Here is a 72,089-nt window from a genome sequence, read left to right on the forward strand (position 1 = left end):
AGACATGTAGAGAGCACTCTAGTGTGCTGTAACAGAGGGAGCACAGGTGCTGGGCTGACTGTACATGGAGACATGTAGAGAGCACTCTAGTGTGCTGTAACAGAGGGAGCACAGGTGCTGGGCTGACTGTAAATGGAGACATGTAGAGAGCACTCTAGTGTTCTGTAACAGAGGGAGCACAGGTGCTGGGCTGACTGTACATGGAGACATATTGAGAGCACTCTAGTATGCTGTAACAGAGGGAGCACAGGTGCTGGGCTGACTGTACATGGAGACATGTAGAGAGCACTCTAGTGTGCTGTAACAGAGGGAGCACAGGTGCTGGGCTGACTGTACATGGAGACATGTAGAGAGCACTCTAGTGTGCTGTAACAGAGGGAGCACAGGTGCTGTGCTGACTGTACATGGACATGTAGAGAGCACTCTAGTATGCTGTAACAGAGGGAGCACAGGTGCTGGGCTGACTGTACATGGAGACATGTAGAGAGCACTCTAGTGTTCTGTAACAGAGGGAGCACAGGTGCTAGTCTGACTGTACATGGAGACATATAGAGAGCACTCTAGTATGCTGTAACAGAGGGAGCACAGGTGCTGGGCTGACTGTACATGGAGACATGTAGAGAGCACTCTAGTGTTCTGTAACAGAGAGTGCACAGGTGCTGGGCTGACTGTACATGGAGACATGTAGAGAGCACTCTAGTATGCTGTAACAGAGGGAGCACAGGTGCTGGGCTGACTGTACATGGACATGTAGAGAGCACTCTAGTGTTCTGTAACAGAGGGAGCACAGGTGCTGGGCTGACTGTACATGGAGACATGTAGAGAGGACTCTAGTGTGCTGTAATAGAGGGAGCACAGGTGCTGGGCTGACTGTACATGGAGACATGTAGAGAGCACTCTAGTGTTCTGTAACAGAGGGAGCACAGGTGCTGGGCTGACTGTACATGGACATGTAGAGAGCACTCTAGTGTTCTGTAACAGAGGGAGCACAGGTGCTGGGCTGACTGTACATGGAGACATGTAGAGAGCACTCTAGTGTTCTGTAACAGAGGGAGCACAGGTGCTGGGCTGACTGTACATGGAGACATGTAGAGAGCACTCTAGTGTGCTGTAACAGAGGGAGCACAGGTGCTGGGCTGACTGTACATGGAGACATGTAGAGAGCACTCTAGTGTTCTGTAACAGAGGGAGCACAGGTGCTGGGCTGACTGTACATGGAGACATGTAGAGAGCACTCTAGTGTGCTGTAACAGAGAGCGCACAGGTGCTGTGCTGACTGTACATGGAGACATGTAGAGAGCACTCTAGTGTGCTGTAACAGAGAGCGCACAGGTGCTGGGCTGACTGTACATGGAGACATGTAGAGAGCACTCTAGTGTTCTGTAACAGAGGGAGCACAGGTGCTGGGCTGACTGTACATGGAGACATGTAGAGAGCACTTTAGTGTTCTGTAACAGAGGGAGCACAGGTGCTGGGCTGACTGTACATGGAGACATGTAGAGAGCACTCTAGTGTGCTGTAACAGAGAGCGCACAGGTGCTGTGCTGACTGTACATGGAGACATGTAGAGAGCACTCTAGTGTGCTGTAACAGAGAGCGCACAGGTGCTGTGCTGACTGTACATGGAGACATGTAGAGAGCACTCTAGTGTGCTGTAACAGAGAGTGCACAGGTGCTGGGCTGACTGTACATGGACATGTACAGAGCACTCTACTGTGCTGTAACAGAGAGAGCACAGGTGGTGGGCTGACTGTACATGGAGACATGTAGAGAGCACTCTAGTGTGCTGTAACAGAGAGTGCACAGGTGTTGGGCTGACTGTATATGGAGACATGTAGAGAGCACTCTAATATGCTGTAACAGAGAGAGCACAGGTGGTGGGCTGACTGTACAGGGAAACATGTAGAGAGCACTCTAGTATGCTGTAACAGAGTGCACAGGTGCTGGGCTGACTGTACATGGAGACATGTAGAGAGCACTCTAGTGTGCTGTAACAGAGAGCGCACAGGTGCTGGGCTGACTGTACAGGGAGACATGTAGAGAGCACTCTAGTGTTCTGTAACAGAGGGAGCACAGATGCTGGGCTGACTGTACATGGACATGTAGAGAGCACTCTAGTGTTCTGTAACAGAGGGAGCACAGGTGCTGGGCTGACTGTACATGGAGACATGTAGAGAGCACTCTAGTGTGCTGTAACAGAGAGCGCACAGGTGCTGGGCTGACTGTACAGGGAGACATGTAGAGAGCACTCTAGTGTTCTGTAACAGAGGGAGCACAGATGCTGGGCTGACTGTACATGGACATGTAGAGAGCACTCTAGTGTTCTGTAACAGAGGGAGCACAGGTGGTGGGCTGACTGTACATGGAGACATGTAGAGAGCACTCTAGAGTTCTGTAACAGAGGGAGCACAGGTGCTGGGCTGACAGTACATGGAGACATGTAGAGAGCACTCTAGTGTTCTGTAACAGAGGGAGCACAGGTGCTGGGCTGACTGTACATGGAGACTTGTAGAGAGCACTCTAGTGTTCTGTAACAGAGGGAGCACAGGTGTTGGGCTGACTGTACATGGACATGTAGAGAGCACTCTAGTGTTCTGTAACAGAGGGAGCACAGGTGCTGTCCTGACTGTACATGGAGACATGTAGAGAGCACTCTAGTGTGCTGTAACAGAGGGAGCACAGGTGCTGGGCTGACTGTACAGGGAGACATGTAGAGAGCACTCTAGTATGCTGTAACAGAGAGCGTACAGGTGCTGGGCTGACTACATGGAGACATGTAGAGAGCACTCTAGTGTGCTGTAACAGAGGGCGCACAGGTGCTGCGCTGACTGTACATGGAGACATATAGAGAGCACTCTAGTGTGCTGTAACAGAGGGAGCACAGGTGCTGGGCTGACTGTACATGGAGACATGTAGAGAGCACTCTAGTATGCTGTAACAGAGAGTGCACAGGTACTGGGCTGACTGTAGATGGAGACATGTAGAGAGCACTCTAGTGTGCTGTAACAGAGGGAGCACAGGTGCTGTGCTGACTGTACATGGACATGTAGAGAGCACTCTAGTGTTCTCTAACAGAGGGAGCACAGGTGCTGGGCTGACTGTACATGGAGACATGTAGAGAGCACTCTAGTATACTGTAACAAAGAGCGTACAGGTGGTGGGCTGACTGAACATGGACATGTAGAGAGCACTCTAGTATGCTGTAACAGAGGGAGCACAGGTGCTGGACTGACTGTACATGGACATGTAGAGAGCACTCTAGTGTTCTGTAACAGAGGGAGCACAGGTGCTGTGCTGACTGTACATGGACATGTAAAGAGCACTCTAGTATGCTGTAACAGACGGAGCACTGGTGCTGGGCTGACTGTACATGGAGACATGTAGAGAGCACTCTAGTGTTCTGTAACAGAGGGAGCACAGGTGCTATTCTGACTGTACATGGAGACATATAGAGAGCACTCTAGTATGCTGTAACAGAAGGAACACTGGTGCTGGGCTGACTGTACATGGAGACATGTAGAGAACACTCTAGTGTTCTGTAACAGAGAGTGCACAGGTGCTGGGCTGACTGTACATGGAGACATGTAGAGAGCACTCTAGTATGCTGTAACAGAGAGCGTACAGGTGGTGGGCTGACTGTACATGGACATGTAGAGAGCACTCTAGTATGCTGTAACAGAGAGCGTACAGGTGATGTGCTGAGTGTACATGGACATGTAGAGAGCACTCTAGTATGCTGTAACAGAGGGAGCACAGGTGCTGTGCTGACTGTACATGGACATGTAGAGAGCACTCTAGTATGCTGTAACAGAGGGAGCACAGGTGCTGTGCTGACTGTACATGGAGACATGTAGAGAGCACTCTAGTGTGCTGTAACAGAGGGAGCACAGGTGCTGGGCTGACTGTACATGGAGATATGTAGAGAGCACTCTAGTGTGCTGTAACAGAGGGAGCACAGGTGCTGGGCTGACTGTACATGGAGACATGTAGAGAGCACTCTAGTGTGCTGTAACAGAGGGAGCACAGGTGCTGGGCTGACTGTACATGGAGATATGTAGAGAGCACTCTAGTGTGCTGTAACAGAGGGAGCACAGGTGCTGGGCTGACTGTACATGGAGACATGTAGAGAGCACTCTAGTGTGCTGTAACAGAGGGAGCACAGGTGCTGGGCTGACTGTACATGGAGACATGTAGAGAGCACTCTAGTGTGCTGTAACAGAGGGAGCACAGGTGCTGTGCTGACTGTACATGGACATGTAGAGAGCACTCTAGTATGCTGTAACAGAGGGAGCACAGGTGCTAGTCTGACTGTACATGGAGACATATAGAGAGCACTCTAGTATGCTGTAACAGAGGGAGCACATGTGCTGGGCTGACTGTACATGGAGACATGTAGAGAGCACTCTAGTGTGCTGTAACAGAGAGTGCACAGGTGCTGGGCTGACTGTACATGGAGACATGTAGAGAGCACTCTAGTATGCTGTAACAGAGGGAGCACAGGTGCTGGGCTGACTGTACATGGACATGTAGAGAGCACTCTAGTGTGCTGTAACAGAGAGCGTACAGGTGGTGGGCTGACTGTACATGGACATGTAGAGAGCACTCTAGTATGCTGTAACAGAGGGAGCACAGGTGCTGGGCTGACTGTACATGGACATGTAGAGAGCACTCTAGTGTGCTGTAACAGAGAGCGTACAGGTGCTGTGCTGACTGTACATGGACATGTAGAGAGCACTCTAGTGTTCTGTAACAGAGGGAGCACAGGTGCTGTGCTGACTGTACATGGACATGTAAAGAGCACTCTAGTATGCTGTAACAGACGGAGCACAGGTGCTGGGCTGACTGTACATGGAGACATGTAGAGAGCACTCTAGTGTTCTGTAACAGAGGGAGCACAGGTGCTAGTCTGACTGTACATGGAGACATGTAGAGAGCACTCTAGTATGCTGTAACAGAGGGAGCACAGGTGCTGGGCTGACTGTACATGGACATGTAGAGAGCACTCTAGTGTTCTGTAACAGAGGGAGCACAGGTGCTGGGCTGACTGTACATGGAGACATGTAGAGAGGACTCTAGTGTGCTGTAATAGAGGGAGCACAGGTGCTGGGCTGACTGTACATGGAGACATGTAGAGAGCACTCTAGTATGCTGTATCACAGGGCCCACAGGTGCTGGGCTGACTGTACATGGAGACATGTAAAGAGCACTCTAGTGTGCTGTAACAGAGGGAGCACAGGTGCTGAGCTGACTGTACATGGAGACATGTAGAGAGCACTCTAGTGTTCTGTAACAGAGGGAGCACAGGTGCTAGTCTGACTGTACATGGAGACATATAGAGAGCACTCTAGTATGCTGTAACAGAGGGAACACTGGTGCTAGGCTGACTGTACATGGAGACATGTAGAGAGCACTCTAGTGTTCTGTAACAGAGAGTGCACAGGTGCTGGGCTGACTGTACATGGAGACATGTAGAGAGCACTCTAGTATGCTGTAACAGAGAGCGTACAGGTGGTGGGCTGACTGTACATGGACATGTAGAGAGCACTCTAGTATGCTGTAACAGAGAGCGTACAGGTGATGTGCTGAGTGTACATGGACATGTAGAGAGCACTCTAGTATGCTGTAACAGAGGGAGCACAGGTGCTGGGCTGACTGTAAATGGAGACATGTAGAGAGCACTCTAGTGTTCTGTAACAGAGGGAGCACAGGTGCTGGGCTGACTGTACATGGAGACATATTGAGAGCACTCTAGTATGCTGTAACAGAGGGAGCACAGGTGCTGGGCTGACTGTACATGGAGACATGTAGAGAGCACTCTAGTGTGCTGTAACAGAGGGAGCACAGGTGCTGGGCTGACTGTACATGGAGACATGTAGAGAGCACTCTAGTGTGCTGTAACAGAGGGAGCACAGGTGCTGTGCTGACTGTACATGGACATGTAGAGAGCACTCTAGTATGCTGTAACAGAGGGAGCACAGGTGCTGGGCTGACTGTACATGGAGACATGTAGAGAGCACTCTAGTGTTCTGTAACAGAGGGAGCACAGGTGCTAGTCTGACTGTACATGGAGACATATAGAGAGCACTCTAGTATGCTGTAACAGAGGGAGCACAGGTGCTGGGCTGACTGTACATGGAGACATGTAGAGAGCACTCTAGTGTTCTGTAACAGAGAGTGCACAGGTGCTGGGCTGACTGTACATGGAGACATGTAGAGAGCATTCTAGAATGCTGTAACAGAGGGAGCACAGGTGCTGGGCTGACTGTACATGGACATGTAGAGAGCACTCTAGTGTTCTGTAACAGAGGGAGCACAGGTGCTGGGCTGACTGTACATGGAGACATGTAGAGAGCACTCTAGTATGCTGTCACGATATGGTATGAAATATCATAAGTAGTTCTCTAGCCTGTGTGGGCTAAGCCCCCCTTCTTGGAGCAACAGTTTGTAGCTGCAAATTCCTGGCTTTCCTTCTCTGAGAGTATGGGGGAAGAGAGGATTTATTGCTCTGGGGTCGTAAATTCCAGGCTCAGAGGAAAGTCTCTCACCCCTCCCACATTCTCTAGTTCAAACTGGAAAAGTGGCTCCAAGATTCAGGAAAGATTCTTTGTTTAGTTTTTGTTAGATATTAGGCAAACGATTTAAGCTAGAAATACGAAAATATATATTTTTATTCTCACTCGGTGTATCTACACAACCCGCGAAACACGAGCTTCTAACTCCATCTGGTAAAGAAGTAGGGATTTCTCTGGAAATATGTATCCCAGATAGGACATATTTGATCTCATTAGAATGCCCACGTTAATCTGAGATGAATGAGGAGTTTGGTCTGACTCTGAAATGTTTTGTAGTGAAGTTATAGAAATCAGAGAGAATAGTTTAAAGTTTAGGCAGAATGTAGAGAGAGGAGGGTCTGGATAAGCCAGCCTTTCTGTGATGTCACAGCCTTGAAAGTATAACTGGCTGCACACATCCCCAGCTGTGGCTCTGCTAGATTTCTTCCTGACTTCTTGTCCTCTCCTGAAGCCAGCAGCATCCCATGGACTGGGATATATGGAAACTGCCCTAGCCTGGTTGCCTTTCATGCTTTGAACATGTAAGTGTTGCTTTTTCTCATTTATTCCCTTTATGTTATAATTACCCTTGTACATATTGGCAATTGTCTCCTTTGTAACTTCTTTATAAAATATTTTTCATAAAGCACTGCCTAATTAATTTCAATGGAATATACTATTATATATTAGTTCGTTCATCCATGCTCTAAACTTACCCTGTCTTCTGAAGTGAAATACGCTACTGTTACTGTTGTGTTGGGTTAGCTTTGGACCCGTTTAATCGAAGCTGGTGGCAGCGAGAAGTGTGCAGACTTTTGGGTTATGTTGTAGCGGCTGCGACGTTAATAATTATTGTTCCTGCCTGAGTGGGAGTAGTTATCGCGTCACTGCAGCGTGCCCAATAGCCAGTACATAGCAGGCAGCCTTCCTGGCGACTAATTACCCAGGGTGCAGTACCTAATCTGACCTGAGAGTAAGGGGGCGCCAGAGAGCTGCAAGTGTTAAGTGGAACTGTAAGCGGGATATACATAAATCCCTGCAGTTCGTGGTATATAGAAAAGCAGTGGGATACCTAGAATAAGCCCCTGCTGTAAACTAAGAGGTCAATAGCCTTGTGTGTGGTTTTTTTTCATCACATCGTGGAGTGGAGGGATAACTAAGATAAGCCCCCTGCACATGTGATAGCCGTCTGTTGGCCTAAAGTCACCTCAATCCGTGACGTAGGGGTGACGGTCACGGTGTGAATCCTGACCCATTGGTGACAGCGGTCAGGGGGAATCGTGACAATTGGTGGCAAGGCGGTGGGATATCTTAGAGCATTAGTGATTTGGTTTGAATAATCATTCCTCTCACTAAAAACTTGCAGAAAGTTCTTGCGAGGACTCTGCGCAAATAAGTTTGGAGAACGAACTCAGTGCTTTTTAGTTGTGAGACAATTGCGTACTGGTAATTATCCCTTCCCTTTCTCTTCGTTTTTCTATCCTATCTTTTATTTGGCAACCATGGTTGTGCTGGGAGAAACCTTCTATGAGCAGCAGACCAGAGACACCCTTGTCGCCTTATGCAAGTCACAGCACATTGACTTTGCAAGCAAAAACAAAGCCCAACTGGTCGTAGATCTGGTGCAATGGGAAGCCGCTCGAGACCAATCTCAGAGCTCAGAGGCCGCAGAAGCCAGCACCAGCGAACATGGTGGTGCAGCAGAGGTCCACCCACTGAATGCTCTCCCTGTTAGCAATCCGGGCGAATTGGACCCCCACCTGCAGGCGGCCTTGAAAGAATTCCCCACTGACGACCATGAGGGACGTCGGCAGCTGATTTAGCAATACCGGCAAGAGGCCCGAGCTGAGCGAGAGGCCCGAGCTGAGCGAGAGGCCCAGGCCCAGCAAGCGGAGCGGGAGTACCAGCTGCAGATGGCCCGACTGCAAATGCAGGGGTCGTCCCAGTCCAGCCGTGAGCCCAGCAGCGCTCAGATGCCTAAACCCCGGCCCGATCACTTCCCTGTTATGGAGAAGGACGGAGACTTGGACACTTTTCTGCGGGCCTTTGAGAAAGCCTGCAGACAGTACCAGCTGCCTACAGATGAATGGGCCCGATACCTGACACCAGGGCTGAGAGGTAAAGCTCTGGAGGCGTTTGCTGCCCTCCCTCAAGAACAAGATGGTGACTATGAGGCCATCAAAAAGGCTCTGATAGCCAAGTACCAGCTTACACCCGAGGTGTACCGTAGAAAGTTCCGGACCCTCCAACGTGGCCCACACGACAGTTACAGTGATGTGGTGCATGGACTGGGGACCCACTTTGACCAGTGGACCCAAGGACTGTCAGTGACCACCTTTGCGCAGCTGCGAGACCTGATGATCAAAGACCAGTTCTTTCATCTTTGCCCAGCTGAGGTGCGACAGTTCGTGATGGACAGAGAACCCAAAGACGTGATGAAAGCAGCGCAGATTGCCGATGCCTATGAGGCCAACCGTAGATCGGAAGTGCGGAAGCCAGTCACCACCAGCTGGAGAGGGGGTAAGCCTGCAACCAACGCCAGTACCCCTGCCAGCCAACACACCCGAGGTCCTGGCCCTGTGGCCAACAGCACCAGACCTACCACCGAACCTCGCGCGTGTTACACCTGCAAGCGGCCTGGGCATATCAGTACCTTCTGTCCAGACAGGCCGAAGAACCCCCCAGCCAAGGCCCCAGGGCCTAATGCAGCAGTTCTTTTGGTGGGTGGTGTGGTTGGGAGGGTGTGTGACAACGTACAGCCCGTCACTGTGGGAGGCCATGTTGCTACAGGCCTCAAAGACACCGGGGCTGAACGAACCCTCATCCGACCCGAACTGGCGGCCCCTGAAGAAATCATTCCGGGGAAAACCCTAACTGTCACTGGGATTGGGGGCATCAGCTGTCCCTTACCGATGGTCCGGGTTTTTATTGATTGGGGTGCTGGGAGCGGGGTGAAGGAAGTGGGGCTGTCGGATAATTTGCCCACTGATGTTTTGTTGGGAACTGATTTGGGGAGGATGTTTGCATACTACGTCCCTGACACCCCTTCCCAATCTACTAATGAGGGTAAAGTTAACCCTGATGATGATGATGATGGGAAATCGCATGTGTTACCTGACCATGCTTTATCTTGTAATGATGCATCTAATAACCATTTTTTCCCTAGGATTGATGGTGAAAATGTTGTACCTGTGCCAGCTGAACCTGACAATGATTTTTCTGTGAAGGTTAATGTGTCCATAGGTACAGGCGTGCCCAGCCACGTCGCTCTGCGGAGTGAGACGGCTGAGGAACCCCTAACAGGGGCAAGTGTCGGTGCTACAGGAAATGGGGAGATGCATGGGAACCGTGAGGAAGGTGACGCCATGAAAGTGACCAGTGCCACCGAGGAAGGTAACTGGCCCATAAGTAGCACTGCCCCTGGAGTGTTGGGGGTGGATGGGGAGGTAGAGCCCATAGCAGCGCCGGCTGATGGGCCTGTAGAAACCCCCGGGGAGACAGCCTACATAGCTGCTGTCACCCGCAGTCAGAGTGCCCGGAACGCAGATAACTGTCTGCCTTCCGGACCCTCCTCAGTCATCACGGTGACTGAACCAGAGGTGGACCCAGAGAAGGTCCAAGAGGGTTCCCGTGGGGAAGGGACCCTGACGTCGCTTCTGGCTTCCCCTAGCCAGGAGTTTCAGGCGGCTCTGCACACAGATGCGAGCCTAGAGAGTTTGAGACAACTTGCCGGGACGCCCTTCTTCGAGACTGATAAGGAAAAGGTGTTCTGGGAACAAGGTAGGTTGTACCGGGAGACAGTACCCGGAGAATCACAAAAGGAGTGGTTGAGGGAAAGACAGCTGGTCGTCCCACAGCAATTCCGGGGTGAGTTGTTGCGGATTGCCCATGAGATCCCGCTAGCTGGACACTTGGGGATCAGCAAAACTAAGGCCCGGCTGTCTCAACACTTCTATTGGCCTAAGATGGGGACAGATGTGTCAAACTACTGCCGCTCCTGTGTCACCTGTCAAAGAGTGGGGAAGGCGGGGCCTGCTCTTAAGGCTCCCCTGATCCCTTTGCCAGTGATAGAGGAGCCTTTCCAGAGGATCGCGGTGGACATTGTGGGCCCGCTGGCCGTCCCCAGCAGCTCTGGAAAGCAATACATCCTTACTGTGGTAGACTACGCTACCCGGTACCCAGAGGCAGTAGCTCTGTCGTCAACTAGGGCAGATAAGGTGGCGGATGCCCTTTTGGCCATCTTTTCACGTGTAGGATTTCCCAGGGAAATGCTTACTGATCAAGGGACCCAATTTATGTCTCGCCTAATGGAGGCTCTCTGTAAGAGAATGCAGGTGAAGCACCTGGTATCGAGTGCGTATTACCCACAGACCAATGGCTTGTGTGAACGCTTCAATGGTACCCTCAAACAGATGCTACGCATGCTGGTTGAGACTCAAGGGCGCGACTGGGAGCGGTACCTCCCACACCTGCTGTTTGCTTACCGAGAGGTTCCGCAGGCCTCGACGGGGTTCTCACCCTTCGAGCTCCTGTACGGCAGGCGAGTCCGGGGACCCCTTGGGTTGGTAAGAGAATCCTGGGAAGAGGAGCCGAACCCTTCTGAAGTGTCCATAGTGGAGTATGTCATGCGCTTCCGTGACAAGATGCAGACCTTGACGCAGTTGGTGCATGACAACATGACGCAGGCTCAGGCTGATCAGAAGCACTGGTACGACCAGAACGCCCGGGAGCGGACCTACCACGTGGGTCAAAAGGTGTGGGTGCTGGTCCCTGTACCAACGGATAAGCTTCAGGCAGCCTGGGAGGGCCCGTACGTCGTCCACCAACAGCTCAACCCGGTCATGTACGTGGTCACGCTTGACCACGCTCGGGGTAGGCGAAAAGCCTTTCACGTCAACATGATGAAGGCTCATCACGAACGTGAACCTTTCGTCCTACCGGTCTGCAGCTTACCCGAAGACGGGGAGGAAGACACCCTCCTGGACTTGCTGGCCCAAGCCAAGGCCAATGGGTCCATCGAGGATGTGGAGGTAAGCGCCTTGTTAACTGAACCCCAGCGGGTGCAGTTGCAAACCACACTGGAACCCTTCCGGGTCGTATTCTCCAACCGACCTGGGAGGACTGAGTTAGCAGTCCACGAGGTGGACACCGGGAATCACGCCCCACTACGGCGAACAACCTATCGAATCTCTGACCAGGTGCAGCAAACTATGCGCCAAGAGATCGATGAGATGTTACAGCTGGGGGTGATTCGACGGTCAAAGAGCGCGTGGGCATCACCTGTAGTTCTCGTGCCAAAGAAGGACCGGACCACCCGGTTCTGCGTGGACTACAGGGGGCTCAACGCCATCACAGCCTCGGATGCGCACCCAATGCCGCGCATGGAGGAGCTGCTTGAGAAGTTAGCTGGCGCAGATTACCTAACAATAATGGATCTGAGTCGAGGATACTGGCAGATTCCCCTGAGCCCCGAGGCGCAGGAGAAGTCCGCCTTTATCACGCCCTTCGGACTGTACGAGTCCACGGTCATGCCCTTCGGCATGAAGAATGCCCCTGCCACTTTCCAGTGGATGGTCAACCTCCTGCTTCAGGGACTGGAGACGTACGCCGTGGCGTACTTGGATGACATTGCCATCTTCAGTCCCTCCTGGAAGGAACACCTGCAGCATCTCGAGGAGGTGCTCAGGCGAATTCACCAAGCAGGACTGACTATCAAGCCGGGAAAGTGTCAGATGGGCATGAGGGAGGTTCACTACCTGGGAAACCGGGTAGGCGAAGGCACCATGGAGCCAGATCATGGCAATGGTGATGGGTTGGCCCATCAGGGTGAACCTGCTGAGGTGCGCATGGAGGAGAACCATCAGGTCCTGCCTCCCTAGCGCACACCAAAAGGGGGAGGTGTCACGATATGGTATGAAATATCATAAGTAGTTCTCTAGCCTGTGTGGGCTAAGCCCCCCTTCTTGGAGCAACAGTTTGTAGCTGCAAATTCCTGGCTTTCCTTCTCTGAGAGTATGGGGGAAGAGAGGTTTTATTGCTCTGGGGTCGTAAATTCCAGGCTCAGAGGAAAGTCCCTCACCCCTCCCACATTCTCTAGTTCAAACTGGAAAAGTGGCTCCAAGATTCAGGAAAGATTCTTTGTTTAGTTTTTGTTAGATATTAGGCAAACGATTTAAGCTAGAAATACGAAAATATATATTTTTATTCTCACTCGGTGTATCTACACAACCCGCGAAACACGAGCTTCTAACTCCATCTGGTAAAGAAGTAGGGATTTCTCTGGAAATATGTATCCCAGATAGGACATATTTGATCTCATTAGAATGCCCACGTTAATCTGAGATGAATGAGGAGTTTGGTCTGACTCTGACATGTTTTGTAGTGAAGTTATAGAAATCAGAGAGAATAGTTTAAAGTTTAGGCAGAATGTAGAGAGAGGAGGGTCTGGATAAGCCAGCCTTTCTGTGATGTCACAGCCTTGAAAGTATAACTGGCTGCACACATCCCCAGCTGTGGCTCTGCTAGATTTCTTCCTGACTTCTTGTCCTCTCCTGAAGCCAGCAGCATCCCATGGACTGGGATATATGGAGACTGCCCTAGCCTGGTTGCCTGTCATGCTTTGAACATGTAAGTGTTGCTTTTTCTCATTTATTCCCTTTATGTTATAATTACCCTTGTACATATTGGCAATTGTCTCATTTGTAACTTCTTTATAAACTATTTTTTCATAAAGCACTGCCTAATTAATTTCAGTGGGAATATACTATTATATATTAGTTCGTTCATCCATGCTCTAAACTTACCCTGTCTTCTGAAGTGAAATACGCTACTGTTACTGTTGTGTTGGGTTAGCTTCGGACCCGTTTAATCGAAGCTGGTGGCAGCGAGAAGTGTGCAGACTTTTGGGTTATGTTGTAGCGGCTGCGACGTTAATAATTATTGTTCCTGCCTGAGTGGGAGTAGTTATTGCGTCGCTGCAGCGTGCCCAATAGCCAGTACATAGCAGGCAGCCTTTCTGGCGACTAATTACCCAGGGTGCAGTACCTAATCTGACCTGAGAGTAAGGGGGCGCCAGAGAGCTGCAAGTGTTAAGTGGAACTGTAAGCGGGATATACATAAATCCCTGCAGTTCGTGGTATATAGAAAAGCAGTGGGATACCTAGAATAAGCCCCTGCTGTAAACTAAGAGGTCAATAGCCTTGTGTGTGGTTTTTTTCATCACATCGTGGAGTGGAGGGATAACTAAGATAAGCCCCCTGCACATGTGATAGCCGTCTGTTGGCCTAAAGTCACCTCAATCCGTGACGTAGGGGTGACGGTCACGGTGTGAATCCTGACCCATTGGTGACAGCGGTCAGGGGGAATCGTGACAATTGGTGGCAAGGCGGTGGGATATCTTAGAGCATTAGTGATTTGGTTTGAGTAATCATTCCTCTCACTAAAAACTTGCAGAAAGTTCTTGCGAGGACTCTGCGCAAATAAGTTTGGAGAACGAACTCAGTGCTTTTTAGTTGTGAGACAATTGCGTACTGGTAATTATCCCCTCCCTTTCTCTTCGTTTTTCTATCCTATCTTTTATTTGGCAACCATGGTTGTGCTGGGAGAAACCTTCTATGAGCAGCAGACCAGAGACACCCTTGTCGCCTTATGCAAGTCACAGCACATTGACTTTGCAAGCAAAAACAAAGCCCAACTGGTCGCAGATCTGGTGCAATGGGAAGCCGCTCGAGACCAATCTCAGAGCTCAGAGGCCGCAGAAGCCAGCACCAGCGAACATGGTGCTGCAGCAGAGGTCCACCCACTGAATGCTGGCCCTGTTAGCAATCCGGGCGAATTGGACCCCCACCTGCAGGCGGCCTTGAAAGAATTCCCCACTGACGACCATGAGGGACGTCGGCAGCTGATTCAGCAATACCGGCAAGAGGCCCGAGCTGAGCGAGAGGCCCGAGCTGAGCGAGAGGCCCAGGCCCAGCAAGCGGAGCGGGAGTACCAGCTGCAGATGGCCCGACTGCAAATGCAGGGGTCGTCCCAGTCCAGCCGTGAGCCCAGCAGCGCTCAGATGCCTAAACCCCGGCCCGATCACTTCCCTGTTATGGAGAAGGACGGAGACTTGGACACTTTTCTGCGGGCCTTTGAGAAAGCCTGCAGACAGTACCAGCTGCCTACAGATGAATGGGCCCGATACCTGACACCAGGGCTGAGAGGTAAAGCTCTGGAGGCGTTTGCTGCCCTCCCTCAAGAACAAGATGGTGACTATGAGGCCATCAAAAAGGCTCTGATAGCCAAGTACCAGCTTACACCCGAGGTGTACCGTAGAAAGTTCCGGACCCTCCAACGTGGCCCACACGACAGTTACAGTGATGTGGTGCATGGACTGGGGACCCACTTTGACCAGTGGACCCAAGGACTGTCAGTGACCACCTTTGCGCAGCTGCGAGACCTGATGATCAAAGACCAGTTCTTTCATCTTTGCCCAGCTGAGGTGCGACAGTTCGTGATGGACAGAGAACCTAAAGACGTGACGAAAGCAGCGCAGATTGCCGATGCCTATGAGGCCAACTGTAGATCGGAAGTGCGGAAGCCAGTCACCACCAGCTGGAGAGGGGGTAAGCCTGCAACCAACGCCAGTACCCCTGCCAGCCAACACACCCGAGGTCCTGGCCCTGTGGCCAACAGCACCAGACCTACCACCGAACCTCGCGCGTGTTACACCTGCAAGCGGCCTGGGCATATCAGTACCTTCTGTCCAGACAGGTCGAAGAACCCCCCAGCCAAGGCCCCAGGGCCTAATGCAGCAGTTCTTTTGGTGGGTGGTTGTGGTTAGGAGGGTGTGTGACAACGTACAGCCCGTCACTGTGGGGGCCATGTTGCTACAGGCCTCAAGGACACCGGGGCTGAACGAACCCTCATCCGACCCGAACTGGCGGCCCCTGAAGAAATCATTCCGGGGAAAACCCTAACTGTCACTGGGATTGGGGGCATCAGCTGTCCCTTACCGATGGCCCGGGTTTTTATTGATTGGGGTGCTGGGAGCGGGGTGAAGGAAGTGGGGCTGTCGGATAATTTGCCCACTGATGTTTTGTTGGGGACTGATTTGGGGAGGATATTTGCATACTACGTCCCTGACACCCCTTCCCAATCTACTAATGAGGGTAAAGTTAACCCTGATGATGATGATGATGATGGGAAATCGCATGTGTTACCTGACCATGCTTTATCTTGTAATGATGCATCTAATAACCATTTTTTCCCTAGGATTGATGGTGAAAATGTTGTACCTGTGCCAGCGGAACCTGATAATGATTTTTCTGTGAAGGTTAATGTGTCCATAGGTACAGGCGTGCCCAGCCACGTCGCTCTGCGGAGTGAGATGGCTGAGGAACCCCTAACAGGGGCAAGTGTCGGTGCTACAGGAAATGGGGAGATGCATGGGAACCGTGAGGAAGGTGATGCCATGAAAGTGACCAGTGCCACCGAGGAAGGTAACTGGCCCAAAAGTAGCACTGCCCCTGGAGTGTTGGGGGTGGATGGGGAGGTAGAGCCCATAGCAGCGCCGGCTGATGGGCCTGTAGAAACCCCCGGGGAGACAGCCTACGTAGCTGCTGTCACCCGCAGTCAGAGTGCCCGGAACGCAGATAACTGTCTGCCTTCCGGACCCTCCTCAGTCATCACGGTGACTGAACCAGAGGTGGACCCAGAGCAGGTCCAAGAGGGTTCCCGTGGGGAAGGGACCCTGACATCGCTTCTGGCTTCCCATAGCCAGGAGTTTCAGGCCGCTCTGCACACAGATGCGAGCCTAGAGAGTTTGAGACAACTTGCCGGGATGCCCTTCTCCGAGACTGATAAGGAGAAGGTGTTCTGGGAACAAGGAAGGTTGTACCGGGAGACAGTACCCGGAGAATCACAAAAGGAGTGGTTGAGGGAAAGACAGCTGGTCGTCCCACAGCAATTCCGGGGTGAGTTCTTGCGGATTGCCCATGAGATCCCGCTAGCTGGACACTTGGGGATCAGCAAAACTAAGGCCCGGCTGTCTCAACACTTCTATTGGCCTAAGATGGGGACAGATGTGTCAAACTACTGCCGCTCCTGTATCCCTTGTCAAAGAGTGGGGAAGGCGGGGCCTGCTCTTAAGGCTCCCCTGATCCCTTTGCCAGTGATAGAGGAGCCTTTCCAGAGGATCGCGGTGGACATTGTGGGCCCGCTGGCCGTCCCCAGCAGCTCTGGAAAGCAATATATCCTTACTGTGGTAGACTACGCTACCCGGTACCCAGAGGCAGTAGCTCTGTCGTCAACTAGGGCAGATAAGGTGGCGGATGCCCTGTTGGCCATCTTTTCACGTGTAGGATTTCCCAGGGAAATGCTTACTGATCAAGGGACCCAATTTATGTCTCGCCTAATGGAGGCTCTCTGTAAGAGAATGCAGGTGAAGCACCTGGTATCGAGTGCGTATCACCCACAGACCAATGGCTTGTGTGAACGCTTCAATGGTACCCTCAAACAGATGCTACGCATGCTGGTTGAGACTCAAGGGCGCGACTGGGAGCGGTACCTCCCACACCTGCTGTTCGCTTACCGAGAGGTTCCGCAGGCCTCGACGGGGTTCTCACCCTTCGAGCTCCTGTACGGCAGGCGAGTCCGGGGACCCCTTGGGTTGGTAAGAGAATTCTGGGAAGAGGAGCCGAACCCTTCTGAAGTGTCCATAGTGGAGTATGTCATGCGCTTCCGTGACAAGATGCAGACCGTGACGCAGTTGGTGCATGACAACATGACGCAGGCTCAGGCTGATCAGAAGCACTGGTACGACCAGAACGCCCGGGAGCGGACCTACCACGTGGATCAAAAGGTGTGGGTGCTGGTCCCTGTACCAACGGATAAGCTTCAGGCCGCCTGGGAGGGCCCGTACGTCGTCCACCAACAGCTCAACCCGGTCACTTACGTGGTCACGCTTGACCACGCTCGAGGTAGGCGAAAGGCCTTTCACGTCAACATGATGAAGGCTCATCACGAACGTGAACCTTTCGTCCTCCCGGTCTGCAGCTTGCCCGAAGACGGTGAGGAAGACACCCTCCTGGACATGCTGGCCCAAGCCAAGGCCAATGGGTCCATCGAGGATGTGGAGGTAAGCGCCTCGTTAACTGAACCCCAGCGGGTACAGTTGCAAACCACACTGGAACCTTTCCGGGTCGTGTTCTCCAACCGACCTGGGAGGACTGAGTTAGCCGTCCACGAGGTGGACACCGGGAATCACGCCCCACTACGGCGAACACCCTATCGAATCTCTGACCAGGTGCAGCAGACTATGCGCCAAGAGATCGATGAGATGTTACAGCTGGGGGTGATTCGGCGGTCAAAGAGCGCGTGGGCATCACCTGTAGTTCTCGTGCCAAAGAAGGACCGGACCACCCGGTTCTGCGTGGACTACAGGGGGCTCAACGCCATCACAGCCTCGGATGCGCACCCAATGCCGCGCATGGAGGAGCTGCTTGAGAAGTTAGCTGGCGCAGATTACCTAACAATAATGGATCTGAGTCGAGGATACTGGCAGATTCCCCTGAGCCCCGAGGCGCAGGAAAAGTCCGCCTTTATCACACCCTTTGGACTGTACGAGTCCACGGTCATGCCCTTCGGCATGAAGAATGCCCCTGCCACTTTCCAGCGGATGGTCAACCTCCTGCTTCAGGGACTGGAGACGTACGCCGTGGCGTACTTGGATGACATTGCCATCTTCATTCCCTCCTGGAAGGAACACCTGCAGCATCTCGAGGAGGTGCTCAGGCGAATTCACCAAGCAGGACTGACTATCAAGCCGGGAAAGTGTCAGATGGGCATGAGGGAGGTTCACTACCTGGGGCACCGGGTAGGCGGGAACACCCTGAAGCCAGAGCCTGACAAAGTGGGAGTGATCGTGAACTGGCCCACTCCCGTGACCAAGAAACAGGTGATGTCCTTCTTGGGCACTGCAGGGTACTATAGGCGCTTCGTAAAGCACTATAGTAGCCTGGCAAAACCTTTGACGGACCTCACCAGGAAGAAGCTACCTCACATTGTCAACTGGACAGATGGCTGTGAGGGGGCCTTCCAGGCGTTGAAAACCGCACTGTGCAACGCCCCTGTGTTGAAAGCAGTCGACAGCAGTCGACCGTTCTTGGTGCAGACCGACGCCAGCGAGTTTGGCCTTGGTGCTGTGCTCAGCCAGGTTGACTCGGAGGACCAAGAGCACCCCGTGTTATACCTGAGCCGGAAACTTTTGCCGAGGGAAGTGGCCTACTCCACAATTGAGAAGGAGTGCCTGGCCATAGTCTGGGCCCTGCAGCGCTTGCAGCCCTACTTGTATGGTCACACTTTCACTGTGGTGACCGACCACAACCCTCTTCGCTGGCTAAACGCCATGTGTGGAACCAACGGCAGGTTGCTACGCTGGAGCCTTGCCCTTCAGCAGTTTGACTTCACCATTGAACATAAAACGGGCAAAGAGCATGGGAATGCAGATGGACTCTCCCGCCAGGGTGAACCTACTGAGGTGCCCATGGAGGCATACCGTGGGGTACTGCCTCCCTAGCGCACACCAAAAGGGGGAGGTGTCACGATATGGTATGAAATATCATAAGTAGTTCTCTAGCCTGTGTGGGCTAAGCCCCCCTTCTTGGAGCAACAGTTTGTAGCTGCAAATTCCTGGCTTTCCTTCTCTGAGAGTATGGGGGAAGAGAGGTTTTATTGCTCTGGGGTCGTAAATTCCAGGCTCAGAGGAAAGTCCCTCACCCCTCCCACATTCTCTAGTTCAAACTGGAAAAGTGGCTCCAAGATTCAGGAAAGATTCTTTGTTTAGTTTTTGTTAGATATTAGGCAAACGATTTAAGCTAGAAATACGAAAATATATATTTTTATTCTCACTCGGTGTATCTACACAACCCGCGAAACACGAGCTTCTAACTCCATCTGGTAAAGAAGTAGGGATTTCTCTGGAAATATGTATCCCAGATAGGACATATTTGATCTCATTAGAATGCCCACGTTAATCTGAGATGAATGAGGAGTTTGGTCTGACTCTGACATGTTTTGTAGTGAAGTTATAGAAATCAGAGAGAATAGTTTAAAGTTTAGGCAGAATGTAGAGAGAGGAGGGTCTGGATAAGCCAGCCTTTCTGTGATGTCACAGCCTTGAAAGTATAACTGGCTGCACACATCCCCAGCTGTGGCTCTGCTAGATTTCTTCCTGACTTCTTGTCCTCTCCTGAAGCCAGCAGCATCCCATGGACTGGGATATATGGAGACTGCCCTAGCCTGGTTGCCTGTCATGCTTTGAACATGTAAGTGTTGCTTTTTCTCATTTATTCCCTTTATGTTATAATTACCCTTGTACATATTGGCAATTGTCTCATTTGTAACTTCTTTATAAACTATTTTTTCATAAAGCACTGCCTAATTAATTTCAATGGAATATACTATTATATATTAGTTCGTTCATCCATGCTCTAAACTTACCCTGTCTTCTGAAGTGAAATACGCTACTGTTACTGTTGTGTTGGGTTAGCTTCGGACCCGTTTAATCGAAGCTGGTGGCAGCGAGAAGTGTGCAGACTTTTGGGTTATGTTGTAGCGGCTGCGACGTTAATAATTATTGTTCCTGCCTGAGTGGGAGTAGTTATCGCGTCGCTGCAGTGTGCCCAATAGCCAGTACATAGCAGGCAGCCTTTCTGGCGACTAATTACCCAGGGTGCAGTACCTAATCTGACCTGAGAGTAAGGGGGCGCCAGAGAGCTGCAAGTGTTAAGTGGAACTGTAAGCGGGATATACATAAATCCCTGCAGTTCGTGGTATATAGAAAAGCAGTGGGATACCTAGAATAAGCCCCTGCTGTAATCTAAGAGGTCAATAGCCTTGTGTGTGGTTTTTTTCATCACATCGTGGAGTGGAGGGATAACTAAGATAAGCCCCCTGCACATGTGATAGCCGTCTGTTGGCCTAAAGTCACCTCAATCCGTGACGTAGGGGTGACGGTCACGGTGTGAATCCTGACCCATTGGTGACAGCGGTCAGGGGGAATCGTGACATATGCTGTATCACAGGGCCCACAGGTGCTGGGCTGACTGTACATGGAGACATGTAGAGAGCACTCTAGTATGCTGTAACAGAGGGAGCACAGGTGCTGAGCTGACTGTACATGGACATGTAGAGAGCACTCTAGTATGCTGTAACAGAGGGAGCACAGGTGCTGGGCTGACTGTACATGGACATGTAGAGAGCACTCTAGTGTTCTGTAACAGAGGGAGCACAGGTGCTGGGCTGACTGTACATGGAGACATGTAGAGAGCACTCTAGTGTTCTGTAACAGAGGGAGCACAGGTGCTGGGCTGACTGTACATGGAGACATGTAGAGAGCACTCTAGTGTTCTGTAACAGAGGGAGCACAGGTGCTGGGCTGACTGTACATGGAGACATGTAGAGAGCACTCTAGTATGCTGTAACAGAGAGCGTACAGGTGCTGTGCTGACTGTACATGGAGACATGTAGAGAGCACTCTAGTATGCTGTAACAGAGGGAGCACAGGTGCTGAGCTGACTGTACATGGAAATGTAGAGAGCACTCTAGTATGCTGTAACAGAGGGAGCACAGGTGCTGGGCTGACTGTACATGGAGACATGTAGAGAGCACTCTAGTATGCTGTAACAGAGAGCGTACAGGTGCTGTGCTGACTGTACATGGAGACATGTAGAGAGCACTCTAGTATGCTGTAACAGAGGGAGCACAGGTGCTGAGCTGACTGTACATGGACATGTAGAGAGCACTCTAGTGTTCTGTAACAGAGGGAGCACAGGTGCTGGGCTGACTGTACATGGAGACATGTAGAGAGCACTCTAGTGTGCTGTAACAGAGGGAGCACAGGTGCTGGGCTGACTGTACATGGACATGTAGAGAGCACTCTAGTATGCTGTAACAGAGGGAGCACAGGTGCTGGGCTGACTGTACAGGGAGACATGTAGAGAGCACTAGTGTGCTGTAACAGAGGGAGCACAGGTGCTGGGCTGACTGTACATGGAGACATGTAGAGAGCACTCTAGTATGCTGTAACAGAGAGCGTACAGGTGCTGTGCTGACTGTACATGGAGACATGTAGAGAGCACTCTCGTATGCTGTAACAGAGGTAGCACAGGTGCTGAGCTGACTGTACATGGAAATGTAGAGAGCACTCTAGTATGCTGTAACAGACGGAGCACAGGTGCTGGGCTGACTGTACATGGACATGTAGAGAGCACTCTAGTGTTCTGTAACAGAGGGAGCACAGGTGCTGGGCTGACTTTACATGGAGACATGTAGAGAGCACTCTAGTGTGCTGTAACAGAGGGAGCACAGGTGCTGGGCTGACTGTACATGGACATGTAGAGAGCACTCTAGTATGCTGTAACAGAGGGAGCACAGGTGCTGGGCTGACTGTACAGGGAGACATGTAGAGAGCACAGGTGCTGGGCTGACTGTACATGGAGACATGTAGAGAGCACTCTAGTGTGCTGTAACAGAGGGAGCACAGGTGCTGGGCTGACTGTACATGGAGACATGTAGAGAGCACTCTAGTGTGCTGTAACAGAGGGAGCACAGGTGCTGGGCTGACTGTACATGGAGACATGTAGAGAGCACTCTAGTGTGCTGTAACAGAGGGAGCACAGGTGCTGGGCTGACTGTACATGGAGACATGTAGAGAGCACTCTAGTGTGCTGTAACAGAGGGAGCACAGGTGCTGGGCTGACTGTACATGGACATGTAGAGAGCACTCTAGTGTGCTGTAACAGAGGGAGCACAGGTGCTGAGCTGACAGTACATGGAGACATGTAGAGAGCACTCTAGTGTTCTGTAACAGAGGGAGCACAGGTGCTGGGCTGACTGTACATGGAGACATGTAGAGAGCACTCTACTATGCTGTAACAGAGGGAGCACAGGTGCTGAGCTGACTGTACATGGACATGTAGAGAGCACTCTAGTATACTGTAACAGAGGGAGCACAGGTGCTGGGCTGACTGTACATGGATATGTAGAGAGCACTCTAGTGTTCTGTAACAGAGGGAGCACAGGTGCTGGGCTGACTGTACATGGAGACATGTAGAGAGCACTCTAGTGTGCTGTAACAGAGGGAGCAGAGGTGCTGGGCTGACTGTACATGGACATGTAGAGAGCACTCTAGTATGCTGTAACAGAGGGAGCACAGGTGCTGGGCTGACTGTACATGGAGACATGTAGAGAGCACTCTAGTGTGCTGTAACAGAGGGAGCACAGGTGCTGGGCTGACTGTACATGGAGACATGTAGAGAGCACTCTAGTATGCTGTAACAGAGCGTACAGGTGATGTGCTGACTGTACATGGAGACATGTAGAGAGCACTCTAGTATGCTGTAACAGAGGGAGCACAGGTGCTGCGCTGACTGTACATGGAAATGTAGAGAGCACTCTAGTATTCTGTAACAGAGGGAGCACAGGTGCTGGGCTGACTGTACATGGACATGTAGAGAGCACTCTAGTGTTCTGTAACAGAGGGAGCACAGGTGCTGGGCTGACTGTACATGGAGACATGTAGAGAGCACTCTAGTGTGCTGTAACAGAGGGAGCACAGGTGCTGGGCTGACTGTACATGGAGACATGTAGAGAGCACTCTAGTGTGCTGTAACAGAGGGAGCACAGGTGCTGGGCTGACTGTACATGGAGACATGTAGAGAGCACTCTAGTGTGCTGTAACAGAGGGAGCACAGGTGCTGGGCTGACTGTACATGGAGACATGTAGAGAGCACTCTAGTGTGCTGTAACAGAGGGAGCACAGGTGCTGTGCTGACTGTACATGGACATGTAGAGAGCACTCTAGTATGCTGTAACAGAGGGAGCACAGGTGCTGGGCTGACTGTACATGGAGACATGTAGAGAGCACTCTAGTGTTCTGTAACAGAGGGAGCACAGGTGCTAGTCTGACTGTACATGGAGACATATAGAGAGCACTCTAGTGTGCTGTAACAGAGGGAGCACAGGTGCTGGGCTGACTGTACATGGAGACATGTAGAGAGCACTCTAGTGTTCTGTAACAGAGAGTGCACAGGTGCTGGGCTGACTGTACATGGAGACATGTAGAGAGCACTCTAGTATGCTGTAACAGAGGGAGCACAGGTGCTGGGCTGACAGTACATGGACATGTAGAGAGCACTCTAGTGTGCTGTAACAGAGGGAGCACAGGTGCTGGGCTGACTGTACATGGAGACATGTAGAGAGCACTCTAGTGTGCTGTAATAGAGGGAGCACAGGTGCTGGGCTGACTGTACATGGAGACATGTAGAGAGCACTCTAGTATGCTGTATCACAGGGCCCACAGGTGCTGGGCTGACTGTACATGGAGACATGTAGAGAGCACTCTAGTATGCTGTAACAGAGGGAGCACAGGTGCTGAGCTGACTGTACATGGACATGTAGAGAGCACTCTAGTATGCTGTAACAGAGGGAGCACAGGTGCTGGGCTGACTGTACATGGACATGTAGAGAGCACTCTAGTGTTCTGTAACAGAGGGAGCACAGGTGCTGAGCTGACTGTACATGGACATGTAGAGAGCACTCTAGTATGCTGTAACAGAGGGAGCACGGGTGCTGGGCTGACTGTACATGGACATGTAGAGAGCACTCTAGTGTGCTGTAACAGAGGGAGCACAGGTGCTGGGCTGACTGTTCATGGAGACATGTAGAGAGCACTCTAGTGTGCTGTAACAGAGGGAGCACAGGTGCTGGACTGACTGTACATGGACATGTAGAGAGCACTCTAGTATGCTGTAACAGAGGGAGCACAGGTGCTGGGCTGACTGTACAGGGAGACATGTAGAGAGCACTCTAGTGTGCTGTAACAGAGGGAGCACAGGTGCTGGGCTGACTGTACATGGAGACATGTAGAGAGCACTCTAGTGTGCTGTAACAGAGGGAGCACAGGTGCTGGGCTGACTGTACATGGAGACATGTAGAGAGCACTCTAGTGTGCTGTAACAGAGGGAGCACAGGTGCTGGGCTGACTGTACATGGAGACATGTAGAGAGCACTCTAGTGTGCTGTAACAGAGGGAGCACAGGTGCTGTGCTGACTGTACATGGACATGTAGAGAGCACTCTAGTATGCTGTAACAGAGGGAGCACAGGTGCTGGGCTGACTGTACATGGAGACATGTAGAGAGCACTCTAGTGTTCTGTAACAGAGGGAGCACAGGTGCTAGTCTGACTGTACATGGAGACATATAGAGAGCACTCTAGTGTGCTGTAACAGAGGGAGCACAGGTGCTGGGCTGACTGTACATGGAGACATGTAGAGAGCACTCTAGTGTTCTGTAACAGAGAGTGCACAGGTGCTGGGCTGACTGTACATGGAGACATGTAGAGAGCACTCTAGTATGCTGTAACAGAGGGAGCACAGGTGCTGGGCTGACTGTACATGGAGACATGTAGAGAGCACTCTAGTGTGCTGTAATAGAGGGAGCACAGGTGCTGGGCTGACAGTACATGGAGACATGTAGAGAGCACTCTAGTATGCTGTATCACAGGGCCCACAGGTGCTGGGCTGACTGTACATGGAGACATGTAGAGAGCACTCTAGTATGCTGTAACAGAGGGAGCACAGGTGCTGAGCTGACTGTACATGGACATGTAGAGAGCACTCTAGTATGCTGTAACAGAGGGAGCACAGGTGCTGGGCTGACTGTACATGGACATGTAGAGAGCACTCTAGTGTTCTGTAACAGAGGGAGCACAGGTGCTGAGCTGACTGTACATGGACATGTAGAGAGCACTCTAGTATGCTGTAACAGAGGGAGCACGGGTGCTGGGCTGACTGTACATGGACATGTAGAGAGCACTCTAGTGTGCTGTAACAGAGGGAGCACAGGTGCTGGGCTGACTGTTCATGGAGACATGTAGAGAGCACTCTAGTGTGCTGTAACAGAGGGAGCACAGGTGCTGGACTGACTGTACATGGACATGTAGAGAGCACTCTAGTATGCTGTAACAGAGGGAGCACAGGTGCTGGGCTGACTGTACAGGGAGACATGTAGAGAGCACTCTAGTGTGCTGTAACAGAGGGAGCACAGGTGCTGGGCTGACTGTACATGGAGACATTTAGAGAGCACTCTAGTTTGCTGTAACAGAGAGCGTACAGGTGCTGTGCTGACTGTACATGGAGACATGTAGAGAGCACTCTAGTATGCTGTAACAGAGGGAGCACAGGTGCTGAGCTGACTGTACATGGACATTGTCACGATATGGTATGAAATATCATAAGTAGTTCTCTAGCCTGAGTGGGCTAAGCCCCCCTTCTTGGAGTAACAGTTGTAGCTGCAAATTCCTGGCTTTCCTTCTCAGAGAGTGTGGGGGTTAGAAGTTTTATGGCCGAACGGAATTTACGACTGGCATTTCCTGTGTAAGCTCTTGTCCAGCTAGAACAGGAAAAATGGCTCCAAAAATCCATGAAAGATTCTTTGTTTAGTTTTTGTTAGATATTAGGCAAACGATTTAAGCTAGAAATACGAAAATATATATTCGTAGTCCCACTCGGTGTAGCTACACATCTCATGACACTCGGGTTTCTAACTCCATCTGGTAAAGAAGTAGGGTTTTCTCTGTAAATATGTATCCCAGATAGGACATATTTGATCTCATTAGAATGCTCACGTTAATCTGAGATGAATGATGAGCTTTTTAGGACGCTGACATGTTTTGTAGTGAAGTTATAGAAATCAGAGAGAATAGTTTAAAGTTTAGGCAGAATGTAGAGAGAGGAGGGTCTGGATAAGCCAGCCTTTCTGTGATGTCACAGCCTTAATGTTTTAAGTGTCTGGCAGGCTCTGAGGAGTCACTTTTTGCTGATTTCTCCTTCTGGACTGCTTTGTCCTATTGTCCTGGAAGAGCTGAGTACATCCCATGGACTGGGATGTATGGAAACTGCACTAGCCTGGATGCCTGCAATGCTTTTAATATGTGAGTGTTATCTTTTCTCATTTATTCCCTTTATGTTATAATTACCCTTGTACATATTTGCAATTGTCTCATGTATAACATCTTTATAAACTATTTTTGATAACGCACTGCCTAGTTATTTTGAATGGGATATACTATTATATATTAGTTCGTTCTCCCGCTCTAAACCGTACCCTAAGTCTCTTGAAGGGAAAATACGCTACTGTTACTGTTGTGTTGGGTTAGCTTCGGACCCGTTTAATCGAAGCTGGTGGCAGCGAAAGTGTGCTGACGGTTGGATTATGCTGAAGCAACTGCGGGTTTGATAATTATTGTTCCTGCCTGTGCGGGAGTAGTTATCGCGTCGCTGCAGCGTGCCCAATAGCCAGTACATAGCAGGCAGCCTTTCTGGCGACTAATTACCCAGGGTGCAGTACCTAATCTGACCTGAGAGTAAGAGGGGCGCCAGAGAGCTGCAAGTGTTAAGTGGAACTGTAAGCGGGATATACATAAATCCCTGCAGTTCGTGGTATATAGAAAAGCAGTGGGATACCTAGAATAAGCCCCTGCTGTAAACTAAGAGGTCAATAGCCTTGTGTGTGGTTTTTCATCACATTGTTAGCAGTGGAGGGATAACTAAGATAAGCCCCCCTGCACATGTGATAGCCGTCTGTTGGCCTAAAGTCCCCCTGATCCGTGACGTAGGGGTGACGGTCACGGTGTGAATCCTGACCCAGTGGTGACAGCGGTCAGGGGAATCGTGACAATTGGTGGCAAGGCGGTGGGATATCTTAGAGCATTAGTGATTTGGTTTGAGTAATCATTCCTCTCACTAAAAACTTGCAGAAAGTTCTTGCGAGGACTCTGCGCAAATAAGTTTGGAGAACGAACTCAGTGCTTTTTAGTTGTGAGACAATTGTGTACTGGTAATTATCCCTTCCCTTTCTCTTCGTTTTTCTATCCTATCTTTTATTTGGCAACCATGGTTGGGCTGGGAGAAACCTTTTATGAGCAGCAGACCAGAGACACCCTTGTTGCCTTATGCAAGACACAGCACATTGACTTTGCAAGCAAAAACAAAGCCCAACTGGTCGCAGATCTGGTGCAATGGGAAGCCGCTCGAGACCAATCTCAGAGCTCAGAGGCCGCAGAAGCCAGCACCAGCGAACATGGTGCTGCAGCAGAGGTCCAACCACTGAATGCTCGCCCTGTTAGCGATCCGGGCGAATTGGACCCCCACCTGCAGGCGGCCTTGAAAGAATTCCCCACTGACGACCATGAGGGACGTCGGCAGCTGATTCAGCAATACCGGCAGGAGGCCCAGGCCCAGCAAGCCGAGAGAGAGGCCCGAGCTGAGAGAGAGGCACAGGCCCAGCGAGCCGAGCGGCAAGCTGAGCGGGAGTACCAGCTGCAGTTAGCCCGACTGCAAATGCAGGGGTTGTCTCAGACCAACCGTGAGCCTAGCAGCACTCAGACACCGAAGCCCCGGCCTGATCACTTTCCTGTTATGGAGAAGGACGGAGACTTGGACACTTTTCTGCGGGCCTTTGAGAAAGCCTGCAGACAGTACCGGCTGCCTACAGATGAATGGGCCCGATACCTGACACCAGGGCTGAAAGGTAAAGCTCTGGAGGCGTTTGCTGCCCTCCCTCAAGAACAAGATGGAGACTATGAGGCCATCAAGCAGGCTCTGATAGCCAAGTACCAGCTTACACCCGAGGTGTACCGTAGAAAGTTCCGGACCCTCCAACGTGGCCCACACGACAGTTACAGTGATGTGGTGCATGGACTGGGGACCCACTTTGACCAGTGGACCCAAGGACTGTCAGTGACCACCTTTGCACAGCTGCGAGACCTGATGATCAAAGACCAGTTTTTTCATCTTTGCCCAGCTGAGGTGCGACAGTTCGTGATGGACAGAGAACCCAAAGACGTGACGAAAGCAGCGCAGATTGCCGATGCCTATGAGGCCAACCGTAGATCGGAAGCGCGGAAGCCAGTCACCACCAGCTGGAGAGGGGGTAAGCCTGCAACCAACGCCAGTACCCCTGCCAGCCAACACACCAGAGGTCCTGTCCCTGTGGCCAACAGCACCAGACCTACCACCGAACCTCGCACATGTTACACCTGCAAGCGGCCTGGGCATATCAGTACCTTCTGTCCAGACAGGCCGAAGAACCCCCCAGCCAAGGCCCCAGGGCCTAATGCAGCAGTTCTTTTGGTGGGTGGTGTGGTTGGGAGGGTGTGTGACAACGTACAGCCCGTCACTGTGGGAGGCCATGTTGCTACAGGCCTCAAGGACACCGGGGCTGAACGAACCCTCATCCGACCCGAACTGGCGGCCCCTGAAGAAATCATTCCGGGGAAAACCCTAACTGTCACTGGGATTGGGGGCATCAGCTGTCCCTTACCAATGGCCCGGGTTTTTATTGATTGGGGTGCTGGGAGCGGGGTGAAGGAAGTGGGGCTGTCTGATAATTTGCCCACTGATGTTTTGTTGGGGACTGATTTGGGGAGGATGTATGCATACTACGTTCCTGACACCCCTCCCCAATCTACTAATGAGGGTAAAGTTAACCCTGGTGATGATGATGATGGGAAATCGCATGTGTTACCTGACCATGCTTTATCTTGTGTTGATGCATCTACTAATGATTTTTTCCCTAGGATTGATGGTGAAAATGTTGTACCTGTGCCAGCTGAACCTGATAATGATTTTTCTGTGAAGGTTAATGTGTCCATAGGTACAGGCGTGCCCAGCCACGTCGCTCTGCAGAGTGAGACGGCTGAGGAACCCCTAACAGGGGCAAGTGTCGGTGCTACAGGAAATGGGGAGATGCATGGGAACCGTGAGGAAGGTGACGCCATGAAAGTGACCAGTGCCACCGAGGAAGGTAACTGGCCCATAAGTAGCACAGCCCCTGGAGTGTTGGGGGTGGATGGGGAGGTAGAGCCCATAGCAGCGCCGGCTGATGGGCCTGTAGAAATCCCCGGGGAGACAGCCTACGTAGCTGCTGTCACCCGCAGTCAGAGTGCCCGGAACGCAGATAACTGTCTGCCTTCCGGACCCTCCTCAGTCCCCACTGTGACTGAACCAGAGGTGGACCCAGAGCAGGTCCAAGAGGGTTCCCGTGGGGAAGGGACCCTGACGTCGCTTTTGGCTTCCCCTAGCCAGGAGTTTCAGGCCGCTCTGCACACAGATGCGAGCCTAGAGAGGTTGAGACAACTCGCCGGGACGCGCTTCTCCGAGACCGATAAGGAGAAGGTGTTCTGGGAACAAGGTAGGTTGTACCGGGAGACTGTACCCGGAGAATCACAAAAGGAGTGGTTGAGGGAAAGACAGCTGGTCGTCCCACAGCAATTCCGGGGTGAGTTGTTGCGGATTGCCCATGAGATCCCGCTAGCTGGACACTTGGGGATCAGCAAAACTAAGGCCCGGCTGTCTCAACACTTCTATTGGCCTAAGATGGGGACAGATGTGTCAAACTACTGCCGCTCCTGTGTCACCTGTCAAAGAGTGGGGAAGGCGGGGCCTGCTCTTAAGGCTCCCCTGATCCCTTTGCCAGTGATAGAGGAGCCTTTCCAGAGGATCGCGGTGGACATTGTGGGCCCGCTGGCCGTCCCCAGCAGCTCTGGAAAGCAATACATCCTTACTGTGGTAGACTATGCTACCCGGTACCCAGAGGCAGTAGCTCTGTCGTCAACTAGGGCAGATAAGGTGGCGGATGCCCTGTTGGCCATCTTTTCACGTGTAGGATTTCCCAGGGAAATGCTTACTGATCAAGGGACCCAATTTATGTCTCGCCTAATGGAGGCTCTCTGTAAGAAAATGCAGGTGAAGCACCTGGTATCGAGTGCGTACCACCCACAGACCAATGGCTTGTGTGAACGCTTCAATGGTACCCTCAAACAGATGCTACGCATGCTGGTTGAGACTCAAGGGCGCGACTGGGAGCGGTACCTCCCACACCTGCTGTTCGCTTACCGAGAGGTTCCGCAGGCCTCGACGGGGTTCTCCCCCTTCGAGCTCCTGTACGGCAGGCGAGTCCGGGGACCCCTTGGGTTGGTAAGAGAATCCTGGGAAGAGGAGCCGAACCCTTCTGAAGTGTCCATAGTGGAGTATGTCATGCGCTTCCGTGACAAGATGCAGACCTTGACGCAGTTGGTGCATGACAACATGACGCAGGCTCAGGCTGATCAGAAGCACTGGTACGACCAGAACGCCCGGGAGCGGACCTACCACGTGGGTCAAAAGGTGTGGGTGCTGGTCCCCGTACCAACGGATAAGCTTCAGGCAGCCTGGGAGGGCCCGTACGTCGTCCACCAACAGCTCAACCCGGTCACGTACGTGGTCACGCTTGACCACGCTCGGGGTAGGCGAAAGGCCTTTCACGTCAACATGATGAAGGCTCATCACGAACGTGAACCTTTCGTCCTACCGGTCTGCAGCTTGCCCGAAGACGGTGAGGAAGACACCCTCCTGGACTTGCTGGCCCAAGCCAAGGCCAATGGGTCCATCGAGGATGTAGAGGTAAGCGCCTCGTTAACTGAACCCCAGCGGGTGCAGTTGCAAACCACACTGGAACCTTTCCGGGTCGTGTTCTCCAACCGACCTGGGAGGACTGAGTTAGCAGTCCACGAGGTGGACACCGGGAATCACGCCCCACTACGGCGAACACCCTATCAAATCTCTGACAAGGTGCAGCAGACTATGCGCCAAGAGATCGATGAGATGTTACAGCTGGGGGTGATTCGAAGGTCAAAGAGCGCGTGGGCATCGCCTGTAGTTCTCGTGCCAAAGAAGGACCGGACCACACGGTTCTGCGTGGACTACAGGGGGCTCAACGCCATCACAGCCTCGGATGCGCACCCAATGCCGCGCATCGAGGAGCTGCTTGAGAAGTTAGCTGGCGCAAAATACCTGACAATAATGGATTTGAGTAGAGGATACTGGCAGATTCCCCTGAGCCCCGAGGCGCAGGAGAAGTCCGCCTTTATCACACCCTTTGGACTGTACGAGTCCACGGTCATGCCCTTCGGCATGAAGAATGCCCCTGCCACTTTCCAGCGGATGGTCAACCGCCTGCTTCAGGGACTGGAGACGTACGCCGTGGCGTACTTGGATGACATTGCCATTTTCAGTCCCTCCTGGAAGGAACACCTGCAGCATCTCGAGGAGGTGCTCAGGCGGATTCACCAAGCAGGACTGACTATCAAGCCGGGGAAGTGTCAGATGGGCAAGAGGGAGGTTCACTACCTAGGACACCGGGTAGGCGGAGGCACCCTGAAGCCAGAGCCGGAGAAAGTGGGCGCGATCGTGAACTGGCCCACTCCCGTGACCAAGAAACAGGTGATGTCCTTCTTGGGCACTGCAGGGTACTATAGGCGCTTCGTACAGCACTATAGTAGCCTGGCAAAACCTTTGACGGACCTCACCCGGAAGAAGCTACCCCACATCGTCAACTGGACAGATGGCTGTGAGGGGGCTTTCAAGGCGTTGAAAACCGCACTGTGCAACGCCCCTGTGTTGAAAGCAGTCGACAGCAGTCGACCGTTCTTGGTGCAGACCGACGCCAGCGAGTTTGGCCTTGGTGCTGTACTCAGCCAGGTTGACTCGGAGGACCAAGAGCACCCCGTGTTATACCTGAGTCGGAAACTTTTGCCGAGGGAAGTGGCCTACTCCACCATCGAGAAGGAGTGCCTGGCCATAGTCTGGGCCCTGCAGCGCTTGCAGCCCTACTTGTACGGTCACACCTTCACTGTGGTGACCGACCACAACCCTCTGCGCTGGCTAAACGCCATGTGTAGAACCAACGGCAGGTTGCTACGCTGGAGCCTTGCCCTTCAGCAGTTTGACTTCACCATTGAACATAAAACGGGCAAAGAGCATGGGAATGCAGATGGACTCTCCCGCCAGGGTGAACCTACTGAGGTGCCCATGGAGGCATACCGTGGGGTACTGCCTCCCTAGCGCACACCAAAAGGGGGAGGTGTCACGATATGGTATGAAATATCATAAGTAGTTCTCTAGCCTGAGTGGGCTAAGCCCCCCTTCTTGGAGTAACAGTTGTAGCTGCAAATTCCTGGCTTTCCTTCTCAGAGAGTGTGGGGGTTAGAAGTTTTATGGCCGAACGGAATTTACGACTGGCATTTCCTGTGTAAGCTCTTGTCCAGCTAGAACAGGAAAAATGGCTCCAAAAATCCATGAAAGATTCTTTGTTTAGTTTTTGTTAGATATTAGGCAAACGATTTAAGCTAGAAATACGAAAATATATATTCGTAGTCCCACTCGGTGTAGCTACACATCTCATGACACTCGGGTTTCTAACTCCATCTGGTAAAGAAGTAGGGTTTTCTCTGTAAATATGTATCCCAGATAGGACATATTTGATCTCATTAGAATGCTCACGTTAATCTGAGATGAATGATGAGCTTTTTAGGACGCTGACATGTTTTGTAGTGAAGTTATAGAAATCAGAGAGAATAGTTTAAAGTTTAGGCAGAATGTAGAGAGAGGAGGGTCTGGATAAGCCAGCCTTTCTGTGATGTCACAGCCTTAATGTTTTAAGTGTCTGGCAGGCTCTGAGGAGTCACTTTTTGCTGATTTCTCCTTCTGGACTGCTTTGTCCTATTGTCCTGGAAGAGCTGAGTACATCCCATGGACTGGGATGTATGGAAACTGCACTAGCCTGGATGCCTGCAATGCTTTTAATATGTGAGTGTTATCTTTTCTCATTTATTCCCTTTATGTTATAATTACCCTTGTACATATTTGCAATTGTCTCATGTATAACATCTTTATAAACTATTTTTGATAACGCACTGCCTAGTTATTTTGAATGGGATATACTATTATATATTAGTTCGTTCTCCCGCTCTAAACCGTACCCTAAGTCTCTTGAAGGGAAAATACGCTACTGTTACTGTTGTGTTGGGTTAGCTTCGGACCCGTTTAATCGAAGCTGGTGGCAGCGAAAGTGTGCTGACGGTTGGATTATGCTGAAGCAACTGCGGGTTTGATAATTATTGTTCCTGCCTGTGCGGGAGTAGTTATCGCGTCGCTGCAGCGTGCCCAATAGCCAGTACATAGCAGGCAGCCTTTCTGGCGACTAATTACCCAGGGTGCAGTACCTAATCTGACCTGAGAGTAAGGGGGGCGCCAGAGAGCTGCAAGTGTTAAGTGGAACTGTAAGCGGGATATACATAAATCCCTGCAGTTCGTGGTATATAGAAAAGCAGTGGGATACCTAGAATAAGCCCCTGCTGTAAACTAAGAGGTCAATAGCCTTGTGTGTGGTTTTTCATCACATTGTTAGCAGTGGAGGGATAACTAAGATAAGCCCCCCTGCACATGTGATAGCCGTCTGTTGGCCTAAAGTCCCCCTGATCCGTGACGTAGGGGTGACGGTCACGGTGTGAATCCTGACCCAGTGGTGACAGCGGTCAGGGGAATCGTGACAGACATGTAGAGAGCACTCTAGTATGCTGTAACAGAGGGAGCACAGGTGCTGGGCTGACTGTACATGGACATGTAGAGAGCACTCTACTGTTCTGTAACAGAGGGAGCACAGGTGCTGGGCTGACTGTACATGGAGACATGTAGAGAGCACTCTAGTGTGCTGTAACAGAGGGAGCACAGGTGCTGGGCTGACTGTACATGGACATGTAGAGAGCACTCTAGTATGCTGTAACAGAGGGAGCACAGGTGCTGGGCTGACTGTACAGGGAGACATGTAGAGAGCACTCTAGTGTGCTGTAACAGAGGGAGCACAGGTGCTGGGCTGACTGTACATGGAGACATGTAGAGAGCACTCTAGTGTGCTGTAACAGAGGGAGCACAGGTGCTGGGCTGACTGTACATGGAGACATGTAGAGAGCACTCTAGTGTGCTGTAACAGAGGGAGCACAGGTGCTGGGCTGAATGTACATGGACATGTAGAGAGCACTCTAGTGTGTTGTAACAGAGGGAGCAAAGGGTGCTGAGCTGACAGTACATGGAGACATGTAGAGAGCACTCTAGAGTTCTGTAACAGAGGGAGCACAGGTGCTGGGCTGACTGTACATGGAGACATGTAGAGAGCACTCTAGTATGCTGTAACAGAGGGAGCACAGGTGCTGAGCTGACTGTACATGGACATGTAGAGAGCACTCTAGTATGCTGTAACAGAGGGAGCACAGGTGCTGGGCTGACTGTACATGGACATGTAGAGAGCACTCTAGTGTTCTGTAACAGAGGGAGCACAGGTGCTGGGCTGACTGTACATGGAGACATGTAGAGAGCACTCTAGTGTGCTGTAACAGAGGGAGCACAGGTGCTGGGCTGACTGTACATGGAGACATGTAGAGAGCACACTAGTGTGCTGTAACAGAGGGAGCACAGGTGCTGGGCTGACTGTACATGGAGACATATAGAGAGCACTCTAGTGTGCTGTAACAGAGGGAGCACAGGTGCTGGGCTGACTGTACATGGACATGTAGAGAGCACTCTAGTGTGCTGTAACAGAGGGAGCACAGGTGATGGGCTGACTGTACATAGAGACATGTAGAGAGCACTCTAGTGTGCTGTAACAGAGAGTGCACAGGTGCTGGGCTGACTGTACATGGAGACATGTAGAGAGCACACTAGTGTGCTGTAACAGAGGGAGCACAGGTGATGGGCTGACTGTACATGGAGACATGTAGAGAGCACTCTAGTGTGCTGTAACAGAGGGAGCACAGGTGCTGGGCTGACTGTACATGGAGACATGTAGAGAGCACTCTAGTGTGCTGTAACAGAGGGAGCACAGGTGATGGGCTGACTGTACATGGAGACATGTAGAGAGCACTCTAGTGTGCTGTAACAGAGGGAGCACAGGTGCTGGGCTGACTGTACATGGAGACATGTAGAGAGCACTCTAGTGTGCTGTAACAGAGGGAGCACAGGTGCTGGGCTGACTGTACATGGAGACATGTAGAGAGCACTCTAGTGTGCTGTAACAGAGGGAGCACAGGTGCTGGGCTGACTGTACATGGAGACATGTAGAGAGCACTCTAGTGTGCTGTAACATAGAGTGCACAGGTGCTGGGCTGACTGTACATGGAGACATGTAGAGAGCACTCTAGTGTGCTGTAACAGAGGGAGCACAGGTGCTGGGCTGACTGTACATGGAGACATGTAGAGAGCACTCTAGTGTGCTGTAACAGAGGGAGCACAGGTGCTGGGCTGACTGTACATGGAGACATGTAGAGAGCACTCTAGTGTGCTGTAACAGAGGGAGCACAGGTGCTGGGCTGACTGTAGATGGAGACATGTAGAGAGCACTCTAGTGTTCTGTAACAGAGGGAGCACAGGTGCTGGGCTGACTGTACATGGAGACATATTGAGAGCACTCTAGTATGCTGTAACAGAGGGAGCACAAGTGCTGGGCTGACTGTACATGGAGACATGTAGAGAGCACTCTAGTGTTCTGTAACAGAGGGAGCACAGGTGCTGGGCTGACAGTACATGGAGACATGTAGAGAGCACTCTAGTGTTCTGTAACAGAGGGAGCACAGGTGCTGGGCTGACTGTACATGGAGACATGTAGAGAGCACTCTAGTGTTCTGTAACAGAGGGAGCACAGGTGCTGGGCTGACTGTACATGGAGACATGTAGAGAGCACTCTAGTGTTCTGTAACAGAGGGAGCACAGGTGCTGCGCTGACTGTACATGGAGACATGTAGAGAGCACTCTAGTGTGCTGTAACAGAGGGAGCACAGGTGCTGTGCTGACTGTACATGGACATGTAGAGAGCATTCTAGTATGCTGTAACAGAGGGAGCACAGGTGCTGGGCTGACTGTACATGGAGACATGTAGAGAGCACTCTAGTGTTCTGTAACAGAGGGAGCACAGGTGCTAGTCTGACTGTACATGGAGACATATAGAGAGCACTCTAGTGTGCTGTAACAGAGGGAGCACAGGTGCTGGGCTGACTGTACATGGAGACATGTAGAGAGCACTCTAGTGTTCTGTAACAGAGAGTGCACAGGTGCTGGGCTGACTGTACATGGAGACATGTAGAGAGCACTCTAGTATGCTGTAACAGAGGGAGCACAGGTGCTGGGCTGACAGTACATGGACATGTAGAGAGCACTCTAGTGTGCTGTAACAGAGGGAGCACAGGTGCTGGGCTGACTGTACATGGAGACATGTAGAGAGCACTCTAGTGTGCTGTAATAGAGGGAGCACAGGTGCTGGGCTGACAGTACATGGAGACATGTAGAGAGCACTCTAGTATGCTGTATCACAGGGCCCACAGGTGCTGGGCTGACTGTACATGGAGACATGTAGAGAGCACTCTAGTATGCTGTAACAGAGGGAGCACAGGTGCTGAGCTGACTGTACATTGACATGTAGAGAGCACTCTAGTATGCTGTAACAGAGGGAGCACAGGTGCTGGGCTGACTGTACATGGACATGTAGAGAGCACTCTAGTGTTCTGTAACAGAGGGAGCACAGGTGCTGGGTTGACTGTACATGGACACATGTAGAGAGCACTCTAGTATGCTGTAACAGAGGGAGCATGGGTGCTGGGCTGACTGTACATGGACATGTAGAGAGCACTCTAGTGTGCTGTAACAGAGGGAGCACAGGTGCTGGGCTGACTGTTCATGGAGACATGTAGAGAGCACTCTAGTGTGCTGTAACAGAGGGAGCACAGGTGCTGGGCTGACTGTACATGGACATGTAGAGAGCACTCTAGTATGCTGTAACAGAGGGAGCACAGGTGCTGGGCTGACTGTACAGGGAGACATGTAGAGAGCACTCTAGTGTGCTGTAACAGAGGGAGCACAGGTGCTGGGCTGACTGTACATGGAGACATTTAGAGAGCACTCTAGTTTGCTGTAACAGCGTGCAGGTGCTGTGCTGACTGTACATGGAGACATGTAGAGAGCACTCTAGTATGCTGTAACAGAGGGAGCACAGGTGCTGAGCTGACTGTACATGGACATGTAGAGAGCACTCTAGTATGCTGTAACAGAGGGAGCACAGGTGCTGGGCTAACTGTACATGGACATGTAGAGAGCACTCTACTGTTCTGTAACAGAGGGAGCACAGGTGCTGGGCTGACTGTACATGGAGACATGTAGAGAGCACTCTAGTGTGCTGTAACAGAGGGAGCACAGGTGCTGGGCTGACTGTACATGGAGACATGTAGAGAGCACTCTAGTGTGCTGTATCAGAGGGAGCACAGGTGCTGGGCTGAATGTACATGGACATGTAGAGAGCACTCTAGTGTGTTGTAACAGAGGGAGCAAAGGGTGCTGAGCTGACAGTACATGGAGACATGTAGAGAGCACTCTAGAGTTCTGTAACAGAGGGAGCACAGGTGCTGGGCTGACTGTACATGGAGACATGTAGAGAGCACTCTAGTATGCTGTAACAGAGGGAGCACAGGTGCTGAGCTGACTGTACATGGACATGTAGAGAGCACTCTAGTATGCTGTAACAGAATGAGCACAGGTGCTGGGCTGACTGTACATGGACATGTAGAGAGCACTCTAGTGTTCTGTAACAGAGGGAGCACAGGTGCTGGGCTGACTGTACATGGAGACATGTAGAGAGCACTCTAGTGTGCTGTAACAGAGGGAGCACAGGTGCTGGGCTGACTGTACATGGAGACATGTAGAGAGCACTCTAGTGTGCTGTAACAGAGGGAGCACAGGTGCTGGGCTGACTGTACATGGAGACATGTAGAGAGCACTCTAGTGTGCTGTAACAGAGGGAGCACAGGTGCTGGGCTGACTGTACATGGAGACATATAGAGAGCACTCTAGTGTGCTGTAACAGAGGGAGCACAGGTGCTGGGCTGACTGTACATGGACATGTAGAGAGCACTCTAGTGTGCTGTAACAGAGGGAGCACAGGTGATGGGCTGACTGTACATAGAGACATGTAGAGAGCACTCTAGTGTGCTGTAACAGAGAGTGCACAGGTGCTGGGCTGACTGTACATGGAGACATGTAGAGAGCACACTAGTGTGCTGTAACAGAGGGAGCACACGTGCTGGGCTGACTGTACATGGAGACATGTAGAGAGCACTCTAGTGTGCTGTAACAGAGGGAGCACAGGTGCTGGGCTGACTGTACATGGAGACATGTAGAGAGCACTCTAGTGTGCTGTAACAGAGGGTGCACAGGTGCTGGGCTGACTGTACATGGAGACATGTAGAGAGCACTCTAGTGTGCTGTAACAGAGGGAGCACAGGTGCTGGGCTGACTGTACATGGAGACATGTAGAGAGCACTCTAGTGTGCTGTAACAGAGAGTGCACAGGTGCTGGGCTGACTGTACATGGAGACATGTAGAGAGCACTCTAGTGTGCTGTAACAGAGGGAGCACAGGTGCTGGGCTGACTGTACATGGAGACATGTAGAGAGCACTCTAGTGTGCTGTAACAGAGGGAGCACAGGTGCTGGGCTGACTGTAGATGGAGACATGTAGAGAGCACTCTAGTGTTCTGTAACAGAGGGAGCACAGGTGCTGGGCTGACTGTACATGGAGACATATTGAGAGCACTCTAGTATGCTGTAACAGAGGGAGCACAAGTGCTGGGCTGACTGTACATGGAGACATGTAGAGAGCACTCTAGTGTTCTGTAACAGAGGGAGCACAGGTGCTGGGCTGACAGTACATGGAGACATGTAGAGAGCACTCTAGTGTTCTGTAACAGAGGGAGCACAGGTGCTGGGCTGACTGTACATGGAGACATGTAGAGAGCACTCTAGTGTTCTGTAACAGAGGGAGCACAGGTGCTGGGCTGACTGTACATGGAGACATGTAGAGAGCACTCTAGTGTTCTGTAACAGAGGGAGCACAGGTGCTGCGCTGACTGTACATGGAGACATGTAGAGAGCACTCTAGTGTGCTGTAACAGAGGGAGCACAGGTGCTGTGCTGACTGTACATGGACATGTAGAGAGCATTCTAGTATGCTGTAACAGAGGGAGCACAGGTGCTGGGCTGACTGTACATGGAGACATGTAGAGAGCACTCTAGTGTTCTGTAACAGAGGGAGCACAGGTGCTAGTCTGACTGTACATGGAGACATATAGAGAGCACTCTAGTGTGCTGTAACAGAGGGAGCACAGGTGCTGGGCTGACTGTACATGGAGACATGTAGAGAGCACTCTAGTGTTCTGTAACAGAGAGTGCACAGGTGCTGGGCTGACTGTACATGGAGACATGTAGAGAGCACTCTAGTATGCTGTAACAGAGGGAGCACAGGTGCTGGGCTGACAGTACATGGACATGTAGAGAGCACTCTAGTGTGCTGTAACAGAGGGAGCACAGGTGCTGGGCTGACTGTACATGGAGACATGTAGAGAGCACTCTAGTGTGCTGTAATAGAGGGAGCACAGGTGCTGGGCTGACAGTACATGGAGACATGTAGAGAGCACTCTAGTATGCTGTATCACAGGGCCCACAGGAGCTGGGCTGACTGTACATGGAGACATGTAGAGAGCACTCTAGTATGCTGTAACAGAGGGAGCACAGGTGCTGAGCTGACTGTACATTGACATGTAGAGAGCACTCTAGTATGCTGTAACAGAGGGAGCACAGGTGCTGGGCTGACTGTACATGGACATGTAGAGAGCACTCTAGTGTTCTGTAACAGAGGGAGCACAGGTGCTGGGTTGACTGTACATGGACACATGTAGAGAGCACTCTAGTATGCTGTAACAGAGGGAGCACGGGTGCTGGGCTGACTGTACATGGACATGTAGAGAGCACTCTAGTGTGCTGTAACAGAGGGAGCACAGGTGCTGGGCTGACTGTTCATGGAGACATGTAGAGAGCACTCTAGTGTGCTGTAACAGAGGGAGCACAGGTGCTGGGCTGACTGTACATGGACATGTAGAGAGCACTCTAGTATGCTGTAACAGAGGGAGCACAGGTGCTGGGCTGACTGTACAGGGAGACATGTAGAGAGCACTCTAGTGTGCTGTAACAGAGGGAGCACAGGTGCTGGGCTGACTGTACATGGAGACATTTAGAGAGCACTCTAGTTTGCTGTAACAGAGAGCGTGCAGGTGCTGTGCTGACTGTACATGGAGACATGTAGAGAGCACTCTAGTATGCTGTAACAGAGGGAGCACAGGTGCTGAGCTGACTGTACATGGACATGTAGAGAGCACTCTAGTATGCTGTAACAGAGGGAGCACAGGTGCTGGGCTAACTGTACATGGACATGTAGAGAGCACTCTACTGTTCTGTAACAGAGGGAGCACAGGTGCTGGGCTGACTGTACATGGAGACATGTAGAGAGCACTCTAGTGTGCTGTAACAGAGGGAGCACAGGTGCTGGGCTGACTGTACATGGAGACATGTAGAGAGCACTCTAGTGTGCTGTATCAGAGGGAGCACAGGTGCTGGGCTGAATGTACATGGACATGTAGAGAGCACTCTAGTGTGTTGTAACAGAGGGAGCAAAGGGTGCTGAGCTGACAGTACATGGAGACATGTAGAGAGCACTCTAGAGTTCTGTAACAGAGGGAGCACAGGTGCTGGGCTGACTGTACATGGAGACATGTAGAGAGCACTCTAGTATGCTGTAACAGAGGGAGCACAGGTGCTGAGCTGACTGTACATGGACATGTAGAGAGCACTCTAGTATGCTGTAACAGAATGAGCACAGGTGCTGGGCTGACTGTACATGGACATGTAGAGAGCACTCTAGTGTTCTGTAACAGAGGGAGCACAGGTGCTGGGCTGACTGTACATGGAGACATGTAGAGAGCACTCTAGTGTGCTGTAATAGAGGGAGCACAGGTGCTGGGCTGACAGTACATGGAGACATGTAGAGAGCACTCTAGTATGCTGTATCACAGGGCCCACAGGTGCTGGGCTGACTGTACATGGAGACATGTAGAGAGCACTCTAGTATGCTGTAACAGAGGGAGCACAGGTGCTGGGCTGACTGTACATGGACATGTAGAGAGCACTCTAGTGTTCTGTAACAGAGGGAGCACAGGTGCTGGGTTGACTGTACATGGACACATGTAGAGATCACTCTAGTATGCTGTAACAGAGGGAGCACGGGTGCTGGGCTGACTGTACATGGACATGTAGAGAGCACTCTAGTGTGCTGTAACAGAGGGAGCACAGGTGCTGGGCTGACTGTTCATGGAGACATGTAGAGAGCACTCTAGTGTGCTGTAACAGAGGGAGCACAGGTGCTGGGCTGACTGTACATGGACATGTAGAGAGCACTCTAGTATGCTGTAACAGAGGGAGCACAGGTGCTGGGCTGACTGTACAGGGAGACATGTAGAGAGCACTCTAGTGTGCTGTAACAGAGGGAGCACAGGTGCTGGGCTGACTGTACATGGAGACATTTAGAGAGCACTCTAGTTTGCTGTAACAGAGAGCGTGCAGGTGCTGTGCTGACTGTACATGGAGACATGTAGAGAGCACTCTAGTATGCTGTAACAGAGGGAGCACAGGTGCTGAGCTGACTGTACATGGACATGTAGAGAGCACTCTAGTGTTCTGTAACAGAGGGAGCACAGGTGCTGTCCTGACTGTACATGGAGACATGTAGAGAGCACTCTAGTGTGCTGTAACAGAGGGAGCACAGGTGCTGGGCTGACTGTACATGGAGACATGTAGAGAGCACTCTAGTGTGCTGTAACAGAGGGAACACAGGTGCTGGGCTGACTGTACATGGAGACATGTAGAGAGCACTCTAGTGTGCTGTAACAGAGGGAGCACAGGTGCTGGGCTGACTGTACATGGAGACATGTAGAGAGCACTCTAGTGTGCTGTAACAGAGGGAGCACAGGTGCTGGGCTGACTGTACATGGAGACATGTAGAGAGCACTCTAGTGTGCTGTAACAGAGGGAGCACAGGTGCTGGGCTGACTGTAGATGGAGACATGTAGAGAGCACTCTAGTGTTCTGTAACAGAGGGAGCACAGGTGCTGGGCTGACTGTACATGGAGACATATTGAGAGCACTCTAGTATGCTGTAACAGAGGGAGCACAAGTGCTGGGCTGACTGTACATGGAGACATGTAGAGAGCACTCTAGTGTTCTGTAACAGAGGGAGCACAGGTGCTGGGCTGACAGTACATGGAGACATGTAGAGAGCACTCTAGTGTTCTGTAACAGAGGGAGCACAGGTGCTGGGCTGACTGTACATGGAGACATGTAGAGAGCACTCTAGTGTTCTGTAACAGAGGGAGCACAGGTGCTGGGCTGACTGTACATGGAGACATGTAGAGAGCACTCTAGTGTTCTGTAACAGAGGGAGCACAGGTGCTGCGCTGACTGTACATGGAGACATGTAGAGAGCACTCTAGTGTGCTGTAACAGAGGGAGCACAGGTGCTGTGCTGACTGTACATGGACATGTAGAGAGCATTCTAGTATGCTGTAACAGAGGGAGCACAGGTGCTGGGCTGACTGTACATGGAGACATGTAGAGAGCACTCTAGTGTTCTGTAACAGAGGGAGCACAGGTGCTAGTCTGACTGTACATGGAGACATATAGAGAGCACTCTAGTGTGCTGTAACAGAGGGAGCACAGGTGCTGGGCTGACTGTACATGGAGACATGTAGAGAGCACTCTAGTGTTCTGTAACAGAGAGTGCACAGGTGCTGGGCTGACTGTACATGGAGACATGTAGAGAGCACTCTAGTATGCTGTAACAGAGGGAGCACAGGTGCTGGGCTGACTGTACATGGACATGTAGAGAGCACTCTAGTGTTCTGTAACAGAGGGAGCACAGGTGCTGGGCTGACTGTACATGGAGACATGTAGAGAGCACTCTAGTGTGCTGTAATAGAGGGAGCACAGGTGCTGGGCTGACAGTACATGGAGACATGTAGAGAGCACTCTAGTATGCTGTATCACAGGGCCCACAGGTGCTGGGCTGACTGTACATGGAGACATGTAGAGAGCACTCTAGTATGCTGTAACAGAGGGAGCACAGGTGCTGAGCTGACTGTACATGGACATGTAGAGAGCACTCTAGTATGCTGTAACAGAGGGAGCACAGGTGCTGGGCTGACTGTACATGGACATGTAGAGAGCACTCTAGTGTTCTGTAACAGAGGGAGCACAGGTGCTGGGTTGACTGTACATGGACACATGTAGAGATCACTCTAGTATGCTGTAACAGAGGGAGCACGGGTGCTGGGCTGACTGTACATGGACATGTAGAGAGCACTCTAGTGTGCTGTAACAGAGGGAGCACAGGTGCTGGGCTGACTGTTCATGGAGACATGTAGAGAGCACTCTAGTGTGCTGTAACAGAGGGAGCACAGGTGCTGGGCTGACTGTACATGGACATGTAGAGAGCACTCTAGTATGCTGTAACAGAGGGAGCACAGGTGCTGGGCTGACTGTACAGGGAGACATGTAGAGAGCACTCTAGTGTGCTGTAACAGAGGGAGCACAGGTGCTGGGCTGACTGTACATGGAGACATTTAGAGAGCACTCTAGTTTGCTGTAACAGAGAGCGTGCAGGTGCTGTGCTGACTGTACATGGAGACATGTAGAGAGCACTCTAGTATGCTGTAACAGAGGGAGCACAGGTGCTGAGCTGACTGTACATGGACATGTAGAGAGCACTCTAGTGTTCTGTAACAGAGGGAGCACAGGTGCTGTCCTGACTGTACATGGAGACATGTAGAGAGCACTCTAGTGTGCTGTAACAGAGGGAGCACAGGTGCTGGGCTGACTGTACATGGAGACATGTAGAGAGCACTCTAGTGTGCTGTAACAGAGGGAACACAGGTGCTGGGCTGACTGTACATGGAGACATGTAGAGAGCACTCTAGTGTGCTGTAACAGAGGGAGCACAGGTGCTGGGCTGACTGTACATGGAGACATGTAGAGAGCACTCTAGTGTGCTGTAACAGAGGGAGCACAGGTGCTGGGCTGACTGTACATGGAGACATGTAGAGAGCACTCTAGTGTGCTGTAACAGAGGGAGCACAGGTGCTGGGCTGACTGTACATGGAGACATGTAGAGAGCACTCTAGTGTTCTGTAACAGAGGGAGCACAGGTGCTGGGCTGACTGTACATGGAGACATATTGAGAGCACTCTAGTATGCTGTAACAGAGGGAGCACAAGTGCTGGGCTGACTGTACATGGAGACATGTAGAGAGCACTCTAGTGTTCTGTAACAGAGGGAGCACAGGTGCTGGGCTGACAGTACATGGAGACATGTAGAGAGCACTCTAGTGTTCTGTAACAGAGGGAGCACAGGTGCTGGGCTGACTGTACATGGAGACATGTAGAGAGCACTCTAGTGTTCTGTAACAGAGGGAGCACAGGTGCTGGGCTGACTGTACATGGAGACATGTAGAGAGCACTCTAGTGTTCTGTAACAGAGGGAGCACAGGTGCTGCGCTGACTGTACATGGAGACATGTAGAGAGCACTCTAGTGTGCTGTAACAGAGGGAGCACAGGTGCTGTGCTGACTGTACATGGACATGTAGAGAGCATTCTAGTATGCTGTAACAGAGGGAGCACAGGTGCTGGGCTGACTGTACATGGAGACATGTAGAGAGCACTCTAGTGTTCTGTAACAGAGGGAGCACAGGTGCTAGTCTGACTGTACATGGAGACATATAGAGAGCACTCTAGTGTGCTGTAACAGAGGGAGCACAGGTGCTGGGCTGACTGTACATGGAGACATGTAGAGAGCACTCTAGTGTTCTGTAACAGAGAGTGCACAGGTGCTGGGCTGACTGTACATGGAGACATGTAGAGAGCACTCTAGTATGCTGTAACAGAGGGAGCACAGGTGCTGGGCTGACAGTACATGGACATGTAGAGAGCACTCTAGTGTGCTGTAACAGAGGGAGCACAGGTGCTGGGCTGACTGTACATGGAGACATGTAGAGAGCACTCTAGTGTGCTGTAATAGAGGGAGCACAGGTGCTGGGCTGACAGTACATGGAGACATGTAAAGAGCACTCTAGTATGCTGTATCACAGGGCCCACAGGTGCTGGGCTGACTGTACATGGAGACATGTAGAGAGCACTCTAGTATGCTGTAACAGAGGGAGCACAGGTGCTGAGCTGACTGTACATTGACATGTAGAGAGCACTCTAGTATGCTGTAACAGAGGGAGCACAGGTGCTGGGCTGACTGTACATGGACATGTAGAGAGCACTCTAGTGTTCTGTAACAGAGGGAGCACAGGTGCTGGGTTGACTGTACATGGACACATGTAGAGAGCACTCTAGTATGCTGTAACAGAGGGAGCACGTGTGCTGGGCTGACTGTACATGGACATGTAGAGAGCATTCTAGTGTGCTGTAACAGAGGGAGCACAGGTGCTGGGCTGACTGTTCATGGAGACATGTAGAGAGCACTCTAGTGTGCTGTAACAGAGGGAGCACAGGTGCTGGGCTGACTGTACATGGACATGTAGAGAGCACTCTAGTATGCTGTAACAGAGGGAGCACAGGTGCTGGGCTGACTGTACAGGGAGACATGTTGAGAGCACTCTAGTGTGCTGTAACAGAGGGAGCACAGGTGCTGGGCTGACTGTACATGGAGACATTTAGAGAGCACTCTAGTTTGCTGTAACAGAGAGCGTGCAGGTGCTGTGCTGACTGTACATGGAGACATGTAGAGAGCACTCTAGTATGCTGTAACAGAGGGAGCACAGGTGCTGAGCTGACTGTACATGGACATGTAGAGAGCACTCTAGTATGCTGTAACAGAGGGAGCACAGGTGCTGGGCTAACTGTACATGGACATGTAGAGAGCACTCTACTGTTCTGTAACAGAGGGAGCACAGGTGCTGGGCTGACTGTACATGGAGACATGTAGAGAGCACTCTAGTGTGCTGTAACAGAGGGAGCACAGGTGCTGGGCTGACTGTACATGGAGACATGTAGAGAGCACTCTAGTGTGCTGTATCAGAGGGAGCACAGGTGCTGGGCTGAATGTACATGGACATGTAGAGAGCACTCTAGTGTGTTGTAACAGAGGGAGCAAAGGGTGCTGAGCTGACAGTACATGGAGACATGTAGAGAGCACTCTAGAGTTCTGTAACAGAGGGAGCACAGGTGCTGGGCTGACTGTACATGGAGACATGTAGAGAGCACTCTAGTATGCTGTAACAGAGGGAGCACAGGTGCTGAGCTGACTGTACATGGACATGTAGAGAGCACTCTAGTATGCTGTAACAGAATGAGCACAGGTGCTGGGCTGACTGTACATGGACATGTAGAGAGCACTCTAGTGTTCTGTAACAGAGGGAGCACAGGTGCTGGGCTGACTGTACATGGAGACATGTAGAGAGCACTCTAGTGTGCTGTAACAGAGGGAGCACAGGTGCTGGGCTGACTGTACATGGAGACATGTAGAGAGCACTCTAGTGTGCTGTAACAGAGGGAGCACAGGTGCTGGGCTGACTGTACATGGAGACATGTAGAGAGCACTCTAGTGTGCTGTAACAGAGGGAGCACAGGTGCTGGGCTGACTGTACATGGAGACATATAGAGAGCACTCTAGTGTGCTGTAACAGAGGGAGCACAGGTGCTGGGCTGACTGTACATGGACATGTAGAGAGCACTCTAGTGTGCTGTAACAGAGGGAGCACAGGTGATGGGCTGACTGTACATAGAGACATGTAGAGAGCACTCTAGTGTGCTGTAACAGAGAGTGCACAGGTGCTGGGCTGACTGTACATGGAGACATGTAGAGAGCACACTAGTGTGCTGTAACAGAGGGAGCACACGTGCTGGGCTGACTGTACATGGAGACATGTAGAGAGCACTCTAGTGTGCTGTAACAGAGGGAGCACAGGTGCTGGGCTGACTGTACATGGAGACATGTAGAGAGCACTCTAGTGTGCTGTAACAGAGGGTGCACAGGTGCTGGGCTGTCTGTACATGGAGACATGTAGAGAGCACTCTAGTGTGCTGTAACAGAGGGAGCACAGGTGCTGGGCTGACTGTACATGGAGACATGTAGAGAGCACTCTAGTGTGCTGTAACAGAGAGTGCACAGGTGCTGGGCTGACTGTACATGGAGACATGTAGAGAGCACTCTAGTGTGCTGTAACAGAGGGAGCACAGGTGCTGGGCTGACTGTACATGGAGACATGTAGAGAGCACTCTAGTGTGCTGTAACAGAGGGAGCACAGGTGCTGGGCTGACTGTACATGGAGACATGTAGAGAGCACTCTAGTGTGGTGTAACAGAGGGAGCACAGGTGCTGGGCTGACTGTAGATGGAGACATGTAGAGAGCACTCTAGTGTTCTGTAACAGAGGGAGCACAGGTGCTGGGCTGACTGTACATGGAGACATATTGAGAGCACTCTAGTATGCTGTAACAGAGGGAGCACAAGTGCTGGGCTGACTGTACATGGAGACATGTAGAGAGCACTCTAGTGTTCTGTAACAGAGGGAGCACAGGTGCTGGGCTGACAGTACATGGAGACATGTAGAGAGCACTCTAGTGTTCTGTAACAGAGGGAGCACAGGTGCTGGGCTGACTGTACATGGAGACATGTAGAGAGCACTCTAGTGTTCTGTAACAGAGGGAGCACAGGTGCTGGGCTGACTGTACATGGAGACATGTAGAGAGCACTCTAGTGTTCTGTAACAGAGGGAGCACAGGTGCTGCGCTGACTGTACATGGAGACATGTAGAGAGCACTCTAGTGTGCTGTAACAGAGGGAGCACAGGTGCTGTGCTGACTGTACATGGACATGTAGAGAGCATTCTAGTATGCTGTAACAGAGGGAGCACAGGTGCTGGGCTGACTGTACATGGAGACATGTAGAGAGCACTCTAGTGTTCTGTAACAGAGGGAGCACAGGTGTTAGTCTGACTGTACATGGAGACATATAGAGAGCACTCTAGTGTGCTGTAACAGAGGGAGCACAGGTGCTGGGCTGACTGTACATGGAGACATGTAGAGAGCACTCTAGTGTTCTGTAACAGAGAGTGCACAGGTGCTGGGCTGACTGTACATGGAGACATGTAGAGAGCACTCTAGTATGCTGTAACAGAGGGAGCACAGGTGCTGGGCTGACAGTACATGGACATGTAGAGAGCACTCTAGTGTGCTGTAACAGAGGGAGCACAGGTCCTGGGCTGACTGTACATGGAGACATGTAGAGAGCACTCTAGTGTGCTGTAATAGAGGGAGCACAGGTGCTGGGCTGACAGTACATGGAGACATGTACAGAGCACTCTAGTATGCTGTATCACAGGGCCCACAGGAGCTGGGCTGACTGTACATGGAGACATGTAGAGAGCACTCTAGTATGCTGTAACAGAGGGAGCACAGGTGCTAAGCTGACTGTACATTGACATGTAGAGAGCACTCTAGTATGCTGTAACAGAGGGAGCACAGGTGCTGGGCTGACTGTACATGGACATGTAGAGAGCACTCTAGTGTTCTGTAACAGAGGGAGCACAGGTGCTGGGTTGACTGTACATGGACACATGTAGAGAGCACTCTAGTATGCTGTAACAGAGGGAGCACGGGTGCTGGGCTGACTGTACATGGACATGTAGAGAGCACTCTAGTGTGCTGTAACAGAGGGAGCACAGGTGCTGGGCTGACTGTTCATGGAGACATGTAGAGAGCACTCTAGTGTGCTGTAACAGAGGGAGCACAGGTGCTGGGCTGACTGTACATGGACATGTAGAGAGCACTCTAGTATGCTGTAACAGAGGGAGCACAGGTGCTGGGCTGACTGTACAGGGAGACATGTAGAGAGCACTCTAGTGTGCTGTAACAGAGGGAGCACAGGTGCTGGGCTGACTGTACATGGAGACATTTAGAGAGCACTCTAGTTTGCTGTAACAGAGAGTGAGCAGGTGCTGTGCTGACTGTACATGGAGACATGTAGAGAGCACTCTAGTATGCTGTAACAGAGGGAGCACAGGTGCTGAGCTGACTGTACATGGACATGTAGAGAGCACTCTAGTATGCTGTAACAGAGGGAGCACAGGTGCTGGGCTAACTGTACATGGACATGTAGAGAGCACTCTACTGTTCTGTAACAGAGGGAGCACAGGTGCTGGGCTGACTGTACATGGAGACATGTAGAGAGCACTCTAGTGTGCTGTAACAGAGGGAGCACAGGTGCTGGGCTGACTGTACATGGAGACATGTAGAGAGCACTCTAGTGTGCTGTATCAGAGGGAGCACAGGTGCTGGGCTGAATGTACATGGACATGTAGAGAGCACTCTAGTGTGTTGTAACAGAGGGAGCAAAGGGTGCTGAGCTGACAGTACATGGAGACATGTAGAGAGCACTCTAGAGTTCTGTAACAGAGGGAGCACAGGTGTTGGGCTGACTGTACATGGAGACATGTAGAGAGCACTCTAGTGTGCTGTAACAGAGGGAGCACAGGTGCTGTGCTGACTGTACATGGAGACATGTAGAGAGCACTCTAGTGTGCTGTAACAGAGGGAGCACAGGTGCTGGGCTGACTGTACATGGACATGTAGAGAGCACTCTAGTATGCTGTAACAGAGGGAGCACAGGTGCTGGGCTGACTGTACAGGGAGACATGTAGAGAGCACTCTAGTGTGCTGTAACAGAGGGAGCACAGGTGCTGGGCTGACTGTACATGGAGACATTTAGAGAGCACTCTAGTTTGCTGTAACAGAGAGTGAGAAGGTGCTGTGCTGACTGTACATGGAGACATGTAGAGAGCACTCTAGTATGCTGTAACAGAGGGAGCACAGGTGCTGAGCTGACTGTACATGGACATGTAGAGAGCACTCTAGTATGCTGTAACAGAGGGAGCACAGGTGCTGGGCTAACTGTACATGGACATGTAGAGAGCACTCTACTGTTCTGTAACAGAGGGAGCACAGGTGCTGGGCTGACTGTACATGGAGACATGTAGAGAGCACTCTAGTGTGCTGTAACAGAGGGAGCACAGGTGCTGGGCTGACTGTACATGGAGACATGTAGAGAGCACTCTAGTGTGCTGTATCAGAGGGAGCACAGGTGCTGGGCTGAATGTACATGGACATGTAGAGAGCACTCTAGTGTGTTGTAACAGAGGGAGCAAAGGGTGCTGAGCTGACAGTACATGGAGACATGTAGAGAGCACTCTAGAGTTCTGTAACAGAGGGAGCACAGGTGCTGGGCTGACTGTACATGGAGACATGTAGAGAGCACTCTAGTATGCTGTAACAGAGGGAGCACAGGTGCTGAGCTGACTGTACATGGACATGTAGAGAGCACTCTAGTATGCTGTAACAGAATGAGCACAGGTGCTGGGCTGACTGTACATGGACATGTAGAGAGCACTCTAGTGTTCTGTAACAGAGGGAGCACAGGTGCTGGGCTGACTGTACATGGAGACATGTAGAGAGCACTCTAGTGTGCTGTAATAGAGGGAGCACAGGTGCTGGGCTGACAGTACATGGAGACATGTAGAGAGCACTCTAGTATGCTGTATCACAGGGCCCACAGGTGCTGGGCTGACTGTACATGGAGACATGTAGAGAGCACTCTAGTATGCTGTAACAGAGGGAGCACAGGTGCTGAGCTGACTGTACATGGACATGTAGAGAGCACTCTAGTATGCTGTAACAGAGGGAGCACAGGTGCTGGGCTGACTGTACATGGACATGTAGAGAGCACTCTAGTGTTCTGTAACAGAGGGAGCACAGGTGCTGGGTTGACTGTACATGGACACATGTAGAGAGCACTCTAGTATGCTGTAATAGAGGGAGCACGGGTGCTGGGCTGACTGTACATGGACATGTAGAGAGCACTCTAGTGTGCTGTAACAGAGGGAGCACAGGTGCTGGGCTGACTGTTCATGGAGACATGTAGAGAGCACTCTAGTGTGCTGTAACAGAGGGAGCACAGGTGCTGGGCTGACTGTACATGGACATGTAGAGAGCACTCTAGTATGCTGTAACAGAGGGAGCACAGGTGCTGGGCTGACTGTACAGGGAGACATGTAGAGAGCACTCTAGTGTGCTGTAACAGAGGGAGCACAGGTGCTGGGCTGACTGTACATGGAGACATTTAGAGAGCACTCTAGTTTGCTGTAACAGAGAGCGTGCAGGTGCTGTGCTGACTGTACATGGAGACATGTAGAGAGCACTCTAGTATGCTGTAACAGAGGGAGCACAGGTGCTGAGCTGACTGTACATGGACATGTAGAGAGCACTCTAGTATGCTGTAACAGAGGGAGCACAGGTGCTGGGCTAACTGTACATGGACATGTAGAGAGCACTCTACTGTTCTGTAACAGAGGGAGCACAGGTGCTGGGCTGACTGTACATGGAGACATGTAGAGAGCACTCTAGTGTGCTGTAACAGAGGGAGCACAGGTGCTGGGCTGACTGTACATGGAGACATGTAGAGAGCACTCTAGTGTGCTGTATCAGAGGGAGCACAGGTGCTGGGCTGAATGTACATGGACATGTAGAGAGCACTCTAGTGTGTTGTAACAGAGGGAGCAAAGGGTGCTGAGCTGACAGTACATGGAGACATGTAGAGAGCACTCTAGAGTTCTGTAACAGAGGGAGCACAGGTGCTGGGCTGACTGTACATGGAGACATGTAGAGAGCACTCTAGTATGCTGTAACAGAGGGAGCACAGGTGCTGAGCTGACTGTACATGGACATGTAGAGAGCACTCTAGTATGCTGTAACAGAATGAGCACAGGTGCTGGGCTGACTGTACATGGACATGTAGAGAGCACTCTAGTGTTCTGTAACAGAGGGAGCACAGGTGCTGGGCTGACTGTACATGGAGACATGTAGAGAGCACTCTAGTGTGCTGTAACAGAGAGAGCACAGGTGCTGGGCTGACTGTACATGGAGACATGTAGAGAGCACTCTAGTGTGCTGTAACAGAGGGAGCACAGGTGCTGGGCTGACTGTACATGGAGACATATAGAGAGCACTCTAGTGTGCTGTAACAGAGGGAGCACAGGTGCTGGGCTGACTGTACATGGACATGTAGAGAGCACTCTAGTGTGCTGTAACAGAGGGAGCACAGGTGCTGGGCTGACTGTACATAGAGACATGTAGAGAGCACTCTAGTGTGCTGTAACAGAGAGTGCACAGGTGCTGGGCTGACTGTACATGGAGACATGTAGAGAGCACTCTAGTGTGCTGTAACAGAGGGAGCACAGGTGCTGGGCTGACTGTACATGGAGACATGTAGAGAGCACTCTAGTGTGCTGTAACAGAGGGAGCACAGGTGCTGGGCTGACTGTACATGGAGACATGTAGAGAGCACACTAGTGTGCTGTAACAGAGGGAGCACAGGTGCTGGGCTGACTGTACATGGAGACATGTAGAGAGCACTCTAGTGTGCTGTAACAGAGGGAGCACAGGTGCTGGGCTGACTGTACATGCAGACATGTAGAGAGCACTCTAGTGTGCTGTAACAGAGGGAGCACAGGTGCTGGGCTGACTGTACATGGAGACATAAAGAGAGCACTCTAGTGTGCTGTAACAGAGGGAGCACAGGTGCTGGGCTGACTGTACATGGAGACATGTAGAGAGCACTCTAGTGTGCTGTAACCGAGGGAGCACAGGTGCTGGGCTGACTGTACATGGAGACATGTAGAGAGCACTCTAGTGTACTGTAACAGAGGGAGCACAGGTGCTGGGCTGACTGTACATGGACATGTAGAGAGCACTCTAGTATGCTGTAACAGAGGGAGCACAGGTGCTGGGCTGACTGTACATGGAGACATGCAGAGAGCATTCTAGTGTTCTGTAACAGAGGGAGCACAGGTGCTGCTCTGACTGTACATGCCGACATGTATAGAGCACTCTAGTGTGCTGTAACAGAGGGAGCACAGGTGCTGGGCTGACTGTACATGGAGACATGTAGAGAGCACTCTAGTGTGCTGTAACAGAGGGAGCACAGGTGCTGTGCTGACTGTACATGGAGACATGTAGAGAGCACTTTAGTGTGCTATAACAGAGGGAGCACAGGTGCTGGGCTGACTGTACATGGAGACATGTAGAGAGCACTCTAGTGTGCTGTAACAGAGGGAGCACAGGTGCTGGGCTGACTGTACATGGAGACATGTAGAGAGCACTCTAGTGTGCTGTAACAGAGAGTGCACAGGTGCTGGGCTGACTGTACATGGAGACATGTAGAGAGCACTCTAGTGTGCTGTAACAGAGGGAGCACAGGTGCTGGGCTGACTGTACATGGACATGTAGAGAGCACTCTAGTATGCTGTAACAGAGGGAGCACAGGTGCTGGGCTGACTGTACAGGGAGACATGTAGAGAGCACTCTAGTGTGCTGTAACAGAGGGAGCACAGGTGCTGGGCTGACTGTACATGGAGACATGTAGAGAGCACTCTAGTGTGCTGTAACAGAGGGAGCACAGGTGCTGGGCTGACTGTACATGGAGACATGTAGAGAGCACTCTAGTGTGCTGTAACAGAGGGAGCACAGGTGCTGGGCTGACTGTACATGGAGACATGTAGAGAGCACTCTAGTGTGCTGTAACAGAGGGAGCACAGGTGCTGGGCTGACTGTACATGGAGACATGTAGAGAGCACTCTAGTGTGCTGTAATAGAGGGAGCACAGGTGCTGGGCTGACTGTACATGGAGACATATAGAGAGCACTCTAGTGTGCTGTAACAGAGGGAGCACAGGTGCTGGGCTGACTGTACATGGAGACATGTAGAGAGCACTCTAGTGTGCTGTAACAGAGGGAGCACAGGTGCTGGGCTGACTGTACATGGAGACATGTAGAGAGCACTCTAGTGTGCTGTAACAGAGGGAGCACAGGTGCTGGGCTGTCTGTACATGGAGACATGTAGAGAGCACTCTAGTGTGCTGTAACAGAGGGAGCACAGGTGCTGGGCTGACTGTACATGGAGACATGTAGAGAGCACTCTAGTGTGCTGTAACAGAGGGAGCACAGGTGCTGGGCTGACTGTACATGGAGACATGTAGAGAGCACTCTAGTGTGCTGTAACAGAGGGAGCACAGGTCCTGGGCTGACTGTACATGGAGACATGTAGAGAGCACTCTAGTGTGCTGTAACAGAGGGAGCACATGTGCTGGGCTGACTGTACATGGAGACATATAGAGAGCACTCTAGTGTGCTGTAACAGAGGGAGCACAGGTGCTGGGCTGACTGTACATGGAGACATGTAGAGAGCACTCTAGTGTGCTGTAACAGGGAGCACAGGTGCTGGGCTGACTGTACATGGAGACATGTAGAGAGCACTCTAGTGTACTGTAACAGAGGGAGCACAGGTGCTGGGCTGACTGTACATGGACATGTAGAGAGCACTCTAGTATGCTGTAACAGAGGGAGCACAGGTGCTGGGCTGACTGTACATGGAGACATGTAGAGAGCATTCTAGTGTTCTGTAACAGAGGGAGCACAGGTGCTGCGCTGACTGTACATGCAGACATGTAGAGAGCACTCTAGTGTGCTGTAACAGAGGGAGCACAGGTGCTGGGCTGACTACATGGAGACATGTAGAGAGCACTCTAGTGTGCTGTAACAGAGGGAGCACAGGTGCTGTGCTGACTGTACATGGAGACATGTAGAGAGCACTCTAGTGTGCTGTAACAGAGGGAGCACAGGTGCTGGGCTGACTACATGGAGACATGTAGAGAGCACTCTAGTGTGCTGTAACAGAGGGAGCACAGGTGCTGGGCTGTCTGTACATGGAGACATGTAGAGAGCACTCTAGTGTGCTGTAACAGAGGGAGCACAGGTGCTGGGCTGACTGTACATGGAGACATGTAGAGAGCACTCTAGTGTGCTGTAACAGAGGGAGCACAGGTGCTGGGCTGACTGTACATGGAGACATGTAGAGAGCACTCTAGTGTGCTGTAACAGAGGGAGCACAGGTCCAGGGCTGACTGTACATGGAGACATGTAGAGAGCACTCTAGTGTGCTGTAACAGAGGGAGCACATGTGCTGGGCTGACTGTACATGGAGACATATAGAGAGCACTCTAGTGTGCTGTAACAGAGGGAGCACAGGTGCTGGGCTGACTGTACATGGAGACATGTAGAGAGCACTCTAGTGTGCTGTAACAGGGAGCACAGGTGCTGGGCTGACTGTACATGGAGACATGTAGAGAGCACTCTAGTGTACTGTAACAGAGGGAGCACAGGTGCTGGGCTGACTGTACATGGACATGTAGAGAGCACTCTAGTATGCTGTAACAGAGGGAGCACAGGTGCTGGGCTGACTGTACATGGAGACATGTAGAGAGCATTCTAGTGTTCTGTAACAGAGGGAGCACAGGTGCTGCGCTGACTGTACATGCAGACATGTAGAGAGCACTCTAGTGTGCTGTAACAGAGGGAGCACAGGTGCTGGGCTGACTACATGGAGACATGTAGAGAGCACTCTAGTGTGCTGTAACAGAGGGAGCACAGGTGCTGTGCTGACTGTACATGGAGACATGTAGAGAGCACTCTAGTGTGCTATAACAGAGGGAGCACAGGTGCTGGGCTGACTGTACATGGAGACATGTAGAGAGCACTCTAGTGTGCTGTAACAGAGGGAGCACAGGTGCTGGGCTGACTGTACATGGATACATGTAGAGAGCACTCTAGTGTGCTGTAACAGAGGGAGCACAGGTGCTGGGCTGACTGTACATGGAGACATGTAGAGAGCACTCTAGTGTGCTGTGTCACGATATGGTATGAAATATCATAAGTAGGTCTCTTGCTAGCCTGAGTGGGCTAAGCCCCCTTCTTGGAGAACAGTTTGTAGCTGCAAATTCCTGGCTTTCCTTCTCTGAGAGTATGGGGGAAGAGAGGTTTTATTGCCGAACGGAATTTACGACTAGCATTTCCTGTGTAAGCTCTTGTCCAGCTAGAACAGGAAAACTGGCTCCAAAAATTCATGAAAGATTCTTTGTTTAGTTTTTGTTAGATATTAGGCAAACGATTTAAGCTAGAAATACAAAAATATATATTCGTAGTCCCACTCGGTGTAGCTACACATCTCATGACACTCGGGTTTCTAACTCCATCTGGTAAAGAAGTAGGGTTTTCTCTGTAAATATGTATCCCAGATAGGACATATTTGATCTCATTAGAATGCTCACGTTAATCCGAGATGAATTATGGGTTTGGTATGACTCTGTCATGTTTTGTAGTGAAGTTATAGAAATTAGAGAGAATAGTTTAAAGTTTAGGCAGAATGTAGAGAGAGGAGGGTCTGGATAAGCCAGCCTTTCTGTGATGTCACAGCCTTAATGTTTTAAGTGTCTGGCAGGCTCTGAGGAGTCACTTTTTGCTGATTTCTCCTTCTGGACTGCTTTGTCCTATTGTCCTGGAAGAGCTGAGTACATCCCATGGACTGGGATGTATGGAAACTGCACTAGCCTGGATGCCTGCAATGCTTTTAATATGTGAGTGTTATCTTTTCTCATTTATTCCCTTTATGTTATAATTACCCTTGTACATATTTGCAATTGTCTCATGTATAACATCTTTATAAACTATTTTTGATAAAGCATTGCCTAATTATTTTTAATGGGATATACTATTATATATTAGTTCGTTCTCCTGTTCTAAACCGTACCCTAAGTCTCTTGAAGGGAAAATACGCTACTGTTACTGTTGTGTTGGGTTAGCTTCGGACCCGTTTAATCGAAGCTGGTGGCACCGATAGTGTGCAGACTTTTGGGTTATGTGGTAGCGGCTGCGGCTTTAATAATTATTGTTCCTGCCTGAGTGGGAGTAGTTATCGCGTCGCTGCAGCGTGCCCAATAGCCAGTACATAGCAGGCAGCCTTTCTGGCGACTAATTACCCAGGGTGCAGTACCTAATCTGACCTGAGAGTGAGGGGGGCGCCAGAGAGCTGCAAGTGTTAAGTGGAACTGTAAGCGGGATATACATAAATCCCTGCAGTTCGTGGTATATAGAAAAGCAGTGGGATACCTAGAATAAGCCCCTGCTGTAAACTAAGAGGTCAATAGCCTTGTGTGTGGTTTTTCATCACATTGTTAGCAGTGGAGGGATAACTAAGATAAGCCCCCCTGCACATGTGATAGCCGTCTGTTGGCCTAAAGTCACCTCAATCCGTGACGTAGGGGTGACGGTCACGGTGTGACTCCTGACCCGTTGGTGACAGCGGTCGGGGGGGAATCGTGACATGCTGTAACAGAGGGAGCACAGGTGCTGGGCTGACTGTACATGGAGACATGTAGAGAGCACTCTAGTGTGCTGTAACAGAGGGAGCACAGGTGCTGGGCTGACTGTACATGGAGACATGTAGAGAGCACTCTAGTGTGCTGTAACAGAGGGAGCACAGGTGCTGGGCTGACTGTACATGGAGACATGTAGAGAGCACTCTAGTGTGCTGTAACAGAGGGAGCACAGGTGCTGGGCTGACTGTACATGGAGACATGTAGAGAGCACTCTAGTGTGCTGTAACAGAGGGAGCACAGGTGCTGGGCTGTCTGTACATGGAGACATGTAGAGAGCACTCTAGTGTGCTGTAACAGAGGGAGCACAGGTGCTGGGCTGACTGTACATGGAGACATGTAGAGAGCACTCTAGTGTGCTGTAACAGAGGGAGCACAGGTGCTGGGCTGACTGTACATGGAGACATGTAGAGAGCACTCTAGTGTGCTGTAACAGAGGGAGCACAGGTGCTGGGCTGACTGTACATGGAGACATGTAGAGAGCACTCTAGTGTGCTGTAACAGAGAGAGCACAGGTGCTGGGCTGACTGTACATGGAGACATATAGAGAGCACTCTAGTGTGTTGTAACAGAGGGAGCACAGGTGCTGGGCTGACTGTACATGGAGACATGTAGAGAGCACTCTAGTGTACTGTAACAGAGGGAGCACAGGTGCTGGGCTGACTGTATATGGACATGTAGAGAGCACTCTAGTATGCTGTAACAGAGGGAGCACAGGTGCTGGGCTGACTGTACATGGAGACATGTAGAGAGCACTCTAGTGTACTGTAACAGAGGGAGCACAGGTGCTGGGCTGACTGTATATGGACATGTAGAGAGCACTCTAGTGTGCTGTAACAGAGGGAGCACAGGTGCTGGGCTGACTGTACATGGAGACATGTAGAGAGCACTCTAGTGTGCTATAACATAGGGAGCACAGGTGCTGGGCTGACTGTACATGGAGACATGTAGAGAGCACTCTAGTGTGCTGTAACAGAGGGAGCACAGGTGCTGGGCTGACTGTACATGGAGACATGTAGAGAGCACTCTAGTGTGCTGTAACAGAGGGAGCACAGGTGCTGGGCTGACTGTACATGGAGACATGTAGAGAGCACTCTAGTGTGCTGTAACAGAGGGAGCACAGGTGCTGGGCTGACTGTACATGGAGACATGTAGAGAGCACTCTAGTGTGCTGTAACAGAGGGAGTACAGGTGCTGGGCTGACTGTACATGGATACATATAGAGAGCACTCTAGTGTGCTGTAACAGAGGGAGCACAGGTGCTGGGCTGACTGTACATGGAGACATGTAGAGAGCCCTCTAGTGTGCTGTAACAGAAGAAGCACAGGTGCTGGGCTGACTGTACATGGAGACATGTAGAGAGCACTCTAGTGTGCTGTAACAGAGGGAGCACAGGTGCTGGGCTGTCTGTACATGGAGACATGTAGAGAGCACTCTAGTGTGCTGTAACAGAGGGAGCACAGGTGCTGGGCTGACTGTACATGGAGACATGTAGAGAGCACTCTAGTGTGCTGTAACAGAGGGAGCACAGGTGCTGGGCTGACTGTACATGGAGACATGTAGAGAGCACTCTAGTGTGCTGTAACAGAGGGAGCACAGGTGCTGGGCTGACTGTACATGGAGACATGTAGAGAGCACTCTAGTGTGCTGTAACAGAGGGAGCACAGGTGCTGGGCTGACTGTACATGGAGACATATAGAGAGCACTCTAGTGTGCTGTAACAGAGGGAGCACAGGTGCTGGGCTGACTGTACATGGAGACATGTAGAGAGCACTCTAGTGTGCTGTAACAGAGGGAGCACAGGTGCTGGGCTGACTGTACATGGAGACATGTAGAGAGCACTCTAGTGTACTGTAACAGAGGGAGCACAGGTGCTGGGCTGACTGTACATGGACATGTAGAGAGCACTCTAGTATGCTGTAACAGAGGGAGCACAGGTGCTGGGCTGACTGTACATGGAGACATGTAGAGAGCATTCTAGTGTTCTGTAACAGAGGGAGCACAGGTGCTGCGCTGACTGTACATGCAGACATGTAGAGAGCACTCTAGTGTGCTGTAACAGAGGGAGCACAGGTGCTGGGCTGACTACATGGAGACATGTAGAGAGCACTCTAGTGTGCTGTAACAGAGGGAGCACAGGTGCTGTGCTGACTGTACATGGAGACATGTAGAGAGCACTCTAGTGTGCTATAACAGAGGGAGCACAGGTGCTGGGCTGACTGTACATGGAGACATGTAGAGAGCACTCTAGTGTGCTGTAACAGAGGGAGCACAGGTGCTGGGCTGACTGTACATGGAGACATGTAGAGAGCACTCTAGTGTGCTGTAACAGAGAGTGCACAGGTGCTGGGCTGACTGTACATGGAGACATGTAGAGAGCACTCTAGTGTGCTGTAACAGAGGGAGCACAGGTGCTGGGCTGACTGTACATGGAGACATGTAGAGAGCACTCTAGTGTGCTGTAACAGAGGGAGCACAGGTGCTGGGCTGACTGTACATGGAGACATGTAGAGAGCACTCTAGTGTGCTGTAACAGAGGGAGCACAGGTGCTGGGCTGACTGTACATGGAGACATGTAGAGAGCACTCTAGTGTGCTGTAACAGAGGGAGCACAGGTGCTGGGCTGACTGTACATGGAGACATGTAGAGAGCACTCTAGTGTGCTGTAACAGAGGGAGCACAGGTGCTGGGCTGACTGTACATGGAGACATGTAGAGAGCACTCTAGTGTGCTGTAACAGAGGGAGCACAGGTGCTGGGCTGACTGTACATGGAGACATGTAGAGAGCACTCTAGTGTGCTGTAACAGAGGGAGCACAGGTGCTGGGCTGACTGTACATGGAGACATGTAGAGAGCACTCTAGTGTGCTGTAACAGAGGGAGCACAGGTGCTGGGCTGACTGTACATGGAGACATGTAGAGAGCACTCTAGTGTGCTGTAACAGAGGGAGCACAGGTGCTGGGCTGACTGTACATGGAGACATGTAGAGAGCACTCTAGTGTGCTGTAACAGAGGGAGCACAGGTGCTGGGCTGACTGTACATGGAGACATGTAGAGAGCACTCTAGTGTGCTGTAACAGAGGGAGCACAGGTGCTGGGCTGACTGTACATGGAGACATGTAGAGAGCACTCTAGTGTGCTGTAACAGAGGGAGCACAGGTGCTGGGCTGACTGTACATGGAGACATGTAGAGAGCACTCTAGTGTGCTGTAACAGAGGGAGCACAGGTGCTGGGCTGACTGTACATGGAGACATGTAGAGAGCACTCTAGTGTGCTGTAACAGAGGGAGCACAGGTGCTGGGCTGACTGTACATGGAGACATGTAGAGAGCACTCTAGTGTGCTGTAACAGAGGGAGCACAGGTGCTGGGCTGACTGTACATGGAGACATGTAGAGAGCACTCTAGTGTGCTGTAACAGAGGGAGCACAGGTCCTGGGCTGACTGTACATGGAGACATGTAGAGAGCACTCTAGTGTGCTGTAACAGAGGGAGCACAGGTGCTGGGCTGACTGTACATGGAGACATGTAGAGAGCACTCTAGTGTGCTGTAACAGAGGGAGCACAGGTGCTGGGCTGACTGTACATGGAGACATGTAGAGAGCACTCTAGTGTGCTGTAACAGAGGGAGCACAGGTGCTGGGCTGACTGTACATGGAGACATGTAGAGAGCACTCTAGTGTGCTGTAACAGAGGGAGCACAGGTGCTGGGCTGACTGTACATGGAGACATGTAGAGAGCACTCTAGTGTGCTGTAACAGAGGGAGCACAGGTGCTGGGCTGACTGTACATGGAGACATGTAGAGAGCACTCTAGTGTGCTGTAACAGAGGGAGCACAGGTCCTGGGCTGACTGTACATGGAGACATGTAGAGAGCACTCTAGTGTGCTGTAACAGAGGGAGCACAGGTGCTGGGCTGACTGTACATGGAGACATGTAGAGAGCACTCTAGTGTGCTGTAACAGAGGGAGCACAGGTGCTGGGCTGACTGTACATGGAGACATGTAGAGAGCACTCTAGTGTGCTGTAACAGAGGGAGCACAGGTGCTGGGCTGACTGTACATGGAGACATGTAGAGAGCACTCTAGTGTGCTGTAACAGAGGGAGCACAGGTGCTGGGCTGACTGTACATGGAGACATGTTGAGAGCACTCTAGTGTGCTGTAACAGAAGGAGCACAGGTGCTGGGCTGTCTGTACATGGAGACATGTAGAGAGCACTCTAGTGTGCTGTAACAGAGGGAGCACAGGTGCTGGGCTGACTGTACATGGAGACATGTAGAGAGCACTCTAGTGTGCTGTAACAGAGGGAGCACAGGTGCTGGGCTGACTGTACATGGAGACATGTAGAGAGCACTCTAGTGTGCTGTAACAGAGGGAGCACAGGTGCTGGGCTGACTGTACATGAAGACATGTAGAGAGCACTCTAGTGTGCTGTAACAGAGGGAGCACAGGTGCTGGGCTGACTGTACATGGAGACATGTAGAGAGCACTCTAGTGTGCTGTAACAGAGGGAGCACAGGTGCTGGGCTGACTGTACATGGAGACATGTAGAGAGCACTCTAGTGTTCTGTAACAGAGGGAGCACAGGTGCTGGGCTGACTACATGGAGACATGTAGAGAGCACTCTAGTGTGCTGTAACAGAGGGAGCACAGGTGCTGGGCTGACTGTACATGGAGACAAGTAGAGAGCACTCTAGTGTGCTGTAACAGAGGGAGCACAGGTGCTGGGCTGACTGTACATGGAGACATGTAGAGAGCACTCTAGTGTTCTGTAACAGAGGGAGCACAGGTGCTGGGCTGACTACATGGAGACATGTAGAGAGCACTCTAGTGTGCTGTAACAGAGGGAGCACAGGTGCTGGGCTGACTGTACATGGAGACAAGTAGAGAGCACTCTAGTGTGCTGTAACAGAGGGAGCACAGGTGCTGGGCTGACTGTACATGGAGACATGTAGAGAGCACTCTAGTGTGCTGTAACAGAGGGAGCACAGGTGCTGGGCTGACTGTACATGGAGACATGTAGAGAGCACTCTAGTGTGCTGTAACAGAGAGTGCACAGGTGCTGGGCTGACTGTACATGGAGACATGTAGAGAGCACTCTAGTGTGCTGTAACAGAGGGAGCACAGGTGCTGGGCTGACTGTACATGGAGACATGTAGAGAGCACTCTAGTGTGCTGTAACAGAGGGAGCACAGGCGCTGGGCTGACTGTACATGGAGACATGTAGAGAGCACTCTAGTGTGCTGTAACAGAGGGAGCACAGGCGCTGGGCTGACTGTACATGGAGACATGTAGAGAGCACTCTAGTGTGCTGTAACAGAGGGAGCACAGGCGCTGGGCTGACTGTACATGGAGACATGTAGAGAGCACTCTAGTGTGCTGTAACAGAGGGAGCACAGGTGCTGGGCTGACTGTACATGGAGACATGTACAGAGCACTCTAGTGTGCTGTAACAGAGGGAGCACAGGTGCTGGGCTGACTGTACATGGAGACATGTAGAGAGCACTCTAGTGTGCTGTAACAGAGGGAGCACAGGTGCTGGGCTGACTGTACATGGAGACATGTAGAGAGCACTCTAGTGTGCTGTAACAGAGGGAGCACAGGTGCTGGGCTGACTGTACATGGAGACCTGTAGAGAGCACTCTAGTGTGCTGTAACAGAGGGAGCACAGGTGCTGGGCTGACTGTACATGGAGACATGTAGAGAGCACTCTAGTGTGCTGTAACAGAGGGAGCACAGGTGCTGGGCTGACTGTACATGGAGACATGTAGAGAGCACTCTAGTGTGCTGTAACAGAGGGAGCACAGGTGCTGGGCTGACTGTACATGGAGACATGTAGAGAGCACTCTAGTGTGCTGTAACAGAGGGAGCACAGGTGCTGGGCTGACTGTACATGGAGACATGTAGGGAGCACTCTAGTGTGCTGTAACAGAGAGTGCACAGGTGCTGGGCTGACTGTACATGGAGACATGTAGAGAGCACTCTAGTGTGCTGTAACAGAGGGAGCACAGGTGCTGGGCTGACTGTACATGGAGACATGTAGAGAGCACTCTAGTGTGCTGTAACAGGGAGCACAGGTGCTGGGCTGACTGTACATGGAGACATGTAGAGAGCACTCTAGTGTGCTGTAACAGGGAGCACAGGTGCTGGGCTGACTGTACATGGAGACATGTAGAGAGCACTCTAGTGTGCTGTAACAGAGGGAGCACAGGTGCTGGGCTGACTGTACATGGAGACATGTAGAGAGCACTCTAGTGTGCTGTAACAGAGGGAGCACAGGTGCTGGGCTGACTGTACATGGAGACATGTAGAGAGCACTCTAGTGTGCTGTAACAGAGGGAGCACAGGTGCTGGGCTGACTGTACATGGAGACATGTAGAGAGCACTCTAGTGTTCTGTAACAGAGGGAGCACAGGTGCTGGGCTGACTGTACATGAAGACATGTAGAGAGCACTCTAGTGTTCTGTAACAGAGGGAGCACAGGTGCTGGGCTGACTGTACATGGAGACATGTAGAGAGCACTCTAGTGTGCTGCAACAGAGGGAGCACAGGTGCTGGGCTGACTGTACATGGAGACATGTAGAGAGCACTGTAGTGTGCTGCAACAGAGGGAGCACAGGTGCTGGGCTGACTGTACATGGAGACATGTAGAGAGCACTCTAGTGTGCTGCAACAGAGGGAGCACAGGTGCTGGGCTGACTGTACATGGAGACATGTAGAGAGCACTCTAGTGTGCTGTAACAGAGGGAGCACAGGTGCTGGGCTGACTGTACATGGAGACATGTAGAGAGCACTCTAGTGTGCTGTAACAGAGGGAGCACAGGTGCTGGGCTGACTGTACATATAGACATGTAGAGAGCACTCTAGTGTGCTGTAACAGAGGGAGCACAGGTGCTGGGCTGACTGTACATAGAGACATGTAGAGAGCACTCTAGTGTGCTGTAACAGAGGGAGCACAGGTGCTGGGCTGACTGTACATGGAGACATGTAGAGAGCACTCTAGTGTGCTGTAACAGAGGGAGCACAGGTGCTGGGCTGACTGTACATGGAGACATGTAGAGAGCACTCTAGTGTGCTGTAACAGAGGGAGCACAGGTGCTGGGCTGACTGTACATGGAGACATGTAGAGAGCACTCTAGTGTGCTGTAACAGAGGGAGCACAGGTGCTGGGCTGACTGTACATGGAGACATGTAGAGAGCACTCTAGTGTGCTGTAACAGAGGGAGCACAGGTGGCTGACTGTACATGGAGACATGTAGGGAGCACTCTAGTGTGCTGTAACAGAGAGTGCACAGGTGCTGGGCTGACTGTACATGGAGACATGTAGAGAGCACTCTAGTGTGCTGTAACAGAGGGAGCACAGGTGCTGGGCTGACTGTACATGGAGACATGTAGAGAGCACTCTAGTGTGCTGTAACAGGGAGCACAGGTGCTGGACTGACTGTACATGGAGACATGTAGAGAGCACTCTAGTGTGCTGTAACAGAGGGAGCACAGGTGCTGGGCTGACTGTATATGGAGACATGTAGAGAGCACTCTAGTGTTCTGTAACAGAGGGAGCACAGGTGCTGGGCTGACTGTACATGGAGACATGTAGAGAGCACTCTAGTGTGCTGTAACAGAGGGAGCACAGGTGCTGGGCTGACTGTACATGGAGACATGTAGAGAGCACTCTAGTGTGCTGTAACAGAGGGAGCACAGGTGCTGGGCTGACTGTACATGGAGACATGTAGAGAGCACTCTAGTGTGCTGTAACAGAGGGAGCACAGGTGGCTGACTGTACATGGAGACATGTAGGGAGCACTCTAGTGTGCTGTAACAGAGAGTGCACAGGTGCTGGGCTGACTGTACATGGAGACATGTAGAGAGCACTCTAGTGTGCTGTAACAGAGGGAGCACAGGTGCTGGGCTGACTGTACATGGAGACATGTAGAGAGCACTCTAGTGTGCTGTAACAGGGAGCACAGGTGCTGGACTGACTGTACATGGAGACATGTAGAGAGCACTCTAGTGTGCTGTAACAGAGGGAGCACAGGTGCTGGGCTGACTGTATATGGAGACATGTAGAGAGCACTCTAGTGTTCTGTAACAGAGGGAGCACAGGTGCTGGGCTGACTGTACATAGAGACATGTAGAGAGCACTCTAGTGTGCTGTAACAGAGGGAGCACAGGTGCTGGGCTGACTGTATATTGAGACATGTAGAGAGCACTCTAGTGTGCTGTAACAGAGGGAGCACAGGTGCTGGGCTGACTGTACATGGAGACATGTAGAGAGCACTCTAGTGTGCTGTAACAGAGGGAGCACAGGTGCTGGGCTGACTGTACATGGAGACATGTAGAGAGCACTCTAGTGTTCTGTAACAGAGGGAGCACAGGTGCTGGGCTGACTGTACATGGAGACATGTAGAGAGCACTCTAGTGTTCTGTAACAGAGGGAGCACAGGTGCTGGGCTGACTGTACATGGAGACATGTAGAGAGCACTCTAGTGTGCTGTAACAGAGGGAGCGCAGGTGCTGGGCTGACTGTACATGGTGACATGTAGAGAGCACTCTAGTGTGCTGTAACAGAGGGAGCGCAGGTGCTGGGCTGACTGTACATGGAGACATATAGAGAGCACTCTAGTGTGCTGTAACAGAGGGAGCACAGGTGCTGGGCTGACTGTACATGGAGACATGTAGAGAGCACTCTAGTGTTCTGTAACAGAGGGAGCACAGGTGCTGGGCTGACTGTACATGGAGACATGTAGAGAGCACTCTAGTGTGCTGTAACAGAGGGAGCACAGGTGCTGGGCTGACTGTACATGGAGACATGTAGAGAGCACTCTAGTGTTCTGTAACAGAGGGAGCACAGGTGCTGGCTAGGCATAAGGCAGGGGCACAAGTGCTGGCTAGGCATAGGGCAGGGGCACAAGTGCAGGCTAAGCATAAGGCGGGGCACAAGTGCTGGCTAGGCATAAGGCAGGGGCACAAGTGCTGGCTAGGCATAAGGCAGGGTCACAAATGCGGGCTAGACTTTAGGCAGGGGCACAAGTGCAAACTAAGCATAAGGCAGAGGCACAAGTGCAAGCTAGGCATAAGGCAGGGGCACCTATGGAGGCTAGGCTTAAGGCAGGGGCACAAGTGATGGCTACACATAAGGCATACGGCTAACTCTTTGCACTCTTTGCATAATGGGATAGGCACCCTTAGGGGTGAAGAGCTAGTTTTCACCCCTCTACTCTGTACTTTGTTGTACAGTGCGGAGCCACTCCATAACCCCCATGCTCCAAGCGACCAGGCACATCTTGTCTGTCCTCCGTAAATGGGTAATGCCTTCGTCTCCAATTACAGTCGTGCATGTGCATTCAGACGGGACAAGAGCGAAGAGCGTAAAGCCTGCCCTATGTGCATAACCAACATGAAGCTAAAGACAAAAAAACAATAATACAAGGGGCTCAAAAGTGCTGGCTAGGCATAAGGCAGGGGCACAAGTGCTGGCTAGGCATAAGGCAGGGGCACAAGTGCTGGCTAGGCATAAGGCAGGGGCACAAGTGCTGGCTAGGCATAAGGCAGGGGCACAAGTGCTGGCTAGGCATAAGGCAGGGGCACAAGTGCTGGCTAGGCATAAGGCAGGGGCACAAGTGCTGGCTAGGCATAAGGCAGGGGCACAAGTGCTGGCTAGGCATAAGGCAGGGGCACAAGTGCTGGCTAGGCATAAGGCAGGGGCACAAGTGCTGGCTAGGCATAAGGCAGGGGCACAAGTGCAGGCTAGGCATAAGGCAGGGGCACAAGTGCGGGCCAGGCATAAGGCAGGGGCACAAGTGCGGGCCAGGCATAAGGCAGGGGCACAAGTGCGGGCTAGGCATAAGGCAGGGGCACAAGTGCGGGCTAGGCATAAGGCAGGGGCACAAGTGCGGGCTATGCATAAGGCAGGGGCACAAGTGCGGGCTAGGCATAAGGCAGGGGCACAAGTGCGGGCTAGGCATAAGGCAGGGGCACAAGTGCGGGCTAGGCATAAGGCAGGGGCACAAGTGCGGGCTAGGCATAAGGCAGGGGCACAAGTGCGGGCTAGGCATAAGGCAGGGGCACAAGTGCTGGCTAGGCATAAGGCAGGGGCACAAGTGCGGGCTAGGCATAAGGCAGGGGCACAAGTGCGGGCTAGGCATAAGGCAGGGGCACAAGTGCAGGCTAGGCATAAGGCAGGGTCACAAGTTCGGGCTAGGCATAAGGCAGGGGCACAAGTGCAGGCTAGGCATAAGGCAGGGGCACAAGTGCTGACTAGGCATAAGGCAGGGGCACAAGTGCTGGCTAGGCATAAGGCAGGGGCACAAGTGCGGGCTAGGCATAAGGCAGGGGCACCTATGCAGGCTAGGCTTAAGGCAGGGGCACAAGTGATGGCTACACATAAAGCATACGGCTAGCTCTTTGCACTCTTTGCATAAAGGGATAGGCACCCTTAGGGGTGAAGAGCTAGCTTTCACCCCTCTACTCTGTACTTTGTTGTACAGTGCGGAGCCACTCCATAACCCCCATGCTCCAAGCGACCAGGCACATCTTGTCTGTCCTCCGTAAATGGGTAATGCCTTCGTCCCCAATTACAGTCGTGCATGTGCATTCAGACGGGACAAGAGCGAAGAGCGTAAAGCCTGCCCTGTGTGCATAACCAACATGAAGCAAAAGACAAAAAAACAATAATACAAGGGGCTCAAAAGTGCTGGCTAGGCATAAGGCAGGGGCACAAGTGCTGGCTAGGCATAAGGCAGGGGCACAAGTGCTGGCTAGGCATAAGGCAGGGGCACAAGTGCTGGCTAGGCATAAGGCAGGGGCACAAGTGCTAGCTAGGCATAAGGCAGGGGCACAAGTGCTGGCTAGGCATAAGGCAGGGGCACAAGTGCTGGCTAGGCATAAGGCAGGGGCACAAGTGCTGGCTAGGCATAAGGCAGGGGCACAAGTGCTGGCTAGGCATAAGGCAGGGGCACAAGTGCTGGCTAGGCATAAGGCAGGGGCACAAGTGCTGGCTAGGCATAAGGCAGGGGCACAAGTGCTGGCTAGGCATAAGGCAGGGGCACAAGAGCTGGCTAGGCATAAGGCAGGGGCACAAGTGCTGGCTAGGCATAAGGCAAGGGCACAAGTGCTGGCTAGGCATAAGGCAGGGGCACAAGTGCTGGCTAGGCATAAGGCAGGGGCACAAGTGCTGGCTAGGCATAAGGCAGGGGCACAAGTGCTGGGTAGGCATAAGGCAGGGGCACAAGTGCTGGCTAGGCATAAGGCAGGGGCACAAGTGCTGGCTAGGCATAAGGCAGGGGCACAAGTGCTGGCTAGGCATAAGGCAGGGGCACAAGTGCTGGCTAGGCATAAGGCAGGGGCACAAGTGCTGGCTAGACATAAGGCAGGGGCACAAGTGCTGGCTAGGCATAAGGCAGGGGCACAAGTGCTGGCTAGGCATAAGGCAGGGGCACAAGTGCTGGCTAGGCATAAGGCAGGGGCACAAGTGCTGGCTAGGCATAAGGCAGGGGCACAAGTGCTGGCTAGGCATAAGGCAGGGGCACAAGTGCTGGCTAGGCATAAGGCAGGGGCAAAAGTGCTGGCTAGGCATAAGGCAGGGGCACAAGTGCTGGCTAGGCATAAGGCAGGGGCACAAGTGCTGGCTAGGCATAAGGCAGGGGCACAAGTGCTGGCTAGACATAAGGCAGGGGCACAAGTGCTGGCTAGGCATAAGGCAGGGGCACAAGTGCTGGCTAGGCATAAGGCAGCGGCACAAGTGCTGGCTAGGCATAAGGCAGGGGCACAAGTGCTGGCTAGGCATAAGGCAGGGGCACAAGTGCTGGCTAGGCATAAGGCAGGGGCACAAGTGCTGGCTAGGCATAAGGCAGGGGCACAAGTGCTGGCTAGGCATAAGGCAGGGGCACAAGTGCTGGCTAGGCATAAGGCAGGGGCACAAGTGCTGGTTAGACATAAGGCAGGGGCACAAGTGCTGGCTAGGCATAAGGCAGGGGCACAAGTGCTGGCTAGGCATAAGGCAGCGGCACAAGTGCTGGCTAGGCATAAGGCAGGGGCACAAGTGCTGGCTAGGCATAAGGCAGGGGCACAAGTGCTGGCTAGGCATAAGGCAGGGGCACAAGTGCTGGCTAGGCATAAGGAAGGGGCACAAGTGCTGGCTAGGCATAAGGCAGGGGCACAAGTGCTGGCTAGGCATAAGGCAGGGGCACAAGTGCTGGCTAGGCATAAGGCAGGGGCACAAGTGCTGGCTAGGCATAAGGCAGGGGCACAAGTGCTGGCTAGGCATAAGGCAGGGGCACAAGTGCTGGCTAGGCATAAGGCAGGGGCACAAGTGCTGGCTAGGCATAAGGCAGGGGCACAAGTGCTGGCTAGGCATAAGGCAGGGGCACAAGTGCTGGCTAGGCATAAGGCAGGGGCACAAGTGCTGGCTAGGCATAAGGCAGGGGCACAAGTGCTGGCTAGGCATAAGGCAGGGGCAAAAGTGCTGGCTAGGCATAAGGCAGGGGCACAAGTGCTGGCTAGGCATAAGGCAGGGGCACAAGTGCTGGCTAGGCATAAGGCAGGGGCACAAGTGCTGGCTAGACATAAGGCAGGGGCACAAGTGCTGGCTAGGCATAAGGCAGGGGCACAAGTGCTGGCTAGGCATAAGGCAGCGGCACAAGTGCTGGCTAGGCATAAGGCAGGGGCACAAGTGCTGGCTAGGCATAAGGCAGGGGCACAAGTGCTGGCTAGGCATAAGGCAGGGGCACAAGTGCTGGCTAGGCATAAGGCAGGGGCACAAGTGCTGGCTAGGCATAAGGCAGGGGCACAAGTGCTGACTAGGCATAAGGCAGGGGCACAAGTGCTGGCTAGGCATAAGGCAGGGGCACAAGTGCTGGCTAGGCATAAGGCAGGGGCACAAGTGCTGGCTAGGCATAAGGCAGGGGCACAAGTGCTGGCTAGGCATAAGGCAGCGGCACAAGTGCTGGCTAGGCATAAGGCAGGGGCACAAGTGCTGGCTAGGCATAAGGCAGGGGCACAAGTGCTGGCTAGGCATAAGGCAGGGGCACAAGTGCTGGCTAGGCATAAGGCAGGGGCACAAGTGCTGGCTAGGCATAAGGCAGGGGCACAAGTGCTGGCTAGGCATAAGGCAGGGGCACAAGTGCTGGTTAGACATAAGGCAGGGGCACAAGTGCTGGCTAGGCATAAGGCAGGGGCACAAGTGCTGGCTAGGCATAAGGCAGCGGCACAAGTGCTGGCTAGGCATAAGGCAGGGGCACAAGTGCGGGCTAGGCATAAGGCAGGGGCACAAGTGCGGGCTATGCATAAGGCAGGGGCACAAGTGCGGGCTAGGCATAAGGCAGGGGCACAAGTGCGGGCTATGCATAAGGCAGGGGCACAAGTGCGGGCTAGGCATAAGGCAGGGGCACAAGTGCGGGCTAGGCATAAGCTAGGGGCACAAGTGCGGGCTAGGCATAAGGCAGGGGCACAAGTGCGGGCTAGGCATAAGGCAGGGGCACAAGTGCGGGCTAGGCATAAGGCAGGGGCACAAGTGCTGGCTAGGCATAAGGCAGGGGCACAAGTGCGGGCTAGGCATAAGGCAGGGGCACAAGTGCGGGCTAGGCATAAGGCAGGGGCACAAGTGTGGGCTAGGCATAAGGCAGGGTCACAAGTTCGGGCTAGGCATAAGGCAGGGGCACAAGTGCAGGCTAGGCATAAGGCAGGGGCACAAGTGCTGACTAGGCATAAGGCAGGGGCACAAGTGCTGGCTAGGCATAAGGCAGGGGCACAAGTGCGGGCTAGGCATAAGGCAGGGGCACCTATGCAGGCTAGGCTTAAGGCAGGGGCACAAGTGATGGCTACACATAAGGCATACGGCTAACTCTTTGCACTCTTTGCATAAAGGGATAGGCACCCTTAGGGGTCAAGAGCTAGCTTTCACCCCTCTACTCTGTACTTTGTTGTACAGTGCGGAGCCACTCCATAACCCCCATGCTCCAAGCGACCAGGCACATCTTGTCTGTCCTCCGTAAATGGGTAATGCCTTCGTCCCCAATTACAGTCGTGCATGTGCATTCAGACGGGACAAGAGCGAAGAGCGTAAAGCCTGCCCTGTGTGCATAACCAACATGAAGCTAAAGACAAAAAAACAATAATACAAGGGGCTCAAAAGTGCTGGCTAGGCATAAGGCAGGGGCACAAGTGCTGGCTAGGCATAAGGCAGGGGCACAAGTGCTGGCTAGGCATAAGGCAGGGGCACAAGTGCTGGCTAGGCATAAGGCAGGGGCACAAGTGCTGGCTAGGCATAAGGCAGGGGCACAAGTGCTGGCTAGGCATAAGGCAGGGGCACAAGTGCTGGCTAGGCATAAGGCAGGGGCACAAGAGCTGGCTAGGCATAAGGCAGGGGCACAAGTGCTGGCTAGGCATAAGGCAAGGGCACAAGTGCTGGCTAGGCATAAGGCAGGGGCACAAGTGC

Source organism: Ranitomeya imitator, chromosome 4, assembly GCF_032444005.1.
Source record: "Ranitomeya imitator isolate aRanImi1 chromosome 4, aRanImi1.pri, whole genome shotgun sequence".
NCBI lineage: Eukaryota > Metazoa > Chordata > Amphibia > Anura > Dendrobatidae > Ranitomeya > Ranitomeya imitator.